The 72089-nt window shown below is 40.0% G+C and overlaps 2 protein-coding genes across 8 annotated transcripts in view; both read right to left on the bottom strand.

The window, feature by feature from the left end:
* Nucleotides 1-14235: 14235 nt before the first annotated feature.
* Nucleotides 14236-55299, bottom strand: CDC5L (cell division cycle 5 like). The gene is made up of 16 exons (XM_069564647.1): nt 54893-55299; nt 52472-52575; nt 50917-51078; nt 50203-50330; nt 48734-48833; nt 44032-44250; nt 42508-42652; nt 41240-41428; nt 37779-37927; nt 35727-35889; nt 33382-33546; nt 32130-32210; nt 31056-31298; nt 28313-28510; nt 15414-15626; nt 14236-14653 (listed from the first exon to the last, which is right to left on the bottom strand). The coding sequence occupies exons 1-16, from the start codon at nt 54935-54937 to the stop codon at nt 14549-14551; spliced, it is 2409 nt and encodes an 802-aa protein (XP_069420748.1). The 5' UTR covers nt 54938-55299; the 3' UTR covers nt 14236-14548.
* Nucleotides 55300-60087: 4788 nt separating this feature from the next.
* The window catches only part of SPATS1 (spermatogenesis associated serine rich 1), a 21286-nt gene continuing 9284 nt past the window's right edge, over nt 60088-72089 (bottom strand). For 2 of the 7 annotated variants that reach the window (XM_069564651.1, XM_069564652.1), the window contains exons 4-9: nt 70353-70477; nt 68913-69074; nt 64494-64614; nt 63607-63669; nt 60465-60580; nt 60088-60222 (exon numbers count right to left, since the gene is read on the bottom strand). In XM_069564651.1, coding sequence (XP_069420752.1) covers nt 60194-60222; nt 60465-60580; nt 63607-63669; nt 64494-64614; nt 68913-69074; nt 70353-70477 — 616 coding nt within the window. In that variant the 3' untranslated portion in view covers nt 60088-60193. Of the gene's footprint in view, nt 60223-60339; nt 60581-63606; nt 63670-64493; nt 64615-68912; nt 69075-70352; nt 70478-72089 lie in introns of those variants that run through there. The other 5 variants (XM_069564654.1, XM_069564655.1, XM_069564649.1 and 2 more) reach the window with 3 other exon arrangements.

Raw genomic sequence — 72089 nt, 5'->3', positions numbered from 1 at the left:
GGAAGTCCAACCCTTGCTTTACTTTCTATCTTTTAAAGCATCACAGAGTCAAAAGGTATAACCACCTAGGCTTAGGGAAAACCAAGCATACCCTCAGGCCCCTTCCTGTGCAGTTCAGTTGTGAATTAAAAATAAATTACTACATCTTAGCAGCTGACATGCCTTTCAACTCCACATGATTTTCAAGTATAGCACGGCACAACAGAACTCTCCTGATGGTGGAAATGTAGCTATTGAACACCTGAAATGTAGCTAGGGTAAGTGAATGTAAATTCTCATAATTTCGCTTAGATTTATGTAAATTTGATCAAAATGTTTGTTTCAACTGCTGTATGTAGCGAGTGTCCATGTCAGACAGCACGGTTCTAGGAGAGCCCGCACAGTTCTGAACCTTCATTCTTCCTTGGATTTGTCCACCTCTTTCTCAAAGTACCAACTTGGGAACTAAGGATACAGCAAGAGCCCTGTTCTCCCCATCCTCACCCCTAACTCCCTCTGCCCTTGCTACCATTCCCCCTTCCACCCAAGTCCTCTAGGGGCTTCCAGGACCAAATATTATTTCTAATAACAGAGTTCTCTCACTCCAGTTATAATCACAGATCTCTCTGGGGAGAAAGCCTTAGAACGAAACAAATGGCCTATCCAAAGGTTTCAGAAATTACTTTTAAAAAAACTCTTTGGAGTGGACGATGCAGGGAAATGAAATAAGTATCAGGTTGGTTTAAGTAAGTTATCACATATGCCCCATGAGCTTCAGGGCATGTTTTGAGAAGGTTTTTTTTTTCCCCGGCTCCCAAATAACGGACAAATTGTTGATATAATGAGTGATCGAAGGAAAGCCTGGTTGGCAGCCTTTAGAGCAGGAAGGCCTCTGCAGGGAGGAGAATATTAATCAACGTTTCCCGAGACCAGGGGGCAACCAGGAGAAAAACAAGCTTCTCCTTCATGTATAAGGCAGCCCCTGGGTACGGTTCCAGCAGCGCTTCCCAAACTTTAATATGCACGCAGGCCACCACAGGGGAGTCCTGTTAAAATGCAGGTTCACACTTAGCAGCAGGGGGAGGGGTGCCGGTGGTACTGCAGATGCGGGTGCAGAGATCACACTTTGCAGTGAGCCTCTAAGCCTCAAAGCTCCTGAGGTCCACTCCGAACATCTGGCAGTTGGCCGCCAGAACCCTGACTCCCAGCCCACTCCTGCCTGCCAAGGGCTTGTTTCTCTTGAAATGATCAGCTTGGAGCCTGTCTCCAAGGAATTCAATCCTGCTTTGTAAACTCACCTTCAGCAACCAGAGATCAAAAGACCTTTTCAAAGTTGTCAGAAGCCATCATAGAGGACCAAACATATTAGGACCAGAGCCCTGGGAGAACAGTGGGAGGCAGCAGTCTGGGAGAATGCGACTGCTCCACAAATTCAGACCAGCCCACGAGGGATGCTGCTCTGAGGCCTGAGGGTCAGCACAAATCTCCATATTGCATTCTGGTTTCATCGATAATAACATTGATGTTTTCATTTATTTCTTCTTGCTCCCTACTATCGTTCACTTAATTCAGACTTAACTAGGGATGAAGATTGGTACAATCTGCCCTTTCAAACCATTTATCTCCATCTACAAAGTGCAGGTAATGAGAACACACACACTTTGCAGTTTTGTGAGGATAAGTTAGCACACAGAGGGGTTCAGCACTGTCCACAGCACGACAGGTGCTAACCGCCAGCTATTACTACATGTATTTTATGATGTTTGTTCCATGAATAAGTAACGATCGGTCTCCAATAACAATCTCCTTCTTAACCTCCAGACCCAATGCCCGCTTGACGTCTCCACCAGAAGCAACCCTTTCATCTTTTCTTCAAAAATTGGAGAAAATTCATTCACCATGTCATCAGAGACAACTTGTCCCTCTCAGAGACAACTGGCCCACCACCATTTTTCGCCTCCCTATCCAAGCATTACACTTTTCAGTTCTGACTTCTCAAAGCCTCTTGGATCCACTCTCTTCTGTGCCTACAGCTCATACCTCGTCACCTGTTCTTGGACTCCTGCAAACAATATCTTCTCATCAATCTTTCTGCCTTTGCGTCTGTCCTTTCCAGCCCCATTACATGAACTGTCTCCAAGTCAGTCTTTCCCAAGCACCAATGGAGGTTTCAAAACAATCCCAATAAGCAGTTCCAAAGAACTTTTTTAAAGCAGTGGCAGCATTGTTGGAAAAGGGGCGTGACTTCTTAGGCAAATACTTGGGGAAAGGCCTCACACATATCCTGATGTTTATGAAACTGTTCCACAGTCAGCCACGTCACAGGTAGTTAGAGTCGTCAATCTTCACTTCCTCATCCATGCTCAGGGAGCTTCCTACAGTAGCTCAGTCTATTGAGGGAGATTTCAGTCTCAGGGTGGATGAACCTATTTCTCAAAGAGCACTGGTTTTGTTTAGGTTTTTTTCTCTACCTGCTTGCTGTGTGTCATTAAGCAAAACTGTTGCTATCATTTCCTCATTATCTGCTAGGGATATTGTTGTTTAGTCACTAAGTCTTGTCCTACTCTTTTGGGACCCCCATGGATTGTAGCCCACCAGGTTCCCTTGTCCGTGGGATTCTCCAGGCAAGAATACTGGAGTGGGTTGCCATTTTCTTCTCCAGGGGATCTTCCCCACCCAGGGATCAAACCCACGTCTCCTGTGTCTTCTGTATTGAAGGTGAATCCTTTACCACTGAGTTACTAGGAAGTCCCAGTAGGAATGTTTGGACCTAATATTATTTTGGAATCCATCTAGTTCCAAGTTCAGCAGTGCAGAAGACATAGGTTCAATCCCTGGGTCCTGAAGATCCCCTGAAGGAGGGCATGGCAACCCACTCCAGTATTTTTGCCTGGAGAATCCCATTGACAAAGGAGCCTGACTAGCCATGGTCCATAGGGTCACAAAGAGTCGGATGGGACAGAGCACATACAGGCTAGTTCAAAGCAAGGATTCTCAAAGAAGCAAGTGTGCTTGAAAATCATGATGACATCTGGGAATGAACATGTTCTGTTTCTCAGATTTGATGGTCCCTGAGTTTTGGACATGACTCAATGACTTCACTTTCATTTTCATTTTCATGCATTGGAGAAGGAAATGGCAACCCACTCCAGTGTCCTTGCCTGGAGAATCCCAGGGACGGCGGAGCCTGGTGGGCTGCCGTCTATGGGGTCGCACAGAATCGGACACGACTGAAGCGACTTAGCAGCAGCAGCAGCCGTTAAAAGCAACTCCTCCATTTAACCACTAGATGGCATTTGGGCCCTGGCATGCTGAGCCAACCAGCTCAAATTTCAGACCACACTCCATGGGCCCTGACAGAGTCAGTTGGAATTTGGAAGAGGTATGCCACCACTTCCTTAACCAACCATAACCGCATGTCACTTCAGGACTGATTCCTATTAAAGGCAAGACCAAAATATTGGGTTGACCCAAAAGTTCTTTTGGGTTTTTCCATAAGATATTATGGCAAAAAAATGAATGAATCTTTTGGTCAACCCAATACTTGATTAACCATCAAGGCAATAGCGGAAAATAAAACCAAACAGGTGACTAGGAAAATAAGTCTACACAAGAGTCTAATAAGTCATGGTTCCCCTAGACTCATTCTCTAGTTCCATCCCACCCTCTTCTGAAAATGATGGCTTCTGCCACGTTAAATGCCCCCAAAGCCCTCTAGTTTACTGCCTGTTTGTATCTGCAGGCTCATCACTGCTAAGGTCCCCATCTTCCCTCCAAGCTCAATTCTCCAAAGCGCCATCAAAGGAAGTTCATCCATGTAGGTTCTGCCTAACCCTCCAAGCAGAGAAACAGCTCACTCCTGCCAGACCAAAGCCGAATTAAACATGGCTGCCACTCTCCTCCCCCACAATCTTATCAATCGATTCTGAACTTTGGGGGCAGATACTGGACACCTCTACAGAGGTTAACAACTTCTAGTCCAGATTTCTCAAGCAAGCAAGTCCTACACCTGGACAGGTTTTCTTCACCTCTCCTTCCTCAGGTAAAAAGTCTTAATCACAGAACTACAGTTGGCAAGCCTGACCACTTTTGTTTGAAGTTCTCTTTTGGGCTAATTGAATAACCATCACCCACATTTTTTTGTTTTCAGGTTTTTAAATGCACTTGTTCAGTTTTCGCTGTGCCGGGTCTCCATGGCTGTGCACGGACTTCTCTAGTTACAGACAGCAGGGGCTCCTCTTCATTGAGCACGGGCTTCTCGTTGCAGTGGCCTGTCTTGTTGTGGAGCGCGGGCTACAGGACATGGAGGCTTAGCTGCTCCATGGCATGTGGGATCTTCCTGGACCAGAGACTGAACCTATGTCCCCTGCATTGGCAGGCAGACTCCCAACCACTGGAACACTGGGAAAGTCCACACCCACATATTCTGAACAGTTCTACTCTCAGTCAAATATTAAGTTTCTCTGCAGTGGCTACTCTGGAAGCAGAGAGTAAATTATATGTTTGTTAGTCACTCAGTCATGTCTGACTCTTTGTGACCCCATAGACTGTAGCCTGTCAGGCTCCTCTGTCCATGGAATTCTCCAGGCAAGAATACTGAAGTGGGTTGCCATGCCCTTCTCCTGGGGGCATGAGTAAAGATTTAAATTATATGTTTAGTCTTCCAATAATCCATCACACACCTCCTAGAGGCAAGCCACATGCATGGCTTTTAAAATCTGGTCCAGCTTCTGCTTTTTAACCACTTCATTACTGCACGACAATCTTCGAGTACATTCAACCAAACATTTTCGGGGAAGCGGGGTTGGGCAGAGACGGAACATCAAGTGATATCTGGTAGAAAAGGATGACAACTGCTTTTCCATGAACTTGATTTCAAAGGGTATCAGTACAAGATATACTCCCAAGATATAGAAAGAACCTCTAGAATTATTCATGAATCAAAAAGGTAGATTCACCTCCTGCCAATGCAGGGCACATGGGTTTGACCCCTGGTTCAGGAAGATTTCACACGCTGTGGGGCAACTAAACTTGTGCACCACAGCTGAGCCGATATGTCCTACAGATCATGCTCTGCGGCAAGAGAAGCCGCCACAACGAGAAGCCAAGGCACCACAACTAGCGTAGCCCGACTTGCCGCAACTAGAGAAAGCCCGGACGTAGCAACAAAGACCCAGCACAGCCAAAATAAATAAATAAATATACATAATTTTCAAAAGGTAGATTCATGTGTTCCAATAAAATTTTATTTACAAAAACAGGTATGGGCCATAGTCTGCTTTAAAAACAAGCCTCAAAGGATTAAACTGATCTGAAAGTAAATTAACTATCTGCTAGAATAAAGGCTAAAATAAAGCAAGCAAAAGCCAACAATATAACATTCAAAATGTATGCCATCCTTTGTAGGTACTAGCCCTACAAAGAACTGGAAAAATGACCTTCTAAGAGAAAAATCATTGAGTAGAAGTTGACCCAGAAATGACAAATGATGGAATTAGCAGATAAGGACATTCTGAAAGCTATTTATAGTAAATAATTACATACAGAATGGATGGACAAGGTCCTAGTGTATAGAGCAGGAAACTATATTCAGTGTCCTGAGATAAACCATAATGGAAAGGAATATAAAAAAGAATGTATAACCGAGTCACTTTGCTGTATAGCAAAAATTAACACAACATTGTAGATCAATTATCCTTCAATAAAAAGTAATAAATTAATGATGCATCTCCCAACACACAAAAAAAGCTATTATAAATTTTCAGTGGAGTATAAGCTACAAAAACACTGACTCTCTATGTTGTACAGCTGAAACTAACATAGTAAATCAACTATACTTCAGTGAGAATCATACATATTAAAAAATTTTAAACTAAAAGCTATTATAAACATGCTCTTTATGCTAAAGAATATAAAGGAAAATACAAATACTGTGAGAGAAAGGACATAAAAAAGAACAAAATGAAACCACTAAAGACAAATGAAATATCTGAAATGAAAATTAACTGGAAAGGAATATTAATAAAGAAAAAAAAGTAGATAATGCAGGAAAAAGATCAGTGAACCTGAAAAACAGCAATAGGATTTAAACAAGAGGAAGAACAGAGAAGAAAAGAAGTAAGTTTTTAAGAACCTCAGTGACCTGTGGAGTACCAAGATGTCTGAGAGACATGCCGGCCACAACCAACACGACGGAAACTGCCCTAACTGTAAGGATAGAGAGGCTAAAGGCAAAAAGACAGGAAAGACACACGATGACACAGCATCAGACAAAACAGGCTCCAGGACAACGTTGCCCCATGTAAAGGACATTTCACAATGACAATTCAAGAGACAATTCAGCGAGACATAATAATCCTAAATGTGAATGCAGAAAAAAGCAAGCGAATGCAACTAAAAGGAGGCATATATGCAAGCCCACAATTATAGTTGGCGATTTTAATATATCTCTCTCAGCAACTTATAGAAGAAGTGGAGAGAAAAAACCAATTAAGGATTTAGGAAACTTGAGCTCCACCGATGAATGTGACCTAAATGGCATTTATAGAACATTACAGCCTGCAGAATACACATTATTTTCAAGTGAACAGGGAACATTCACCCAGACCATGTGGTGGGCTATAAAACAAGCTTTAATAAATCTAAAAGGATTGAAATCATTCAGAGTATGTTCTCAAACCACAATGGAATTAAATTATAAATCAATAACAAAAGAATTAGAACAGTGCTTAGCAGCAGAAATATAATGCAAGCCACACATGTAATTTTAAATTTTCTACTAGCCACATTTTAAAAAGTAAAAACAGGTGGACTCAATTCTAATAACGTTTTATTTAACCCACTCTATCAAAAATATTCTCATTTCAACATGTAAGCAATATTTAAAAGTTGAGATAGTTCATATTTTTTCCATACTAAAATCCAGTAAGTTACTTAGAGCACAGCTCGATTTAAACCAGGCACATCTCAAATGCTCAACGGTCACATTTGGCTAGTGGCTACCATGCTAGACAGCACAACTCTACAGGGTAGGTTAACAAATATATTAGAGCTGGTATTATAATTTTTTAAAGATTTTGTTTAATGTGGACCATTTTTAAAGTCTTCAGGAAATTTGTTACAGTATTGTTTCTGTTTTATGTTTTGGTTTTTTGGCCATCAAGCATGTAGAATCTTAGCTCCCCGACCAGGGATCAAACCTGTACCCTCTACACTGGAAGGGCAAGTCTTAACCACTGGACCACCAGGGAAGACCCAAGGCTGGTAATTTTAATACCCATGTACAATAAGTTACTGTCCATGGCATTCTCCAGGCAAGAATACCTGAGTGGATTGCCATGCCCTCCTCCAGAGGATCTTCCCAACCCAGGGCTTGAAATCTCTTATGTCTTTCCTGGATTGGCAGGCGGGTTCTTTACCCCTAGCACCACCTGGGAAGCCCCATAATAAGTTATTGTACTCCTCCCCTACTCCTCCATACCCAAAGGAAAAAAATCTTGCCTTGAAACAGACTTTTGAAACATTTCAGTTCAGTTCAGTCGCTCAGTTGTGTCTGACTCTTTGCAACCCCATGAATCACAGCATGCCAGGCCTCCCTGTCCATCATCAACTCCTGGAGTTCACTCAGACTCTAGTCCATCGAGTCAGTGATGCCATCCAGCCATCTCATCCTCTGTCATCCCCTTCTCCTCCTGCCCTCAATCCGTCCCAGCATCAGGGTCTTTTCCAATGAGTCAACTCTTCGCATGAGGTGTATTGGAGTTTCAGTTTTAGCATCAGCCCTTCCAATGAACACTCAGGACTGATCTCCTTTAGGATGGACTGGCTGGATCTCCTTGCAGTACAAGGGACTCTCAAGAGTCTTCTCCAACAGCACAGTTCAAAAGCATCAATTCTTTGGCATTTAGGCCTATCTTAAAAAATATTAACACATCAATCATTGAGGTTGCCAATTTGTCTTTAAACTTTTACTCTCTCACTCACCCACTACCCCAGAGTGGGCAAAACACTTCCCAATTTCAGCCGTCAATCTCAGATCGATCCACCACTCATTCCTTGAATACCTGTTGGCTACTCTGGGGTTCTCCTGTTCTTAGGTCTGTCAGATGCCCCACTGCCTCCCTTTTATTTTCCCTGCACAGACACAAAAGCAAACATGTCATTTGCCTCCTGGTGGTTTATCTCCACCCACTCATATTCTGGAGTCCATTGGGATAGCTTGTCATCTAGTCATTTTGAAAGTGTTTTTCAGAGGCTTGGGGCTGCTACATTTTTATGTGGAGAGTAAAACAATTCAAAAATATAAAAAATAATCCACCATTCCAGAATATGATATTCTAAACATATGCATCTATTACTGATAAAACCAAAAACTTTAAGGATATTGTCTGAACTCCTCTCTTGGCTTCATTTCCGGGTGCAAATGTAGAGTTCAGTTCAGTCATGTCCAATTCTTTGTGACCCCACGGACTGCAGCACGCCAGGCCTCCCTGTCCATCACCAACTCCCGGAGTTCAAACTCACGTCCATCGAGTCAGTGATGCCATCCAACCATCTCATCCTCTGTTGTCCCTTTCTCCTCCTGCCTTCAATCCTTCCCAGGATCAAGGTCTTTATCAACGAGTCAGTTCTTCACATCAGGTGGCCAAAGTACTGGAGCTTCAGCTTCAGCATCAGTCCTTGTAATGAATTTTCAGGACTGATTTCCTTTAGGACTGACTGATTTGATCTCCTTGGACTCTCAAGTCTTCTCCAAAACCACAGTTAAAAAGCATCAATTCTTCAGCACTCAGCTTTATGGTCCAACTCTCACATCTATATATGACTATGCGAAAAACCATAGCTTTGACTAGATGAACCTTTGTTGGCAAAGTAATGTCTCTGCTTTTTAATAGGCTGTCTAGGTTTGCAAATGAGGAGTAGAGAGGACAAAAAAGAATGCAGAAGTGAAGAAGGAAGAAGGACTCAAGGTAACACTTTGAACAAATGCCCTAAACGCAAGGGGCCAGACAGAGATGAAAATCTTGGATTCAAGTCTAAAGATTACCTATCAGGGACAAGATGAAATAAAATAGCTCTGACTAGTGAAATAGTACACATACACTGGAGATTCCCCAGAGATATAAAGGTGTTGTTAATGGAATTAAAAGTGGTTCAGACAACAGCTTCACTCTTTACTCGGCTGCTAAGATAAATACAGGCTTGAGTAGAAAAGCCTGGAAAACAATGGGCTATTGAGCCAGCTCCAAATCCACGCTTTTGCACTGTGTGTGATACCAAGTTGTGGCCTATAAACATTCCTCCTTCAGCGGTGACACATTAGCACTGTCAGCAGAAGGCACTGGCGGGAGCTCTAAGTGCAAGTGGCTTCACCCCGGTTCTGCTGCTTTTCCTCCTTGTTCCTCACACATCATTGTCAGCATGTGGCTTTCTTGCCAGCAGGAGGCTTCTTGGCCAGTGGCACACACTCTCCAGAATTCAGCCAGCCACTCGAGGCGGCCTCCCTCCAATCATCACAGGCATCCCAGCAAGTGACTTCCTACCAAGTTTCCCCAACACCCTGCCTGCCATTTTAAACTGTGGCAACTTCAAGCAAATTTCTCCACCCAGTGAGCCACACCACACTGTCTTCAATGAGATATGAATCTCAGCTTTGGGGGAGGCGGGAAAGGGCTCTTTCAAAAGTTTGTTCCTTCCTCAGGGGCTCTCTCAGTCTACAAGTAGTGGCTGCTCCCTACATCTGCTATTCAGGTATTCTTTAGAGATATCAGCCCCTCTTAGTGGGGCTGTGCTGCAGACTGTGTTCAGTCGTGTCAACTCTTTGCAACCCCTTGGACTGGAGCCTGCTGGGTTTCTCCATCCATGGGACATTCTAGGCAAAATTACTGAAGTGGACAGCCATTTCCTCCTCCAAGGGATCTTCTCGACCCAGGGATTGAACCCATGTCTCCTGCATTGGCAAGTGGATTCTTCACCACTGAGCCACCTGTAGTTAGTAATTCTTCATATTGAATGTTCCCAGTTCAAATTACTGGTATTTCCTTCTTCTGAATGATCCTGCACCTTAAATGATAACACATTCATCGGTAAAATTTACAAGAGGACGTAAATTCTTTTTCTCTTTTTTCTTTTTGAGGATATATATTTTTTAAATTGCTAAGAAAATTAAAACCAGGAAATTACAGTTCATTTAGGAAATTAAAGGAATCAGTGAGAAAGCACAAAATAGGATCACAGAACACCAAAGTCAGTAATTAACATAAAGGCAAATGGATTAGATTCCCTATTAAAATGCAGAGACTCTCCAAATGAGTTCAAATATAAAATCCAGTAAGACACGTTGTTTAAGACACAACTAGAAATTATATGCAAGCTAAATATAAGAGGTTTATCAAGCAAATAGAAACAGAGAACAAATATTCTAATATCAAAGAAAGTAAAACTTGAGGCAAAAAGCTTAAGCAGGACACAAAGAATAACATTAGTAAGTCTTCCTTATAAATTGTACCTAACAGACACAGGTATTTATATACTAAGTAACAGTATCAAAATACACAAAGCAAAAGCTAGACAAGATGGAACAGAGAAATAACTATAATAGGAGACTCTAAGACAATATTATTATTCTATGGTGGTTTATTAAAAAAATAAGAAAATGAAAATTGGATTAAAGTAGTTGAACAGATACACATTCACCTCTGTCACACACAAATTGAATAAACTTTCATTCAAGACACCCACAGAACACTCTTCAAAAATGCTAGGCCCCCAAACCTCAACAAATTCTTTAAAAAAGAAACCAAATAAGCCATATTTACTGTCAAGGTAAATATTCTACAAGTAGCAAAAAAAATTTTTTTTTTTAAAGGCAAATCACACAGAAATTTTAAAATATTCTTAGCTATTAAACCAAAACACAAAGATAAACTACTTAGAAAACAAGACATGTTATTATAGCTGGGATGTGAACATACTTGAAGTTGGAGGTAAGGAAAAGCCTTGAACATATTCAACTGTATATAAACAAAAGAGTACCAGACTTAAAAAGCTACAGGGAAAAAAAATCTAGAGCAAACAAAGGAAATAATAAACACAAAATGAGAAAGTAACACATTTTAAAACAAAGTCATAATTGATAAACAAATCCAGTTTTCTTTTTTAAGAGAAAAGAGACACCTTTAGAAAGTCTAATCAAGGAAAAGAAAATGGTAGAACTAAGAAAAGATAGATTTCTTACAAGTATCAAGTTTAATAGAAGAGACTTTTTTATTCTCTATTAAAAGTATTGAATGTGTTAAATTTCAACAAAATAAAAAGTTTTCTGGGAAAGTATAAAATACTTAAATTTAGTAGATTAATAAATGCAAAAGAAATACATTTTAAAACAAAAATTTTTTTTAATTTAAAAACATACTAATAGCCACAAAAGAAACTGGAGTTATCAAGAATTTATTTCCTAAAAAAAGTCTGAACTCAAAAGTTTTATAAGCACAGTCCTTCAATTTTTCATGAAACAAATCACTCTCATGCTATAATGTAATGGCTTAACATACAGTAAAATATATACAGGTATCCTATTCACTTTATAGAGCTAGCAAAATGCCTAACTCAAAACCTAGACACTAGCCCAAAAGCCCAAACTCTCATGTAAAAAGGCAATTTTCCTAAATAAAAATTAGCCAATCAAATTCTATAGTAGTAATAGGGCAGTCCACATTTTAGAAGAAATGGATTCTGAAGGACATCCCATATTTCAAAACTAGTCTTCCCAGGGAAACTAATGTAAAGATAGAGGATGCATGATCAGAGAGTGTAAGTCTACAATCACTGTAGTGTACTTTTTTTTCTTTGAGACTGCTTTTTCTTATCTCACCATTATTTCTGATATTTCAAAGAGGGCTCTCACTCATAGGGGTGGTATCTTTTGGGTCTTCATCACTTTAATTTCTGTCCCAAAGTTACTGAAACGTGAACATGCTTTTGATCACTAGTTTTACCACCACCACCGAATGATCGCATGTTTAAGAGAATACAATAGAAGTGCATGTTAAACAGCCACCCAACACGGCCCCCAGAGGGTGCTGGTAAAGAATCCCAGGCATTACGGGACACTGACAAAGACCACGGCACGTCTGCTTACGATGAGCAGCTAAAGCTGCACTGCTAAGGGCCAAAGCCACGAGCAGCTGACAGAGCTGAACTGCCGGCTTCGAAATGATGCAATTCTTGGTCATTTTTTAGGGTACAAGTATGTGCATTACTTCAAATTTTGAGAACAAAGTAACTATTAATATTATTTGATCAGTTATTTTTAAACCACGTAACTCAAGCTCACATAAGTAAACTAATCTTTAAAAAAAAAAATCTTTACTTCACTAATTTCAGGAGTTCAAAGATGGTTAGAAAATCTATCAAAGCATCATCAACAAATCAAATAGAAAAAAAAAAACTAAACTGTATGATCATTTTGAGAGATACCCAAAATGTGTATTTGACAAAATTTCAGAGCTATTTCTAATTCTTTAAAATCTAAAAAGAGGATATTTCCTTTCTAAAGAAAATAATATCTGACTCAAAACAGCCAACCTAAAGGTAAAATACCATGGACATACCTATTAAAACCAGAAATATAATAAGAATGTCTACCACCATCATCATCATGATTATTGAAAATTTCAGCCACCAAAACATGCAATAAAAATTAGAACTATTAGAAAAAACATTATCATTATCCATAGAGGATGTCAAAATATTTCCTAAAAAAAAATGTGCAGTTACTAAAAAAAGTACTAGAATATGAGGTGACTAAAAAAGTCAAAAAAGTGACTAGATATGAGGAAAATACAAATATATTTATAAAGACTACAGAATCACTACTGCTCAGATTCTTCCAACCTATCTCCATCAGGACTGGCTCCACCCTCGTTTGAGTCCCTGGATTACTGCACCAGGCTCCTATATTTAACCAGCTTCCTTACCTCCAGCCTGGTGAGACATACCGTATATCCACAGAATAAATCTGATTGTGTCATTCCTTTGTATAGAATCTTCTCCTAGCTTCTCATCACAGAGTAAGATCCAAGTTCCTTACCACTGCCTCCTGAGTGGCCCTATCCAGCCAGGTATCCCATACAAATGCCATTGTTAACACTCAAGTCACACTGTCTTCTTTCTGCTCCTCAAATACACCAAAGGCGCTTTGTGCTGGTGCTTCACTCTGCTGGTATTGCTCTTCCCTGGAACCTCACAAAGATGGCTCCTTTTAAGATGCCAAATACAGCTAATTTGATCTTCCTAGAGTAGCCACTCAGTCACTATGTCCCGTCACCCTATTTTAACTCTCGCCATTGAATCTAAAGTTCATGATTTGATACTTGCCCGTTTGGTACTTATTGCCATTAACATCACCTCTGTGAGAGCAAGAACTTTGTCTTAATAACATGTCATCTCTAAAACTTAAATAAGTCCTGGTGTGTACGAAGTCATTCTTCTTCCCTGAATTTTCACTGTCAGTCATTCTCAATAGACTATAAACTCCACAAAACCCGAAGGCTGTCTATTTTAGTCGCTGTTGTGTCTCCAGGACTGACACTGGCTAGACAGCTAACAACATCTGATGAATGAATGAATACATGAATGAATCCTTCATCTGCTCCCTTTAATCCCTAGCAGTCTAAGATTAAGCAAACTTTTTTGGTGAGTCCAAGATATCACTGGCTTATTTTGAACTTGTAGCCAAATAATGATTTCATATGAATTATTATAGTTAGATCTTTCTATCTCTACACACTCCCCAAATTCTACACTTGTGTGATTAACTTGTTAAACACTGAGCTTTAATAAAATTTGACAGCATGGTTGGAATTAATCTTTAAAATGCCTTTGTCAAAAAACTATTTATAAGACAATAACAAGTCAAGAAAAATTAAATCTTTTGAGTCCTAATCTAGTCCTATCTGTGTAAGTAGCTGGGCAGAGAAGAGACCTGCCGATAGTTATACTGGGGGAAAAAAAAACAAAACTGAGGTATTAAAAAGTTAACCTTTCTTGTCAGTGTATAGAGAAATGATCATCCGATGCAAAAATGGTAAAAACTAACAAAGCCACAAAAGGATTGCCTCTTAAGGATTTAAATTAAGATACTGGATTGCCATTTTTATTATCCGAAAGTTACTCATTAATTATGACACACAGTATGTATCTGCTGGTTTGTGGGCACTCTAAATATCTATTTCAAACAAAAGGCTACATTCTCAATTTTTTATATTTTGTTTTTATTCAAGAGTTTACTCACAGGCAGCACTTTAAAATCAGGCTTTTAAAATTAAAGGCCAAAACTAAAAAAATCTGCAAATAAGACACTGCTAAAAGAATGATCGTCTTAATAATTTAAACCCTAAAATGTCCTGTGGAGTTAAAGTCTTTATACATAAATGCGTAAGACTGGTATCATTGAAAATAATCGAAAAACCACAGATGGTGGGCAAATTTGTCAATGAAGATAAACAGCAGTTTCAGCCTTCCAGGGTCTGAACACCAGCAATTAATTCAGCTTGTGAGAGAATATGCTTCAGAATTTGGCCTTTAAAGTCTCTTTCTCCAACAGCAAATCAGCATATCTATGCTGAAGTTCCTTTTCTCTTTCCTGCTGTCGCTGAACATCTTCTTTTAGACACTTGAAGAAATAAAAACATTAATTATTTCACAGGTAAGCACACTAAAAATTAAAAATATCTTATGGTACTTTAGAATCTTACAAACAGCTGAGTTAGGTCAACACTCTCAAGAGTTAAGTATTCCCCTAAGAGAAATAAAAATAGCAACTACTTTTGCTATAAGACCGGTGCTGTGGCCACTCTTTGATTTGGTCATACATGTACCAGCATTTGTAAAATCTCTGCTATCTCAAATAAATAAGCCATCACTGTCCTATGAACACCCACCATGCACTTAAATAAGCCCTGGCTGCCATTTATCTGGGCATGGACTTTTCACGCACATTTGGCAAATAAAGTTAAACCAAATCTGGCCAAAGGAATTTGATGCTCTGGGATGACTAGCTATATTATATTTTCAGCTTTCTAAATTACAAAACAAAAAGACATCGGTTTAATTACCTCAGAGAGCTGTATGAATGGGATGCAATTAAATTTCAGGGGGGGAAATCATAGGGTTATGTATTCTATTTCACAGTGTATCTACATGGAAAACAAAAAATTAGTAAAGGAAAAGTCTCTGTATCCACAATGGCCTGGCCTATCCATCTACACACAGGCCATTCTAGATAAGAAAGTCAAAAATTTTAGGCTTTCATTGAAAAAAAGCCAGACAATGTCAAATGCAAACAACAGCCTGCACAGGCAAGCAAAAGAGGGAAACCCTAACTATTCTTCAGAGTTCTCTTTCTAAGCAGGGCTGCAAGGCAATAATGGTACCTCTAGCCTCCGGGGAATAGCAGAATCTTCATGTTTCTTGAGTTCTTCAAAAGTGCGTAACTCCAAGTAAGCCTGCTCAATCTGGTCCCATAAGTCATTCAGCTGTTTCATGAGCCCCATCGCACGAGACTGGTAACCCCCAAGCAAGATTTTCATCTTCTTTTCCATCTTCGCGGCTCGCTTGGCTTCTGTCGTCATGTGACCCCTGTTTATCTGGGGGCCAGGGAGAGATCAATCACATCATGAGAAAAGCATTCTCAATAATAGGGCAAAAAAGGCACAATTGCTCACCTACTGCCTCAAAGCATAAGTACAGCAGATGCAATCCCCATCTTATCATCTATGACATTTTTCACACAACCAGAGCAAAGCCACCTGGCCTTCCCAGGAGCCTGGAGGGCTACAGTCCATACAGTTGCAAAGAGTCAGACAGGACTGAAGCAACTTAGCATGCTCACAGAGCAAAGAATCATAAAATCTATATGGAACCATATATGCCAGACCCAGAATGCCAAAGCAATCCTGAGGATAAAGAACAAAGCAGGAGGCATAACCCTCTCAGACTTCGGACAATATTAGAAAGCTACAATAACCAAAACAGCATTGGTATTGGCACAAAAACACACAAATGGATCAATGAAACAGAACAGAGAGCCCAGAAACAAACCCATATGCCTACAATTAATCGTCGACAAAGCTGGCAAGAATATGCAATAAGGCAAAGGCAGTTGCTTTAGCAAGCGGTCTTGGGAAAGTTGGACAGCCACAAGTAAGTCAGCCATAAGTACGTTTTCTGAGTGAAGTCAGAAAACACCCTCATGCCTTATACAAAAATAAGCTCAAAATAGCTTAAAAGACTTAAAGATAAGACATGATACCATAAAACTCCTAGAAGAGAACACAGGTAAAACATTCTCTGACATAAATCATACCAATGTTTTCTTAGGTCAGTCTCCCAAGGCAATAGAGACAAAAGCAAAAATAAGCAAATGGGACCAAATCAAACTTTTAAGCCTTTAGAGCATAAGAAACCATAAGCAAAATGAAAAGACAAACTAAGAACTGGGAGAAAATATTTGCAAATGATGTAACTGTCAAGGGCTTAATTTCCAAAATATGCAAGCAGCTCACATAACTTAATAGCAAAATAAAATTAAAAATTAAAAAATGAGCAGAAGACCCAAATAGACTCCAAAACAGACTTACAGGTGGCTAAGAGGCACATAAAAACACTCATCATCACTAATCATTAAAGAAATGCAAATCAAACCTACAATGAGGTACCAGCTGGTCAAAACGGCCATCACTAAAATGTCTACGAACAACATGCTGAAGAGCGTGCAGAGAAAGAGAACCCTCCTCCTACACTGTTCATGGGAATGTAAACTGATGCAGCACTATGGAAAACAGCATGAAGGTTCTTCAAAAAACTAAAAACAGAGCCGCCATATGATCTAGAAACCCACTCCTGGGCATACATTGTGACAAAATCCTAACTCAAAAAGCTACACACACCCTTACGTTCACAGCAGCACAATTCACAATAACCAAGACATGGGAGCAACCTAAATGTCCACTGACACATCAACAGATAAAGAAGATATCGTATATCTGTATCTATATATATACACACACACACACACGATCCAATACCACTCAGCCACTAAAAAGAGTGAAGTAATGCCATCTGCAGCAACACGCATGGACCTAGTGATTATCACAGTAAGCAATGTTAAGTCTGAAGGATAAAGACAGATACCATATGATACCACTTTTATGTGAAATCTAAAATATGACACAAATGAACTTACCTATGAAACAGAAACAGACTCACAGACATAGAGAACAGACTTGTGGTTGCCAAGGGGGAGAGGGTAGGAGAAGGATGGACTGGGAGTTTGGGGTTAGCAGATACAAAATATTATGTATAGAAGGGACAAATAACAAGATCATACTCTATAGCATAGGGAGCTATATTTAATATCCTGTAATAAACCACAATGGAAAAGGAAAAAAAAGAGTACATTATTCTTATACTTCAACTACCATAATACAAAATTAGGCTTAAGAAGGGTTTCTCTTACACTTGAACAGTTTTACAGTTTAGTCCCAAATAAGTTATTCATAATAACTTCACCCATGATCCAAACTCAAAGCAGGCTTGAATTTCACAGTATGGGGAAAACTAATTTCTACCTCCAAAAATAACTCCTGCTATCATTAATCCTGGGGCCGGCAGTTTTGGGGGCTGGCAGCGATATATCTTCACCATCCGTATCTCAAAAATGCACTTCTATATATTATACATCAAGCACATTTAAAATAACTTAATAATACTCAATTAATATACCACAGCTATGATCAAAACAATCCCCTCAAAAGTACAAAATTACTAGATTATTTTTATAAAGTTATAATCGTAAACTTGGCATAAAACCAAGAGATGTGAGAGAATATCACATTAGGCAACAACAACAAAAATGTTTTTAACTTTTGAGGAGCAAAAAGACTCCATAAAATTAAGAGAAATAACAATTTTCCTATTAAATATGTACACTGAGCACAAGTGGGTTGCCTCTCAGATGATCCTAAAATTAGGTGAAAAAAATTTTAAATGTATAGATTCAAAAAGAACTGGAGAGGGACACTTAGGAGAAGGTTTCAACAAAATTCTAGAGCTGCTACAGAGAAAGCCTCAGTTTAGAGGGTACAAGGAAAAGTTGAGAGGCAGCAGGCTGTGATGCAGAATTCCATCAGTATAACGCCTTCTCTGGGTATACATTCTACATCCCACTTCACCATGATCTGCAAATACTTGTTTCCAACAAACAACACTTGTAATTGTGAGGTCAAAGTCTCAGGAATAATTATTAAATCTGTGTCAATTTGTGTCCGTTTTTCCCTGCAACTTCTTTCCTCTCCTACCACCCTCCAAACTGATTCCATCAAGTGACTTCTAAAAGCAATCAAAGCTAAGTAGTTTCAGGATAACATATACCCAAATGATACTCTGTAATTCATAATAATATAATTGAGAGTACCTGTAACAAGGGAGACAGTGACAATTTTTTTCTGAAATATTAAATGTGAGGGTGGAGGAGGGGTAAATAAGTAGAAATGGTACCATGGGAAAATGTTGTCAAATATACAATACTGATAAGAAAACTGTTCATAGGATGTTTCCTTAAATATTTAGAAACAATATAATCACCAAAACAAATATACAGCTTTCCATTAAACACTCACGTCAAAGCATTATGTCTGATATAAAAATAAACATGTCAATCTCAATGCTTTCTTTTTTTTTTAGAATATGTAAGAACAGTATGGCAAAACCAATACAGTATTGTAAAGTAAAATAAAGTAAAAATAAAAATAAATAAATAAATGAAATTTTTAAAAAAGAAGTAAAAAAAAAAAAGAATATTTAAGAATATCAAAAAATGCCATGTTCCCCAAAATATAAAGTATACTTCTACTGGAAAAGTAATACTTCATACCTATCCATCTCCAGGTTACTTTATTGAAGCCAAAGTCAAATAAGCCCAGGGCAGAGGGGGTGGCAGGGAAGGGACATGTTGTATGGGTTCCTTAAGAACATGAGATAGATCTAAACTTAATTAACATAAAGCTCATTTAAAGCCTCCTATATTCAACATTTTTATAAAAGTTAAAATAAGCTCTTATTCCTCTGCAATGCACTTAAAGATTAAATCCATTAATAAATAATGTCCTTTATAAAAGAGCCATTTTCCTCCAATAGATAACAAATTAAAGTGAGTTCCACAGCAAAGATACATCTACTAAGAGGCAGGAAATACTCAAACAAATCAGTAGTGCCTTGGAGTGAAGTGAGTCACTCAGCTGTTTTGAGTTGATGTAGGTTATTTAACCTCTGTATTTCCATTTCTCCATCAATAAAATGGCAGTTATCACTAAAAGTTACTACATAAAGTACAGAAAAGCCCTTAGCCACCCAGTAATATCTGGCACAAAGCAAGCAGTCAACAAATGTTAGCTCTGATTATAATTATTATAGGTACTAAGAGGTTAACCATTTTGCTCTTCTCTCTAATGGACCAAGGGACTATGGATGACAATTTAAAATCTTTTAAATTTCAACTTTAATTTTAAAAATGACAGAGATCTCTTCCTGGGAATAAAGCAAGGAAAAGACAGCTATTTCTTAAATGAGCAGTCTGCCTCTTTAGGACCATCACACCAAGTAACAGGTACTGGAGTACATCTTTTTAAGCCAATGCTCTTCAACCCCAGCTAAACTTAAAAGGGGCTTCCCTGGTAGCTCAGCTGGTTAAGAATCTGCTGGCAATGCAGGAGACCCCAGTTCAATTCCTGGACCGGGAAGATCCCCTGGGGAAGGGATAGGCTACCCACTCCAGTATTCTTGGGCTTCACGGGTGGCTCAGCTGGTGAAGAAATCTGCCTACAAAGCAGGAGACCTAGGTTTGATCCCTGGGTTAGGAAGATCCCCTGAAGAAGAGAAAGACTACCCACTCCAGTATTCAGGCCTGGAGAATTCCATGGACTGTATAATCCATGTGACTGCAAAGAGTCGGATATGACTGAGTGACATATGTTTGTAACTTTAAGAAGTTAACTGTAGAGTTTTTAAAATCTATCCGTGCAGAGACTCTTATTTACATGGTCTCAGACTACTGCATTTTTAAAGCCCTTAGTTTGCAGGAGGCAATCAGGATGGAGAATTCTGTTTCAGCCACTGTCATTACCAGAGCTAGGTGTCAGCTGTTTTCTCTTAACCAGGCCTACCAAAATGTCCTTATTTCCAATAATAAGTGAACTAAATCAGTAAATTAGTTGCATTAAGCTCCTGATACTATAATTCAGTGTGTTCCAACAATAGCAACATTAGACACTCTAGTCACATGTGGATTCAAATACACATTCCAAAAACCTTAACAGTAAAGAATTTCAAATTAATATATGCAGTGCTTTTTTAAAAAATTAGTCACACAAATTATCATTTTCATTGGCTAAGATAATTCAATTAGCTATACACTGCACGCCATGGAAATTCAATTTCCAATTTGGTGTAACAACATAACACTTAGGCTCAGAAAGTGTTTAATTAGTCATCAAGGCACATTTAGTATGACTTATATCTGGGAATTACTTCACCTCACACAGTTGAGTCATTTATTATTCCCAAACACCAAAGATTTTAAAACTGCAAAGCTTCCATTTAATATGAACAATTTTATTTAATTTAGCTCAAGCTTTATTAAAATCTTCAGGCTCAAATACTGTGCTAAGATTTCAAGCAAATATGGAAATAAATTTTACAAAAAATTAGAGTACAGAAAAAAAAATTAAGTAAATTAACTATATGAAAGTGTCAGTCGCGTCAGTTTGCAGCCCTATGGACTGTACCCTTCAGGCTCCTTTGTCCATGGAATTCTCCAGGCAAAAATGCTGGAGTAGGTAGCCATTCCTTTCTCCAGGGATCTTCCCAACCCAGAGATGGAACCCGGGTCTCCTGCAATGCAGGCTGATTCTTTACTGTCTGAGCCACCACAGAACCCCCAATAACTATTATGTTAGTACAAAAATATAAAGAAGAAACATATAAAGTATATGTAAATATACCTTAAATATAAAGAAAGGAATATAGCTTTTAATATTCAATTCTAGCTTATCTTACATCTGCCATCTGATCATTAAAATGTAAAGGACCATATCCACATAGTTGGTAAAATGCTTGACCTATGACTGCTCAATACATTTTAGGAGGGAAAAAAACTAACCTATGAAGTCTGGCCTTTTTCTAGCCAGTAAATCTCAAGCTTGAACCATACATGCATACATGGAACACATCTAACTTGCATCAGCCCCAGCTCCCTCACCCCACATGCATACACAGAAACAACATTAAAGTCCAACAGAGCATAAAAACTTTTTTAAAAAATAGACAGAACCAAGAAGAACCAGGCCCTGACTTAACTAGATTAATATTTTAAGCCCTTTTTAAAAATACAACTAAACGCTAGCAACTGCCCTGAAGGACAACTTATTTTCAACAAAAAAGTATTGGTTTAGGGAGCTTATACTACTTCTTACAGGTGATTTACCAAAAGTTCTTCCAAAAACTGATTTCAAACCACTGCATTTATAGTTCATTTATCAAAAGTTGTCAAAAAATGTTTTTCAAATCCTTAACTGCACTTAGAGACATACTTTAAAGTCTTCTTAAAACAACTAACAAACTTAATAACGGAATTAGGATTAAATACTTTGTTCACTTGTCACCAGACAAGCCTCCCAAATATGGTTATAATGGAAGTTTGTGCTTAAATATGTATCAGCACAAAATTTCTTTTGATTTTAAATAAAGTTCACTATAACTATTAGGATTTTAAAGTAGGACAACACTGGATATAATAAAAGCTGACTACATCCAAAACAAAAGTGTAAAATTGAATTCAAGAAGAGATGAATGAAAATATATCTACATATAAATGTATAGGGGGACCAAGCTGACGAATTTCATGCATCATAATTCTGTTTTACGATATGATGTCTGGAACTTGTTTCAAATAGTGGGGAAGGGGAAATGATATGAAATAAGAGTGGCTATGAGCTGATGGCTGTCACAGCTGGGTGATAACACACTAGGACTCATTACATCAGTCAACTTTAGGGTATATTTAAAAATTCCCATAATAAAAGTTTTTTTAAATTTCAAATTCAGTGTCTACTCCAAAGGATAACTCTTTTGTTTTGTTAAGACTATACACCACAAACCATGAAACATCAATATAATGGAAACATTAAAATAGAAGTATGTCAACTGTCTCAACATGCCAAAATATACAAATGAAACGTTAAAATCCACAATTATGTAAAATTCATTTGTACGAAACAAAATGTGAGCCTTTGAGTATTATTCAAATCTCTCTCCTAAAGTTGACCCATGTCTCGTATTTCAGACATTCATCAAAATTTATAGAGCAAAAACTCAGCCACCCTCTTACTTAAGGTAAAGTTATTTCTTGGTACCTTATACCATCAAATCTAATTAAGCTAACACTAAGAGTGATAATGAGCCACTTTACCTGGTGGCTCAGCAGTAAAGAATCCACCTGCCATGCAGGAGACCTGGGTTCAATCCGTCAGGAAGATCCCCTGGAGGAGGAAATGGCAACCCACTCCAGTGTTCCTGCCTGAGAAGTCCATGGACAGAGGAACCTGGCAGACTACAGTCCATGAGGTCACAGAAGAGTCCAAACAAGGTAGCGACTACATAAGAGTGATACGACCCTGAGAGACCTGGGAGAGGATTCCTATCCACTAAAACTTACCAACTGTAAGGCACCCCCTATCTTATTTCATCTTACATTAGTTCAAGCTCTCACTTCCATGATATAAAAACTATCACCCAAATTTTACAAGTAAGAAACATCTGAGACCCAGAGAGGTTAAGTAACTTGCCCTAGGCTACACAGTCACCAAGAGATGAAGTTCTGCCATTGTGTCTACTTGAAAGCCCAACACTAGGGTACACTGCAGCTCAAGCAGATGTCCTCTCTGCCTCAGTCCGTGAAATGCAAACCTGCCTGAAGAAATTCCAGCTGCGGCGCTAGATGGCTTCACGCCACCAGACAGCTCCCTGAAAAATTATTCCACACACACATAAACAAGATCCCAATTAATGAACTTGCCCATCATTCCTTCCCCGATTTAGACATTAACCTGTATATAGCTACTTGTAAAAATTTTATTTGACACTGGAGAAAAGCTTTCAATTTCCCCAGCTTATATTTTTTAATTCCGAGTTCTTTTATTCTTAACAAGCTACAAAACTATAGGAAAAACATCTCTCAGAAAAATTTTATGGGGAAAAAAAGTTTATTTTAACAACTTTTTGAGAAGCTGGGCAGAATATAACTAGAATTATTAGAGATTTCACCAAAGCTAATCTTTTGCCACAGGCTTTAAAAGAGTATAAGTGATCAGGGTTTTGTTTTTTTGAATGGTACTTATAACATTATACTAGAAAATGAATGGAGTAGTACATGGTGATCCCAATTTAGTTTTAAAGACCTTTATCCACACACTGATATGTGTGGCTGTACATATATTAAATCTTTTTCTATCATATTTAATCTTGTATATACACACCCCAAGATGTTTAATGTGATTACACTTGAATGGTAGGCTTTTCTCTTTAATTTAAAATTTTCTACAAAGTACTGGTATTATTTTTAGAAAAGACGCCTACAAATGTTTTTTTTTTAATGCATAGAAGAGAAACTGTCTAAAAAAGACTGGCCAGAGACCAATGGAAAACTGATGGTCCCCAGGAGATGAATCAGTGGAACCATAAGTGTTTCCTCGGGTCATTACAAAAGGGAGCTGTATGGGACTTATAAAAGTGTAATTGTTACTCTCAAACTCACTAAGTTTGTTAAGGTTACGAAGCTTAAGTAATTCCAAAATAAACACATTATCCTTGGGTCTCCAATGCTGTCCTCAGTTAAAGTCTGTTACAGTGAGGTTCAGAAACATTAAGAGCATCCCTCACTGAAATTCTTGCTCGGGGACCCAGATAATAACCGTATACCACTGGAAAAACAGGTTTCAGAATACCTAAAATAAATATAAAGTTAATGGCAGCTCCACTTCCTAGTCAACATGATCCTATAGTAGTAAAGATGTGATTTCAACCATCGAAATGTTTGCAAACAAGAGCCCATGAGTGATACTCCTTTAATCTCTATACTGCTCATTAGCATTGTTTTAGCAGTGAGCCATCTCAATATCGATGAGATCCAGGTCCAATTAAGTGATTATTAGTCAGCATCTATCAGTTAGCAACCATCAGACTGCCTCCCTAAAAAGCAAGCTAAAGCAATAAGGCAAAACCTTACTAAACACACTTCCAAGAACAGAAAAGTACCAATAAAGTAATGCCAAGAGCATTTTACATTTGCATAAGTTAGGAAATGAAACCCAACAACTACAAGAAACAAATTCAACTCAATGCTGAGGAATAATGAAAGCAACACCGTTGTTATCACAGGAGATCTCTGGTCTAGCTTCCAGGTTGCCGCTAGAAACAACCAAGAAATCTGTTAATGCCTTTAAGGCTGATGGCAGAGAGGAGAACTTGAGAACTGAGACTGTTCCAAGTACTGAGGACTTCTCGCCTGTCACCGCACACCACCCCACATACCCGCTCCCACCACACAAAAGCCTAAGTGTAAACCTGCTGAGATACAACAACATACCATCCCTCCACCCTCAACTGCACACCAGCTTAATCCTTACCCTAGGTTCTAAGGGAAGTTTTATCTTATGTAAAAATAAATGACGATCACTGAGAAAACAGGATCCATTGTGCAGCTAATTTTGCTGAAATACAACCATCCGGGAAAGTCAGGGGTCCCCAAACGAGTTCTACAAACACACTGAGACGGATTTTAAATGTCTTATCTGTGTTCTTTAAGTTACTTTATTTCCAAGAAGTCAATGTCACATAGTATTTCTTGACTAAATTGGCTGTGCCAGTAAAATACAGGGAGAAGTATAACTTCTGGACCTAGTTTCCACCTCTAAGGAAAGCCTTTCCATTTTTACAGCTAACATGACAAAATCTACTTTTCAGCCAAACTTCCTCAACACAGCAGTTTAGATACAATTTCAAATACTATTAAATTTAATGGCAGGCCTAAATTCAGACTTCTCATTTCACTTTTGCACCTACTGGAAATTATTTCACTCAAAATAATTACGTCTTCAGACGATTTCTTATTTCCACTTAAAGTGGAAACAAATTAGAACACTTCAAATTCTATTTGCACTTCCCAAATACAGTAATGACTCATTTATCTGGCATCATCGGAAAATAAGGTTCTCCACGTTAAGTGTTTTCCAGATAAATGAAGTCTAGAGGAGCAGAAAGCTCATCCGCCTGGTTCCCTGCTGTATCCCCAGGGCCTAGAGCAGGGGCTGGCACACAGCAGATGCTCAGTAACACACACGGAATGCGTGATTAAATAAAGGCCTAAAGTTCTTTTACTTTCAACCGTTTGATGAAAATTCTTCTACACTGGCCACCCTTCTTTCTCTGTTTTATAGAAACATGACACTGAACAGAAATTAGAGTTCTCTTTTAACTGGAGTATCCCCATGAACAGCAAACATGCTACTCCTACCGAATACACTTATAATGCCCCAGAAGCTATTCAAATAACATGGCCTTTTGCCACCATATTTAAATGGCCTTACCATGCTGTGTTTTCATAACTTTCCTTTTCTGATATTAGCTGTCATTTCTGCTTGCAGGTGCTGCCATATTTTACACACAGATGTCTGGTAAAGTTCCAAAATTAATTCTATCTCCTAAGCAGAATAAACTATGTGGACTTGGTTAGTCTTTCCCACTTGCTTCTGACCTGTGACTATCTTCTGATTCTATTTATTTAACGGACTCCTTGTACCAGCCAAAACATTCTACATAAAATCTGAGATGGTTCTAACTAGTTTTAAATGAGAATCTTAAGGATTTTAATTTAAGTTCTAAGTTTCAAATACTAATCATGAGTAATGGCTTGAAGACTAGCTCCAATATAAACCTCAGGGCATATTTTTTTAATCCATATAGGAGACACCAAGCATGACAAAGCTGGATTTCATCTTGCTTGATACGGAGTGAGAGGGTCCTAATTTAGATTCACTGTTCCAGAGTTCATGGCAGCAGAACTCAAGCCCACTGGCAGTCATGTACTGTGCTCAGCACAGCCAGGCACATCTCCCTGAACCGAAGAGTGGAAGGATAATTTAAGCACAGCCTTAAGTTTATATAATACAACTAGAGTTCCTTCCCCACAACAAACTTTGAATAATGTTTATAATTTAGCAATCAACTAAAATGATGAAAGAATTACCACAATTGAAATAAAATATTTATGTATTTCAAATCAGGAGAACTGTGTCTTCAAAAACTAAAATAAGCTAAGACAAATCTAGTTCTGAATTAGGGATGGATACAAATAAAATGGGGGATTTGTTTATTTGTGTTTTTGAGTCTCTTTTCTTCTTTTTAAAGACTTAATGAACTTTCATTTGAAATAAGCAGAGTTTACTAAATTAAAGGATTTGATTACGTGTTCTTTAAAAGTAACTAGCTGAGTAAACATTAAAGCAAGTTATCCAGGAGTCAAGAAAAGAAAAATTACTTCAGACTGTTTTATGAATATTCTTCCAAAATCACCAATCCTTCAGCAAAAATAGTTCAACGGAAGATTTCGGTTCCTGGTACTGAACTGAACAAAGAGAACCACATGTTTCTAATGGTTGCTCATAAACGACCCAAATAAATCTCCAAAAGAACAGCAGTGGTTCTCTCTGTATTTTTCCCTTCAAAACTCACAAGACCAATTCAACATAGAAATAAAAATTACTGTACTTTATGGCACCACTCACTTTGTGACACATTTATTTGCTGTCATGAAAGTTAGTGCCTCAACAAAGTAAATGAGATTTGGGGGAAAAACTTTTTTTTATATTTTAAACAGCACAAAATGTCCTTACCATTTGAGCAATAGAGTTTGCCCACCTCAAATGAGATTTTCAAACCAAGTGAGAGACCTAAGCATTTATATATAAAGGTTACAAGGAAGCTTTCCAAATAGCTTTCCAATCAATTATGATGCTGACCTTAGAACAGAATTACACTGCTAACTACCACTTATCAGAAACAAAGCCTACACAACAGAAAATATAACTTAAATTTAACCACTGATGTTCTTTTTACTTTCCCTGACTTTGTGAATTAAAACACGGAGCAACAGCACACCCTGCTGGAAGTCAGTAACACAGCTAGAGTAACCAGTAGCAACGGACTGTTAAAATTTCACCCAAGATGAAAATCACTTCAGGAAGAAACTCTGATTTCCCACCAAATGATAAAAGAAGTTCACAAGCATTACCATTAGGTGCCTAGACATATGACCTTAAAGGTAAAATTAAAAATTAACTGGTTTACTGCTTTTTCCAGCTCATTTCCCTAGCTTCACACAGCCCCAACCACTCCAAATGACTTCACTATTTTTTATTTTAACCCTAAATAAAATATATTCAAATCTACCTTCTGCAAAGAGAAATTGGTAATCACATAAGAGGAACTTGAAGCCACTTTCTGCACGTGACTGCCTGAAGCACCTCCTTCTACTTCCCATCCCAAGATATCTTGGCCTCAGAAACATCCCTGAAGACCACTATTAAGAATTCACAAGGCAGCCTAGCAGCCCATGAACCACAATTTACATACCACTGGCAAAATTCCTACACAGATTCTGGAATTCAAAACATGCAGACTATATTAAGAAACCACATGCTATGAAATTCCCATCGAGTACCTTTCAACATTTTCACAGACGTGAAAAATCATGGAAGCCACTGTCTAGGTAATCCAGCTCAGCGCTCTCCCTGTCACAAACTCACAAGAATCAGAGAGTGAGCAGAAAGGTACTTATGTTTTTTAAGTGTGCCCTCTTGGTTACAGAAAGAAAGCTCCCTGGTACACTGATCTCCCTCCTTAGAGAAAATTGCTATTTCAGCACTCATCTACACTGGTCTGAGTGACCAGTATTCACTTTTTGGCTCCTTGCTCCCACATGTAAAAGGTTCTGACTGACCTGTGGTCAACTTAGAGCTCTCTTTATCACAAAGCCCAGCCATTCTGAAAAACCAATGCAGATCAAACACTTCAGTGCAGTGCAGTTTTTTCTCAAGAAATTCAAAAACAATTCCATCTATTTTTCTCAAGTTGTATGAGTTTCATTCATCAGAGATATGAGTTTGATTCATCATTTCAATCAAAGTACACATTTAAGGTTAAATATTAAAAAGATACCAACCTCAAGCCTCTTTTCCAGCGACTCAATTCTGTCTTTTTTGCTAGCAAGGTTGGCCCGGGTGTAGCGGCTCTGCCCAGGAAGATACAAAACTTGACTGTAGCACTCTTCCCACACCTGGTTATAAGCTTCACTTGAGAGTTCTCCATGGCTCATACCTTGTTTGACCACTTCCATCTCCTGTACCAGAACATCCTGAGCCTGTTCACAATAATAATTTCAGTAAGCTTGAGTACTAGAGACACCTGCCATCAATAGAAAGTTTTAAAAGACTCCTTTCCCTCCCTGAGCAAAAGCAATGAGCTTTGGTTGACTGTTTTTTGGAAGGGGGTTATAAATATCTAAGTGAAACAAATTAAGAAGTCTAGAAATCAATGCAAACTGATCTGAAGAGTCAGGCATCCATGTATTGCCCCCAATAATATAAACATTCTTTGCCTTCACTCATTAAAACAGCAGCTCCCATTTCTCAGGTGCCGGGAACAGGACTGAAAAGTTTTACCTGTTTTATCTCCAAACAGCATACCACTCTTACAAAGCAGTCAACAGTAACCTCACTAAAGTTCATGAAGCTCATGAAGTTCATTAACCTCAATACAGTTCATAAAGCAAAGGCTCAGAGAGGTTAAACAATTTGTTCAAAAACACAACACTAGGAAGCAGAAGAGACAGGCTCACACCCACACCAAACGGGACCACTGCATGGAGGATGCTCCTTCCACTCACCACCAACCCCAACGCTTCCAACTTCCCAGTGCGGTAAAGGCGAATTAGGCGGGGTTTGTTTTTTTTTTTGACACATGCCTTTTTTTTTCATCTGAAAGAATGTCCCTGACATTACCAGAGAATAGGACTGGAAGCACAGATCAAATAATGACAGATCACAGACCAGCTGCTGGTCACTAGAAAAGATACAGTTTAAGATGATAGAATGAGGATGGAATTGGACAAGTGGAGTCCAATCACAGCTTTAGCATTTAAATAGCTATCTGAACTTGCTGAACTTCTGTGAGCCCGTTTCTCATCTGGAGAGGGGAGATAATACCTAACATGTTTGTTATGAGGATTAAGTGATACAGCAAGACACAAAAAGCCAGCCCAGCACCAGACACACAGACTCCATCAGCATACCACACGAACTCTTTCCAGCCCTTTGCTTCATGGCTCATGAAAAACCAACAATTACTTTTTGTACTTTATAGAAAGTTCTCAATCATTCCAGGAACATCAGAAAATAAACACAGACCAAAACATAAGAAAAATCAAGATAAATAACAAGCATATGAAAAAATTTAAACAAAAAAAAAGAGGGGGGAATCATGTCTGCAGAGTATAAAGAATGGATCCTTTTAAATGATACCTCTTAGGGGAAATAATGGAAACAAACCAATTTTAACACACTTAATGACAACTGGGCACTTTATTATCAGTGAAATGGTATTTCACTCTGAAACTGCACATGGTAAAAATTGACAAATTTAACTCTTATAATAATTAGGAGAAAGGGTAGCTAAGTTCCACTGAAACTGTGCCTAAAGAATCTGCTAAGTAAATAGTTGCTTCAAATTTTTCAGAACACAAGGGACTATAAACAGGTAATAAAATACAGGAGGATGAACTACTTTGTAATGGTTTCATATAAAATTCTAAAGCACTACTTATAATTATTATTTTCAAAGCATGCATTAGAATCTGTCCCTTATAGAACTTCTATTAGTAACAATGTGATCTTTGTTTCAGGTTTCCATATACACAATAAATTTAGGAAGACTGATTTCCTCAAATCCATCTTTTCATATTTTCACTCTAACAAGAGGAAACTGTTCAGCAATGAGGTCATTATCTAATTCTCAACAGAGGGTAGCTTCCATGGCACTTACTAGAAGACAGCAACTCAAAGTTACTCAGAAGCAAACTGAAACAGAAATCTAAACCCTTCTTCCTCTTTTTTTCTAAAAATTCTATAATAAACATGTATCACTTATACAGTATGAAAAAGGGAAAGTAAGAAAGAGAGAAGGTGAACACAAGAGAGAAAAGAGACAGAAGAATCTGGTTTCCTCCTAAGTCAGCCCATTCTAATGGGCAGGTACTTCACTGCCCCTCAGAATGACAGACTAAAGGAAGAAGACTTCAGCAAAAGACCACTGCTCTTCCAGCCATGACACCAACTCTCTTTTCCTGTGTCACTGTACAGATTTCTAGTCACCATCACAGCTGTTTGCTCTGTCACAGCAGAAAGAATAAAATGCATACGGAGGAAGAGGTAGGACAGATGTTATATTATATGAGAAAACATTTATTTCCTTATCCACGAGGGTAGGGGGAATGGTATTTCCTTTCTGTGAATAGATGAAAGGTTTAATCTGTAAATGTTTTAATACATTCTTGTTTTTTCATAGTATTCTAAGTAAGTGAGGTTTAAGTACTAAAGGCAACCCCACCCTATTCAGAGACAACAGAATTAAACCCAGAAAATGGCAACTGTAACAAGATCAATGAGGCACACACCCATGAGACAAAAACCCTGCCATCAAAGCCAGTGTCTATCTGATAAAGGTCTATCACTGAACATTGTAGAGGGGGGGGGAGGATGAATGCACAACATTTAACATGAAAATTTCTCTCTTAACCATATATTTCTGTTGTTTATGAACATCCATATGGGAAACCATGTTCATGTTTGTCCATGATACACAGTATCTAACAAATACTTAAATCTTGAGACAAAAATACTCAATGATACCTTTTTCAGCTCTTCCTTGGAGAATTTTTCGTAAGGGTTATGTTCCAGATAGGCAATGTGCTCTGCATTATTGGTACCAAATCCTACAGTTTTTCCTTTTTTATTTCCAGATGGCTCATAAGGGTGATGTAGAAGGTCATAATGAAGCATTGTGATCATTTCCTTTTTGATCAGTTCTTCACTTTTCTGTAAATCTGTTAGAGGTGGTTCTACATTTAAGGGTCTTAGAATTGTTTCATTTACCTAAAATTTTAAAACAAGTACAATTATTAAACATAGTACTACAACACACTAATGTTACTACTTCTTCTAGCAATGAATTAAACACAGGCACACCTTGTTTTACTGTGCTTCACTTAACTGCAATTTGCAGACAAGGTGTTTTTTGTTTTTTTGTTTTTTTCCAAAAACTGAAGGTTCATGGCAACCCTGAATTGAGCAAATCTATTGGCACCATTTTTTTCAACAACATTTGCTCATTTTGTCTATGTTACACTGGCAATTCTTGCAATATTTCAAACATTTTTTTCACTACTACTCTATCTGCTATGGTGAGCTGTGATCATTAATGCTACTACTGCAAAAAGATTATGACTCAGGGTCAGAAGCTTAGATGATAACTAGCACTTTTTTAGCTATAAAGTAGCTTTTAATCAGGTATGTACATTAAGTACATTAAGGTATGTACTTTTTTTTAGACATACCACTACTGCACAGTTTAGTATAAACGTAACTTCTATATGCACAAGCAAACAGAACAATTCGCGCTTCACTGAGTGACGTGCATTTCACTGAGTGACGTGCATTTCACTGCAGTGGCCTGGAACCAACCTGCAACATCTCCGAGGTATACCTAAAGTAGTTTAACGTTTTCAAAAGAAATTATTTTCTTTCTTCTTTCAAAATTCTTATTTGTACCAGTGAAGCATTTCAAAGATTGGATCTGGGAACTGCTTTACTATATTCCAAAAAGTAGATGAAATGTTGTTTTATAGACTTTATGAATAATATAAAAAACATCAATCACATAAAAAGAAACTTAAAACTTCCTCAGGCAGAAATTCTAATACTTACTTCTGATGGTCTTGGCAGATCCTTCTGGACAGCTTTGTGCATTCGTTTCATTTCCTTTACACGCTCTGCATCTCGTATGGCCTAGGAAAATTATTTTTATAACCATTTTTACAGCTATACAGTATCTGACACATTTCAGTAAAGGTGAAAACACTTTCGTCTATAAGAACATGTATGTTCAAGAGCTAAAGCTGTAGTAATCTGTGTAAGTTTGTAGAAAGGCAACAGAACGCCACTGAAATTAGCCAGTCTATTCATTCTCATGTTACAACACAAACTAAGAACTTCCAACAGCTACTAGGAGCATTCTCCAGACTTGCATGGCTCCCTTAATCAGATAATCATTCTTTTCTTGTCTAAAAGACCAAATCCTAAACTTAGAGGGGATGCTTCCAATTATCCCTCCTGCAATACAACCTTTCCCTTCCACCTAAGAAGCTACTGATTTTTTATTTAAAAGGCCAGCCAGCAAGGGTGCTGTTTTATGACTCTTAAATTATGAATAACGTGGGTTAACACAAGAAGACTTTAAACCATTTTTTAGAAAAAATGTAGCTCAAAATAGCGAAGAGAACTAAATTCATAAAGTATTATTATATATCCCCCACCAAAAAGCACATTCACGTGCTTTCTCTCTAAAGCGTGCCTTCCATCACTCCAATCCCTAGAAATGATTCGATTTCTAAAAATATCCCAAAATGGGCTGCAACAGAAAGTCCTGAACTGGATCACATGATCTCAGTTTTAGTTCAAGTTTTACCACTTTCAAGACACAAGACCTGGGACAGTTAACCTAATCAGCCATAAATATACATATGCTCCCTCCCTCTTGAACCTCCCCCCACCCCCTGCCCATCCCACCCCTCTAGGTTGTCACAGAGCACCATGTTGAGCTCCCTGTGTTACCCGATACTTCCCATTAGTTTACACTGACAAAGAAACAAATCAATCAACCAACAAAATCAATCAATAAGATGTACTTGTTTTAAGACTGATCAATAACATCTTTTCTTGGCAAGAATGAAAGCAATGTCTAAAAGACCACTTACACATATTTTAAAGGAGCATAATGAGCGACTGAACTGAACTGAACAAATCTGACAGAGGATATTTAAATTGCGACCTATATGATTATACATTTTAAGAACACCTATCAAGACTGATCTAAGTACTTTCCTTTAGTGCAATTTTTTTCAGTACTGAAAAACACACTAAGTAGAGATCTTGAGACATGTTAACAGCCGTCACCCACCTGCTTCCGTGCATCCACATCAGCAGCGTCTTCAATGTAAGTATCATCTATTTCACGCTCTTCCAGTTCCTTCTCGGCATTTTCCGGTAGAACAATTTCAAAGTCATTCTTAGGAGCAGGAAGACCCAACAATCCTAAACGGAGGTGTTCACGAGATTCTCTTTCCTGTAGAAAAAATTTAGTCTTTCTCAATTTATACACATTAAAATACTCAACTAATATTGTTTAATAAGAGTTTCTAAAACACAATTAGCCTAAATTCTAGAAAAATGATCCCTAACTTAATGGTTGAGACAAAATTTTGTTTAATTTCTATCTCTACTTCTTCCCTACATTAAGACCAATCATAAAAACTTAGATTTGTGGTCAATGAATTTACTCTGGGATAGTCTAATAGCAGGTTTGAGAATTATACCTCTGAAGGGCAAAAAACATAAGAAGTCCTTTAGGATTTCCTTTTAAGGATTTCTGAAATTTAATAGGAAATGAAAGAAAAGTTCAAAAGTAAACTTGTCCTTGGAGAAATAAAACCTAATCTGAAAAGACAGCTGAATTCATGTGTATGATTCTTTTTCATGCAAAACAGGTCATATGCAAGCCAAAGAAAACAGCTCATACTTCCTCAAAGTGCCTAGTACCCAAAGTCTTCCCCAGTCCATCCTCTGCTCACCTGTCTGTCTCATTCCCCACTGGTCCGTCACATATATGCAAGACAGGAAGACCAGGTGAGCTGCTATGTCCAGAACATGCTCCATGCTTACTCATGTTGTGACCTCCACGTGGGACAGCCCCCAACCCTACTTCTGAGCATACCTCCTTCAAGGAAGGCTTTCCTAGTACCCACCCAGCAAATGTGATTTCTTTCTTTCTTCCGCCACCCTAAACATGTTGGTTTTACTCAAAGGGCTTTATTTTGTTCTTATATTACAATTATTTTTGGATTTGGTTTAGTACTGCCAATCTCTCCAGAGTATAAACTATTCTTTAAGACAAGGGACATCTTTACTCAACTTTCAATCCCATCAAGTGTCCAGATCTGTGCTTTTACACACATTAGATTCTTCACTTGTTTAATTCCTATGTAGCCATTCAGAGTCAGGATTACATGGTATCAATCTGGACATTTAAAAAAATTCTCAACTAACCAAATCTATACATGAAGTTAGAATTAATTTGTAAACTAGAAGCAAACCACCATTCAGTTTAGTTGCTCAGTCGTGTCTAACTCTTTGTGACCCCCATGGATTGCAGCACGCCAGGCTTCCCTGTCCATCACCAACTCCCAGAGTTCACTCAAACTCACGTCCAGTGAGTCGGTGATGCCATCCAGCCATCTCATCCTCTGTCATCCCCTTCTCACCTCCTGCCCCCAATCCCTCCCAGCATCAGAGTCTTTTCCAGTGAGTCAACTCTTCACATGAGGTGGCCAAAGTACTGGAGTTTCAGCTTTAGCATCATTCCGTCCAAAGAATACCCAGGACTGATCTCCTTTCGAATGGACTGGTTGATCTCCTTGCAGTCCAAGGGACTCTCAAGAGTCTTCTCCAACACCACAGTTCAAAAGCATCAATTCTTTGGTGCTCAGCTTTCTTCACAGTCCAGCTCTCACATCCATACATGACTACTGGAAAAACCATAGCCTTGACTAGACGGACCTTAGTCAGCAAAGTAATGTCTCTGCTTTTGAATATGCTATCTAGGCTGGTCATAACTTTCCTTCCAAGGAGTAAGCGTCTTTTAATTCATTTTTAAAACTCTCACAATGATCTTCCATGGCATAAATAAGAAGGCTTAACAGTAATGTAATAAAAGCAATAACATGATCAAAAATAAAACTGTAACTTTTATAATTAGCTTTCTATATAATCTTGCAAAACATACAGGAGAAAAACTTCACTAAGGTCCGCAATGAACATCAAATTAACTTGGCTCTGATACTTTGTCCTTCTAAAAGTACAGAGGCAAACAGGAATCAAAGCTCAAAATCTAATTTATAAGGCATTTGAAATTCATACCTTATTTTACAAAAATAGAAAAAAAACCAGTGTACCATTCAAGAAGCTAAACTATTAATTAGTAAATAATAAAAATTAAAAGTCACAAAAGATACAAGGAGAATTACTATCAGCATAATCAATACTGAAAAATAAATTAAGAATAAGAAAAAGTTAGCCTACCAAAAGGTTTCCCTTCTCAAGTCCTACACATCATGTTCCTTTTCTAGTGTCTGCAGGTGTACAGAATCTGAAGACATATGAAATATGCACTGACAAGGGGAAAATTTTATTTTGGTACCCTTGAGATTTTAACTTTTTTAAAAAAGTACTAAAAGAATTGACACATACCATCTGCTTCACATAAGAGGGATCACTGTAGTCTGCCATTCCATCCTCAGGATTAATGTTTAACTTGTCTCGAAGAGGAGTTCTGCCCGGGGTGGAATTAATAACTGGTTTCGGAGTCGTCCCACTCCGGGGAGTCAGCCCTTCAGATCCATGAGAAGGAGTCCTAGAAAGACAGAAATTCTAGTTAATGAAAGTGCCAACTTTATTTGAATTGTGCTTCCAAATATTTTTCACATAAATTATTTTACAAGAAAAGAAATAAAGATTCCTAAAATTCTGTCTCCCTATCTAGTTTTAAGTTAGACCTCTCGGTTAAAATAAAGGTTCAGCTTAAATACACAGTGTTATTTATTTTAATGACTTCAAATAAAGTCATGATAGCTAGTATATTTTTACCTTATTAACTAGGTCCATAAAACATTTTTCAACCTTTTCTTAACACATCAGGGTGGCAAGAACACACAGTAGTCAGGGAGGTTGGCCACCACACTTAAGACCCTAAACGACTCTTATTGAGTTCAGTATCTTCAATTGATCATTTGTTTCCTCCCTGCCTATAGCTGTTGGCCATCACATTCTCATCACAGGTATGCATACCTCAAGTTTGTTTGGAAACCAAACACCAGACTTTTAGGATCACATCTAAATATGAATTGTTCTGAGTTAGGTCTAAGAAACTCTCAGAAATAAAAGCCATAAACTTCATACCATACAGTTTAAATGTCCAAAGCTTTGGACTTCTCTGGTATTCCAGTGGTTCAGAATCTGCTTGCCAAAGCAGGGGACACAGGTGCGATCCCTGGTCCATCCTCGGTCCAGGAGAATCCCACATGCCTTGGGGCCACTGAGCCCGTGCACAACAAGAGAAGCTACCACAGTGAGAAGCCCGTGCACCACAATTAGAGAGTAGCCCCAATTGCTACAACTAGAGAAAGCCCTCGTATATCAGTGAAGACCCAATGCAGCCAAAAATAAATAATTTTCTTTTTATATGTTCAAAGACTTTTGTTTTTTTGATTACTTCCTGAATCCTGGCTGTGTTCCAGACAGGTGATGCTGCCAGAGAGCTGTTCCCAGAGGTGAGGTGAGGTGCTACCATATAAGACGTGATTCCTGCCCCCAAGGAGCTCACAATCTAGTTAAGAAACAAGACATACACGGGAGAAAGAGGGATTAGGCTCTCTCGCAAGCCGTGCACAAGGGTTACGTCACGTAAGGTTCTCGCTGCCAAAGTTCTTGACCCTGCTGTCACGCACACCTCTAACAGTCAGAAATGTTCCACATACTTAACCAGTAAGAGGACCAATTTCAAAGTTAATAGTAAACCCCAACTATTTCTAACCTTAAAAGCTCAAATTCTACTTTAATACAAGTTGTTTCTATAATATTTGTATCTTAAAAATTCTTTAAAAACAGTAGCTTAAAACAAAAGAAGTTAAAAAAAAAAAGAAGTATAAACAAATACTGAACTCTAGTCAATGATTTATATGACAAAGAAGTGTTTAGGGTGAAATGTACTGATACCTTGCAACTTGCTTTGAAATGTATTTAAATATAACATAGGCTGATGGCTGGATGGATACATGATAAAGCAAACACAATAAAACATAAACCATGGAATCAAGTAGTGAGTATATGGATGTTTGTTTTACCATTCTTTCAACCTCTCTAAATGTTATACATTTATTGTTATTGTTTTATAATAAAATGTTGGGGAACAAGCAACAGTAATACATGCATAAAAGGGATTACAATTTTTATAAAAGTCACCGAATCATCATTAATAATGCATAGATCTACTTCTTAAATCAGATTAAAAGTATTCACAAATAAGCTGACAGCACCAGAAACTCTGAAAAAAGAAGGAGGGTTCATGTAGTATTTGACAAGTTCCTAAATACTATGTTATTTGCTTCTATGAATGAGGGGAACTCTAAAAGCAAGTCAAACACTAATTTCCATTTTCCGTGAACATTTCTAAAGCAAACACATTGTCCAAGTCCTCGGATTCAGGTTTTTCTAAAGCAAAAATTAGTTGTTTATTTACAATACCTGAATGGGGTAGAAAGAACTGTGTTTGGAGTCTGTACAACCTGCCGCTGTGGTGTCACACCTGAGAAGTCGCTCTCATGCAAAGGGGTGTTGAGTCCACCTTTTAATGGGGTGTCCACGTTGGTCAGAGCCATGAGGTTTTGGGCTTCCTGATTAACAAGACAGTAAACAAGCATGTTTCAACAATTTAGACAGGACAGCAAACCCCTCTCTTATAGTCCTACTACACAAAAAGAAGGCAGAATTCTTACATATTTTCTCAATGAAAACCGAGAGAAAATGAATATTGAACCATGGAGGAATTCAATGCTTCCATTCTTTCTGACATTAACATGTCAGAAGTTTTGGAATAGTTTTACATGTCAAGAAATGTATGTGTGATTGCGGCCTCACGTATGAAATTACCATTACCCAAGAACTTCTCCTATCACCCATGCCAAGCCTCTTTACATGAAGAACTAAGAATTCCACTTTCCCAACATGAGCTTGGGCTAAACATTAGAACACCCAGTCTGGCTTTATCATGAATGCTTTATCCAATTTTCATTAGACTCTCTGAGTCTCAGTTTCTTCCATTGTGAGGTTAAAATATTACCAACTGGTCTATCTACTACATTAGAAAACTTAAGACAGGTTACTTTCTGAAGTCTTGCTTGACCTCTTCAGGTTGGACTGACATGTTCTCTTTACAGTCCCCCTACTATAACCCTGCACTCATTACTAACACAGCACCCACAACTCCTAATCCCCAATTCAGGGTCTGTGGCAAGCTACATTTTTTCAGGGTCTGTGGCAAGCTACATTTTCCACAGAGTCACAACCATAATTCTCATCTCACATGCTCTTCTTACAATCCAACTTTGACACTCCAACCACTGAACTGTATGTTATAAAAGGATCAATTGCATCTTAAAAAAAAATACACACACACACACACACACGTGCTTCCTTGGTGCCTCAGACAGTAGAGAAACTGCCTGCAATGCAGGACACATGGGTTCTATCCCTGGGTTGAGAAGATTCCCTGGAGAAGGAAATGGCAACCCACTCCAGTACTCCTGCCTGGTAAATTCCATGGACAGAGGAGCCTGGTGGGCTACAGTCCATGGGGTTGCAAAGAGTCAGACACAACTGAAGAGACTGAGCATGCACACAAGTCTAATTAAAAAAGAGAGAGTTCAGAAATTTAAAATACGACAGTAGAAATTTAAAAACTGTATGAAAGTAAAATTCAGAAAATCTCCTAGCAATGAATCAAGAAAGTCAAGACAGAAAATCAGAGAGGAATAGTGAAATAAAGCAATGAAGGGGAGGAAATTTTTCTAATTTTCAGAATAACTTCCCAGAGTTGAAGGTCATGAGTCTACAGAATGAAAAGACTCATCAAGTACCTAGTACAGTGGTTAAAAATAAACCCACATCAAGAAATATGCATGTGAAAAAGAGGTCATATAAGCTTCCAAAGGAAGGAAAAAACCAGGTTTCCTATTAACCTTAACAGCACAAGTCAGAAGACCCTGGAACACTGACTTCAAAGCTATGAACAAAAATCCTTTGAATCTGGAATTCTATACCCAGTTGTACGATCAATCAAATTAAGAGAGTAAAACAGTAATTTACAGATATTCAAGACTTAAAAACTGTATCTCCCACGAAACCTTCCTCAGAAAGCTACCGACAGATATGCCTCACTAAAAGGGAGCCAACCAAGAAAGCGAGAGACATGGGAGCCAGGAAAGAGGAGACCCAAGGGAAAACTTTCCAGGGTGACAGTGAAGGGGGAGCAAGAGAATGAGCCATAAACAAGATCTAAGGAGCAATCAGTCCAGGCTAGAACATTCAGAAATTCTGGGAAAGACTTCAAGCGCTGAAAAAGATAAGAATACCTAAAATTTTACCAGATTACAGGAGACTGACAGTTAATAAAGTCCAGATCCAGAAATGAATTTGTGCCAAGTCATCAAAAATGTTAGCAACTAAGTAAAACAAGTATTAATCCAAAGAAAAACAAAATACTATGCAGTAGAATAATTATAAGGTACTTTCCAGGTCAGCAGTGAATGCAGTTTACATAGTCACAAGTGAGTGTCAAAGTTGCTCAGTCATATCTGACTCTGCAACCCCATGGACTGTAGCCTGCCAGACTTCTCTGTCCATGGGATTCTCCAGGCAAAAATCCTGGAGTGGGTTGTTATGCCCTCCTCCAGGGGATCTTCCTGGCCCAGGTATGGAATCTGAGTCTCCTGCATTGCAGGAAGATTCTTTACCATATGAGCCACCAGGGAAGCCCCACATAGCCATAAGGTAAACCATAAATATAGAGCTAACCAAAATTATGATTAACTACAATGGAAGATGGGAAAATGGAAAGAGTGGATGCACAGTAGAGGCAGAGGGTATGAGAGAGCCAAATGCTCGATTTCTACGTGGAAAAAAAATGCTTTAAACTGAAAATAAAACCAACATGAAACAAGTGTCTTAGCATTACAGTGGTGAAAACAAAGAGCTGTCACTGATAACTCTAGAAAGCAGACAATGAGGGGCACTATTTTTTTTACATAGTCTTATATAGGACTGTTTGACTCCTAAATCAAAACCGTAAGATTATACTTGACTCTTAGAAAACTGAGATGTAAGGAGTGCTGAAAGATTCAATAGTATTCTGTTGCTGTTGCTGCTGCTAAGTCACTGCAGTCGTGTCCAACTCTGTGCGACACCAGAGACGGCAGCCCACCAGGCTCCCCCATCCCCAGGATTCTCCAGGCAAGAACACCGGAGCGGGTTGCCATTTCCTTCTCCAATGCATGAAAGTGAAAAGTGAAAGTTAGGTCTGTCTATTACCTAGCATGGTAACACCCTAGGAACACACAGAGCTGTACACCCTATATGTTAAGGAGCGAGAGGGAAATAGCACTGAAGGCCGTCTATGCCATGCTAAGTACAGAATCACAAGGAAGTTTTGAAAATCACTGTAAAAAAAAAATTACTGAATACAGGGAACTCTCCTGGCGGCACAGTGGGTAAGAATCCACCTTGCAATGCAGAGTACACAGGTTTAATCCCTGGTTGGGGGAACTAGGATCCCATGTGCCAGAGAGCAAGCAAGCCCGCTCACCCCAACTGCAGAACCCATGAGACACAACTAGAGAATCGGTGTGCTGCAATGAAAGCTCCTGTGGGCTGCAACTAGGACCCAAGCACAGCCAAATTAATAAAATTACTAACTACACACGTATTTTTTTTTCCAGGACTGCTAGGCAATGTGTAATTTTTAAATGCTGTGCTTTACTGACAAGATTTAGCTTCCCTACCATGGAAATCTCTAGCAGCTATGCATTCAGGACTGTTTCAAACTGCTTATGCTAAGAGACACAAAACCAAACCATTTAGTCTTCTCCTTTATACTACTTTTAAGGACAGGAAGCAAAGTGAAAGGCTCATTCTACCATATGGCAGCCTACCTGCAGAATTCTGTCCTGGGAAGCTGGCGTTCGTGGTGTTCTCAGAGCAATGCTGTTGTTGGTGACATTGTACTCAGACAAGAGAGTACTGGAAGCAGAGTTTGTTATGCCAGATTCCTCAGCAGTCTGACGTGCAATTTCACTTGCTTGGCCTACTTTTACAACTTCTTGGAGTTCTGCGTCTGAAATCTGAAGATAACAGTTATCATAGTAGCAATATTTAACCAGAGAATAACACAGCTTAAAACATCCATATTCTAGAAAGATGAACTGCTGAGTACACAGAGGTTCACTGTATACTCTTTACTTTGTGGGTTTGAAAATTTCCATAATATTACTAGTTTTTTAAAGTGTTCCTATATAAAGTAGGGGGGAAATTCCATACATGATACAATATCAAACTGTATTCTTCTATTTCCATACTGAAATTCTCTCAAAACAATATATTAATAAATCAAGATTATAAATTATTTGTACAAAACCATTTATCAATTGGGGGGGGGCGCATACTAAAAATGAATTAAAATATCACAGAGTCCATTGAGCCACAAAAATCCCTAAGAAAATCAAAAGGTGTTATTTTTGTAATTTTACCAAAACAAATGTCCTAAGAACTGGAAAAAAAAGAAAAGGTTACAGGCAAAATTCCAATTTAAGAAATATCACCACTACAAATGATAGCATCTGACAAAACTATTTTATGTTTATACCCACGAATTTTATATTAATGCAGCCAGGGCATTCATTTGGCTAAAGAAGCTGTTCAAACCTCCTAAATCCATCCCTCTGCTCCATTAAACTGTCCAATTCTACAGAGCTGTACTCATCAAAATGCAAGAGAAGCTTATTCAAAATCCTCATGTTTCTAACCAACCACAATTCAGCCATAGGAAGAGAGCCTACAATGAGCTGAATGAATTGTTTCTTCTCCACAACTCCCACATTGATTCTCACAGTTACTGTCTCAAAAACAGAAGAATGACACAACCAAACATTCCCTAAAAGGCAGTCACCTGAAGTCCACAAGGCCAAATACCACCATTACCAGCTACAAAAAAATGAGGCCTGGAGCCCCAGTCTACTGACAAATTGCTAAGAGCTGACAATTAATTACTAAACCATCATATGAGAAGTTCAAGGCCTAATATTTCTTAGGAGTACCAAGCACCTAAAAGAAAACCTGGCACATACACCCGCAAACATTTGCTGAAAAAAGGTATAAATGCATGTGAGTTCACACAGTGAAAAAACTACTTTCATCAGATTACCTGAGGGGCAGGAAGTACTAGCTTGCTCCTCTTTTTAGTAAATTCAGAAACACCACTAGTTTGAAGAATAGCTGATGGTAAATCAGATTCTTTTTTCCTTTTCAAATGCTGTTTGTCTTTTTTTCTATCTCGTCCTTCTTTTTCACTGTCATGGATCAAGGTGGAGAACAAATTTTTCAAAGTTACTCATAGGCAATAATGTTAAAAGCCATACAAATAGTCATATACTCTGAACAAAATAATCCGTTCTTAAGAAAAGTACTAATAAAAAGACAAAACTATATACAGTAAGCTGTTTCCTATTCCTATACATTACTTACTACTATGTTCAGTAGGAATATAGAATAGCAATAGAATTACTAAGAAAATAAGATACACTAAGTAATTTAAGTACTAAATAGTAAAACTATGTAACTATAAAGACTACGATGATAAGCAAAATGTTACATATAACATGAAAACCATAAAACTACTCCTATATCATGACTCCTATATCATGACTACCTTCATACAAAAATATGTGTTTGTACTAGGAAAATGATAAAGTATACAAAAAGGGAAACAAACGAAGGGAACAGAATTAAAACACTGGTTTTAAATTTTCCTTTAAAACTAATCTTCAATTGTTTGACATCATTTTTTTTTTAAAGGACAGTTAAGTTCTCACAAATGACATCAGAGAGGTGTTAGGGTCTAGTGCCAGGCTCAAGGTCATTTTCTAAAGGACCAGGAATGCTTCCTTCCCCTCTGCATGTCACCCTTCTCCTCTATCTAGTCTACTCCACCCAAATGACTTTTTTTTCTTCAATCTTTTTATCTGTAGAGGCTACCTAAAACAAGGGTCTAATCTGAAAAACAAATGCAATGGAGTACATTCAAGAAAATGCTGATCCACACTGGCTGACATCTGTTGTTTACTAACAATTCATGTCAACAGAAATATAGAAGGCCACTGGGGGAGTGGAAAACTAAAAATCTCTGATAAGCATAAAAGGTTTTTTCCACAACATTCAGATATAAGATTTAAAGAAACTCTAAAAATCCCTATAAATAAGCAAAATCCTTTGCATCCTAAGACATCTGATAAAAATACACACTGATCCTCATTAGATGAAAAGATTTAAGAATGAACTGGTAATCATCATTTCTTCCTTTTAATTTCATTTTAAGAAAAACAAGATAAAATTTTCACTAAGGAAAAAAAAAGGCAGACCAGATTTCTGACATATTCCTTCAGGCCATTAGTGAAATAACTAACCTGTTTCCAAATTCACTAACAGCCAAATGCTGACATTTCAAGAAATGCAAACAGTATTCTGTACTAAAAACATTACAGCCAGGGTCACTGGTTTTCTCAGAAAGGTGAATCCATTAAATAAGTAAAAGCATTATGTAAGCCACATTGTGCTGACTAAGAAAAATCTGGCTCTGACAAGGATAATATCTGGCCGTCCATAAAATTCCTACTATATTTTTCCATTTATAAAACCAGAAAGGAGAAAAAAATCCAGAAAGGTAACTTACGATCTCAGCTCCCCATCAAGATCCTGCTGTCTTAACTTTCTGAAATCAGCATCAAGAGTCTGGTAGTTTTCCTCAGAAGTATCATAGAAACCAAGAGCAGGCTTTTTTTCAAATGGAATTTCAGCATTATAATCAACTCCTCTTTTCTTTTTTCTTTTCTTCTGAATTTCTATGCCGGCTGCTCGAAGTTCTCTTCTCTTTTGGAGGGCAGCAAGACGCCTGAAGCAAAAGAACAAAACATCACCTTGAAAATCATACACCACAGGGAAGGGATGTCTCATCCAACAGAGCTAAGAAAGCTGTCCAGTCATTTGGGAAAGAAATATTTACTTAAATCCTCACCTCACACCATGCACCAAAATCAACTCCAGTTCTGATGTAAAGGTACACATATATACTAGAGCAAAGAGAAAAACCAGAAGGAACTACAAATAAATATGTATCTAATCTCTGGATGGGAATATACTCACTTAATATCAATGAAATGGGAAAAAAAAAAAAAAAATCAACAGCTTTCAATTTTAAATTTTATATCTCTGTAGCACCATTTTTTAAATCATAAAACAGTATCAAAAAGTAAATAATATAAAAAAAATTGCAATTAGTATTAGGAATGGTTAGATATAAAGAATCCAGGCAAGTTTTTTTTAATGCATCTCAAGGGAAAAAAGCAGAAGGAAAGACAGTTCACTACAGAAAAAATGCAAACAGCTAAAATAACAAATGCTCCAACTACCGCACAACTGCACTCATCTCACACACTAGTAAAGCAATGCTCAGAATTCTCCAAGCCAGGCTTCAGCAATACGTGAACCGTGAACTTCCAGATGCTCAAGCTGGTTTTAGAAAAGGCAGAGGAACCAGAGATCAAATTGCCAACATCCACTGGATCATCAAAATAGCAAGAGTTCCAGAAGAACATCTATTTCTGCTTTATTGACTATGCCAAAGCCTCTGACTGTGTGGATCACAATAAACTGTGGAAAATTCTGAAAGAGATGGGAATACCAGACCACCTGACCTGCCTCTTGAGAAACCTGTATGCAGGTCAGGAAGCAACAGTTAGAACTGGACATGGAACAACAGACTGGTTCCAAACAGGAAAAGGAGTACATCAAGGCTGTATATTGTCACCCTGCTTATTTAACTTCTATGCAGAGTACATCATGAGAAACGCTGGGCTGGAGGAAGCACAAGCTGAAATCAAGATTGCCAGGAGAAATATCAATAACCTCAGATACACAGATGACACCACCCTTATGGCAGAAAGTGAAGAAGAACTAAAGAGCCTCTTGATGAAAGTGAAAGAGGAGAGTGAAAAAGTTGGCTTAAAGCTCAACATTTAGAAAACGAAGATCACGGCATCCGGTCCCATCACTTCATGGCAAATAGATGGGGAAACAGTGGCTGACTTTATTTTTCTGGCCTCCAAAATCACTGCAGATGATGATCGCAGCCATGAAATTAAAAGACGCTTACTCCTTGGAAGGAAAGTTATGACCAACCTAGACAGCATATTAAAAAGCAGAGACATTACTTTGCTGACAAAGCTCTGTCTAGTCAAGGCTATGGTTTTTCCAGTGGTCATGTATGGACGTGAGAGTTGGACTATAAAGAAAGCTGAGCACCAAGGAATTGATGCTTTTGAACTGTGGTGTTGGAGAAGACTCTTGAGAGTCTCTTGGACTGCAAGGAGATCAAACCAGTCCATCCTAAAGGAGATCAGTCCTGGGTGTTCATTAGAAGGACTGATGTTGAAGCTGAAACTCCAATACTTTGGCCACCTGAGGCAAAGAGCTGACTCATTTTAAAAGACTCTGATGCTGGGAAAGATTGGGGGCAGGAGGAGAAGGGAACAACAGAGGATGAGATGGCTGGATGGCATCACCAACTCAATGGACATGGGTTTGGGTGGACTCTCGGGGTCTGTGATGGACAGGGAGGCCTGCCGTGCTGTGGTTCATGGGATCGCAAAGAGTCAGACACGACTGAGCGACTGAACTGAACTGAAAATGACAAAGTGTACTTTAAAAATTAAAGAATCATAAATTAAATCAAGTACTATTTCTGCATACCTAATAAATTGTTGTTGTTCAATCACTAAGTGTTCCCTGCCTCCAGGGAACCACTGCAGAGGCTAAGTCCAGACACAGTCATTGAGAAGGAAAGGCTTCCTTCTGCCCAGCGGCTCTACCTTGGGCACAGCGCTGCTGAGAATACTGGAGCCCCAAGAGTCCTTGCCTGGGCCTGTGGCATGAGGGTTCCAAGACAAGGGAGGCAAGCCACGGAGATCTGGGGTGGCTGCCCACCCCACCCCTGACACTGAGCACTCAGCTTCTAAAGTGGAGTGTCATGCAGGAACAAGTACATCAGAGCCTATGGGACAGAAGAGAGAATTCCAAGCTCTCCCCAAAGAAACTGGCTTTCACTTGCAACAGGAAATGCAGAGGCTCAGGCCTCAGGGCACTCTCAAAAAAAGCAGAAGTTGTGATGAAAAGGCAACTGATATCTGATAGATTCTTTGGAGATAGAGCTAAACTGCAGGCCTTCTACAGTCTTCCAGAATCGGTCCCTTTCGAAAAGTGGGAGAAGCCTTCCTGGGATGAGAACAAATATCAAACACTGACCTCAGAAACCATCCCTTCAAAGGAGCCAAAGTTTACTTGGATCAGTCTGTAGAGCAACTTATGCCTCAAGACATTGCTGGAAACAATACAGCAATAAGCTGGCAGTCAATAGAGTCTAACAGCTGGGTGCACCCAGGGAAAACTATGTCAAAGCAAGTCTGGTCAAAATCGCCTCATCCCCAGGCAACTATGGCCACACCCAAGACTGCCCCCACAAAGAACACTATCAAAGACTTCACATTTCTCGGGGAGGAAAGGGGAGAACAGACTTCCCTACAATAACCCTGTCTGCTAGTCACTAACCGGAGAAGGCAACGGCACCCCACTCCAGAACTCTTGCCTGGAAAATCCCATGGATGGAGAAGCCTGATAGGCTGTGGTCCATGGGGTCACTAGGAGTCGGACACGACTGGGTGACTTCACTTTCTTTTTTCACTTTCATGCACTGAAGAAGGCAATGGCAACCCACTCCAGCACTCTTGCCTGGAGAATCCCAGGGACAGGAGAGCCTGGTGGGCTGCCGTCTATGGGGTCACACAGAGTTGAACACGACTGAAGCGACTTAGCAGCAGCAGCAGCTAGTCACTAACAAGTAAACAAGCAGTCACGAGAGTGGATGGGGGTGGGGGGCGCCTTTTGCTGGTTGTCCAGTGGACAATTCACAAGGTGATCCAACTCACATGGTGGTCAAACTCACAAGGTTAAAAGGCTCAAAAAACTTAGTTCCCAAACCACCATGGACAAAAACGGAAAATCAATTTTTTGTAACCTTACTCACATTACTCAACCCTAAATGTAAGCAAAATAGAAAGGTGACTGAGATGGGCAGAAAACTTAGCACCTCCTCTTAGTTTCTGTTTACTGTCCCAGGCCAATCATCCTCCCATCACAAATCACTACTCTGGGCTAGTGCTTGGTCAGCTATGCCAAAAAGCATCCTCTGGCAGGAAAGAATCCTTCATCCCAGGACCTGATACTTCACTGTCATTGCTGAGGAAACCATCAGTACAATACTAGTCATCAGGTCAGGAAATACTTCCCAGCTTAAGGACCAAAACGGCAGTTATGGAGGCTGGGGAGATTACTTCAATGCCTGAATTCCAAAATTTAATAAGCTTTCTTAAAGTTCAGGTTTTTCCCTTTACCCACTTTATCTTGGCTTCTAGGCCATTAGGAATGAAGTCAATAATGGATCTAACCAAAAAGAAGAGGAAAGTGGAGAAAACCTTGAGCAGAGGGCAGTATTTAATTTCACTCATTTTTTAAATAAAAATTTCTATGACAGCCTAAAACGTGGTTCAAGGCTCATTTACTCCCTCCATGTTCAGACGGGCTTCCCACTTCCCAACACTAATCAACGAGAGTTAACTAATGGCAGTCATGCCAAAGTCACAGAGCCCAGTGTGACCTCCCGCCATCTGACACTAAGATGGCTACAACAAATGAATCTCTCCTATGCTAACAGAATACACCACAGCAAGACTTACATGTATGTCTATACCTCGGCATTACTTCTGCAACGTCTTACGAAATTTTTTTCAAACATGTATTTTGGGGCTTCCCTGGCGGCTCAGTAGTAAAGAACCTGCCTGCCAATGCAGGAGACACAGGTATGATCCCTGGTCTGGCAGGACCCCACATGCCACGGAGCAAGGAAGCCCATGCGCCACAAGCACTGAGCCTGTGCTCTAGAGCCTGGGAGCACAGCTACCGAAGCCCACAGGCCCTGGAGCCTGTGCTCCCAACAAGAGGAGCCACTGCAGTGAGAAGCCTGTGCGCTGCAGCTGGAGTGGCCCCCGCTCACCACTAGAGAAAAGCCCTCGCGGCAACGAAGGCCTGAGCAGTCAAAATTAAAAAGGACTGATTTTTTTAAAGTATATTTTTTCTATAACTACTCTGAAACGGTTAGAAATATATATAAAAGACTCTTCCAAAGTAATAAGGAAGTTAAGCACTATTACCAAAACTGGAATGAGACAACTCCAATTGTCATTCACCAAACAGGGTTGATGAAGTCTTACTGGACCTAAGGATGCACAGACTAACTGGTCAACTATGGATGGAAACAGCCATACCTTGCTTCTTCCAGCTGTTTCTCTCTTGCTTTCCTCTTGGCTTTCTTTCCCTGAGTATTAGCCAGGCGGGCTCTAGCTTCAGAAAGCATCTCCAATTCATCTGCAAAAATTAAGAGAAAATTAACTTCTTCTCCAACAGAAGCAAGGTAAGAGATGTAGCCTAGTGCTTAGATGAGAAAACCCGTCAATATAATCACTAAATGGTGCAGCATAAAGGAAACAGCTTGGGTTTTGAAGTCAGAGGTATCTAAGTTAAAAATCATGCCCATGACTCACTGGTTATGTGACTCTGAGATAACAACATCTCACCATTTACAAAATGGGAATAACAATTCCTACTTCACAGAGATGTTGAGAAGAACTAACCAAAATGAATAGGTAAAGCATCCAGCAAATATTCATTGAACAATGGCTATAATTATCATGTCCTTTATTATCATCAACTATCTGGCACAGCACAAATTGTGAAATATTATAAAAGCTGTAATTTAATTTTAAGGGGACTGATAATCTTCATTATCATTTTTCCTTGATTTTTCTCCCTCAGAACTATTTCTCTTCTGCAGTACATTTTCCATAGTTCTCCAGAGTAGAATAGAGTTCATTACTGATACCTTGGAGCAATTCCCATATAAGGGTATCCAATGAAATCACAAGGGAACTTTAAAAAAAAGAAAATCTCAGATTCCAGGATTACCCTACCCTCCATTCCCCTTCCCCAGTTTACTGAGTCAGAGCTCCTGGGGAGGCCCTGGTACCTGTATTTTTTAATGTTCACCATCTGACAGTGATGCAGCCAGCCCAGCCCCAGTCTGCCTCTGGGAACCACCACCTTCAAGTTTTTAAATTAAAAACTCGACAAATATTCACTGAATGCTCACAACAACCCTGGGAAGTAAGATAGACACTATTACTCTACATCTGACAGGAAACAGAACCAAAGTTCAGAGAGATTATATGACTCACCCAAAGTCAAAGAGCTTAATACTTGGCAGATATGGCACTAAGCTAAAGTCTAGTTCCTCTGATTCCTGATTCAATGTCTCAAAAAGGCATCATCATGGTACTACAGTGCTGCCTTTTCACAAAACTCAAACTACTTGTCCAAAGTCAAAAAAGTAGCTAATAGGAGCACTGGATCCCCAAATCCAGACTTCTCATCCCTCAGAAGAGGAATGACAACAAAGTCCTAAAGAGCTTACCTCTAGCCACCAGGAAATGTCCAGGAATACCACACTGCTTAACTAAGTGAACTGACACATTAAAAGATAAAGGGACAGCATCCAAAAAGAACAATTACCCTACAACAGAAGGGTGGACGCATTTGGAAGGAGACTGAGAGTAACAACTGCAGACAGAACCTCAGTTCTAAAAAGTCGGAGAAGTTTGGAAAAGAACTCAAAGGTAAAAGAAAGCCTGAGGAGTCTATAGTTACCAAAGAAATAAATTCCTCACAAAAGTACACTTGCCCTCATCCATGTCAATCGGATCAGGCCGTGCTGGCTTTGTTTCTGGGTTTGGATCTATTTCTCCAGGCTTAAGCTTCCGTGGATCATCTGTTGTTTCCTCTTCATTATCTCTCTGGGCAGCTTTATCCCTAGAAATGAACCCAGAGTAATTAATCACACCACCACACCATTCAGTCTTAGAAATACCAGGTTTCCTAGTACTAGCACTCTTTCTTTCAAAAACCCAATGGACGGGGATAACAACATAAAGCATTTCTTACTGTTGCTTCACCTAAACGAGATGGTTTTAAATTTCTAATTTCAGTGGTTCCATTCATCATGAACTAGCTGTTTCAAAGATGCTTCCTAAATCACAAATGCAGCAGAGCTACACAGAAAAGCTTTTAGTGGAACAACTAACATGTTCCAATTGTTAACTCTCAGCAGTGTAATTATGGGTGATTTTTATTTGCTTTTTTATTTTTTTCCCCTATTTTCTATGAACATGTATGATTTGTGTAATATGTTTAAATTATTCTTTTAAAAAGTATATAACTGGAGACATAATCTTGATCAACTACATGAGATCTGGAATATACTATCCAATAGCTTTAGCTCCTCTGGCTTTATTCAGATCTTCAATTAATGTTTAAAGATGGAAAATGCTAAAAGTTTATTCAGCCTCATTCAAAAGGTGTACACACATTTTAGTACCATTTTTGGAGGTTCACTTACAGAAGAAATTCATAGTGTTCCAAACACTGGGCAGCTGTTCTGCCAATGATTGGAGCGATGGTCCTCCACTGAGTTGGCATCAACTTGGCCAAGTGCAAGAGTTTTTCCTCTTCTTCTCTGGACCATTCTGTTTTCTTAATGCTTGGATCCAGCCACTCATACCTATTTAAAAGACATCATCTCATACCTTAATCAGTCATCCAGCATGAATATTTACATTTTAGACATACTAACTTCTAGCATTCGAAAAATGCAAGCTAACTCTCATCCTTCAATCACAAAAGCTATTCTTTTTTACAACAGAATATCCCCTATTTGGTTAAACTTATTCCATTCCAAATACCCTATTTCACTAAATTCTACTATATTAACTATTAATTCTATTAATTAACTATGCAAGGTTAGTAATGCTTGAAAAAGGTAACCTGACTGAAACATGACAATATGCCTTCCTTCTCAACTATCAACTGCTGTCATTCACCTTATACTTTATTAGAGGTATTGAAATTATTTGCAAATAAGATAAAACTACCTCATATTTTCATAGCGCTTCCAGTTTTTATAGTACTTTCTCACGTTTTGATTTTCTCCATAACACCTTCGCTTATTTCTGAAGCATTTGACTATACACTTTTCAACACTGTATGTTTTTGTATGGTGAGTTTAAGTAAAACCGCTATTGTCATAGCTGTCTTTCCTAATGCCCCACCTGACCCAACTTTTCCATCCAGTCTACTTAGCTGGAGAAGCCTACAAACAATATATAAGCCTTACCAAACATGGGGGTAGGAGCTTAGCTCCACTTAAGAGAAGCAGAAATCAGAACCACTTACGCAGGTTGAGGACCATCTTCCTCATTGTGGGCCAATCTCTACGTTCTGATCCTTTCCCCTACGCAGGTGCCCAGGAAATTAGGTCACCTTATACAATCCAAAATATGATCCCAGTACCACATGGGTCAGTGCTAGGGCCAGATCACTCATGCCAAAAACACATGTAAAGAACTTAATGTATCTACTGCCCTTTAACCACAGATGTAATGTTGGGGTATATTATATTCTGGGAAACCAAATATGTAATGTTTCAACCATTAATGAGGAAACTCTACTGAAAGCTAGCCTAGAAAAATAACCAACATGTCTTGTTTATTTCTTTGGGAAAGTAAGTTCTAAGACAATAAACTTACAAACTTTTGGAATATAATCCTTTTATAAGCTGGGGTCCATCTGAACCCAAAATTAGTTCTATTTCATGCTTCACAAAGCATTCTCAAACAACATTAACTAATTTGAGCCTCACATCTCCATGAGTTAGGGCCAAGAGTCATACCACTGGAAGACAACAATGGCAGGAGAGAGGGGACAGAAAATGGCTTGCCTAAGACCACTTACGAAGCAAAAGACAGCTAATTCTCACACTGAAATTCCCAACTCCCACTCCCTACTTTCTGTTACATCACAGTGCCTGCTTTTCTTTGGTAAGGTTCAAAGAAATGACATTTTCCTCATCATAATGAAGGTCATTTTGTGTTTTCCACTCATTAGCTGATACATACCATCTGGCTTTGCACTGCTTTGCTGACTTTCTATGCAGCAGTGAGGCAATCCTAGACCACTGGTTTTTCCCATATTTCATCACCGCTGCTTTCAGAATTTCATCCTAAATTTTTTCAAAGGAAAAACAATGTATTCATTCACAAAACTCCAAGTGAGAAAAGACAAGATTTAAATTAACTCTAACTGGGTTGTACTAGGGAGAAAGAGATATAAACACGCACGTATATCCTAAATTTAAAACAAAAGTATAAAACTTCATTACAATAATAAAAATTTAAAAAAAAACAGCAACCCAGAATCAACAAAATGAAAGAAATTAAGAACTCCCTTAGAAGGATATCCTACCCTCCCTTACACACAACCCCTCCCCCAATCCCATCCAAAAATTGAGTGGGTACAGCCCAATGTGAGAAACCCCACTTGACAGAGATTTTAAAAAGAATTCTCCAATGTGTGGTTGTTAGTCTCTTAAAAAGATTATGGCTCATTGATTTACTGATTCACAAAAAATACTGCCCAAACACCAGCCTTGTATCAGGTCTTGTATATCAATACTTGAGAAAACAAGATAAAACAGGACACATCCAGCCCTCAAAAAGTCAAGACTCAAGTGAATCCAATTTCCAATTGAGGCTTCCCAGTTTATGAACAGCATTTTCTCTCCAGTCCCACAGCCCCCACTCTCACCTAAGAATCCATATCTCAGGTCTAACCTAAGAATTGAGTACGTCTCCCCTAAGTCACCAATCAACTCTGCCTCTAATTTCCCCCCAGTCTCTAGATACTATTTCACCAGGGCACCCATTCCAATAAAGAATTCACCAATCCCAAGGGAGCCTGTCAGGGTAAACCAAAGACACCAGGGATATCAGAGCCATAGATGAATGCACTCAGGGCATTTTACTTTTAGGGTTTTTTCCCCACAATGAACTTGAGCTATATGCCTCATATGTTAGCCACTCCTCGCCACTCCACACCCCTAACATCTGAGACTCAAGGACTGCAGGGCTTTGGCCACAGCATCAGAATCCTGCTGTTACTTGATTTGGTACATCTGTCTCTCCCTCAGAAGTCATCTCTTCTCCAACTGAAACAGCCTGGTCCCCTCTGTGCAAGCTGAGAGGCAAGGTTCTCACTGACTTAATTTGTAACTTTGTTGCAGTACTGCTATACTTAATCACATCTTCAACTAAGTATATACTACAGTTATACACCCTACTAGATCCATTCAGCAAAATTTCCCAAGCAAACTTTGTTTGGCACTGTCCGGAGTTCTAAAGATAGCAAGATCTGATCCTGCGCACTTGCAGTGCTGTCTACTGGGGAAAAGAAACAGCAGCTAGTACTTTCTGAAAGATTACTATGTGCCAGACTCTGTTCTAAATATTCCAAATGCAGTGACTCATTTAATTCCGAGAGATAAGTATATTATTATCATCCCCATTAGAAACCTGAGTCTCTGAGAGGTTAATAATCCCAGCATCAAACAGGATGTGATGCTTGCAAAAAAAAAAAAAAAGCAAACCATAACAAATGGATGAAAGAGGTGTCCAGGGACCATTGCAGGTGCAACTACTTTTTACCGGATGACCAGGCAAATGGGTCTTCTGGGCCAATTTCAGAAGAGTTTCTGAACTGTTTTTGAAGGAAGGTCAGAAAGATGCCAAGCAGTAGGAGGATATTTCAAGAAGGTGCAAGATGTAAAAAGACAGAGTGTTCTGGGGAAACTGACAAGTTCAGGGCACTATAAACAGAAACTGCACTAAAACCTTGTTTCTATTTTACTCTTCTACTGTTCTTTGGTTCACCAATGGCACGATCCACTACATTTCTGGAAGCAAAGAGACTATGGTAGGCCTATCTGGCTTCTACCCAACATGAAGCGGAAGAGACAGGCCTTGGGTGACGGGAGGGCGGACAAGTTACGCCGTGGTAACATGACCGCGGGGACGCGGACACAACCGGGTACTTAGGACCTGGCACTCAAACTGCTTCCCCTCAGCAAGGAACTCAAGGAAAGAACAAAGTTGTGGCCACAGCACCTCTTCATTTTTCAACAGCAAAGAGTCGCGGAGCCTGGGATGAGGAACGGTGGGGTGCGGGGGGCGGGGCTTAGAAGACCGACTATCGCAATTGTCCTGTGTCCCCCTCCTACTGTGAGTTCCACCACGGCGGAGGACGCGTCAGCTCAACAAATGTTCACTGAGGGCCTAACGAGTGCCCCGCAGGTAATCAAGCGGTTAAATCACGGTCCCTGTCCTTGAGATGCTCAGATAACTGAGGTCCAGGCACAGGGTAAAGGCCCCGCACCACCCCCCACGCAGACCCCGAAAGCATCCTCTCCGCCTCCCGGACCTCTGCGCGCGTGCGCACCCGCAGCCGGAGGGGCGGAGGGCAGACGGCGGGAAAAGGGGACTTACCTCGGTATTCCTCCACACGCCCCCCTTAATCATAATTCGAGGCATCTTGGCGGCGGGGTGTCTCGGCAAGCGGCCGAGCGGAGCTTCCGAGAAGTAGTAACGGCGCGGCGGCCACGGGACCCAAAGCCGCCACTTCCTCCAAGCGCGACCTTCTGCTTTGAAGAGCTCTGCGCAAGCGCGGGGGCGGGGTGGGGAAAGAGCAGGAGTAGCAAGTCTCGCGAGAACTGGAGTGACTGGAAGGAAATAAGTGCCTCGATGGTAAAACTCTACTCTAGGGAGACTGACGGAAAATCATCAAACCACTCTAGCCAAGGTACTCGAAGCCGCGCGCATGCCCAAAATAGGTTGTAAGAAACCGCGGCTTTCGCGAGATGTCGGCGGAGGCTCTTGGCTGGGAATGTAGTCCTGGGATTGGTCGTGACGTCACGTTGTGGCAAAGAATAGGAACGTCACTCCTGTAGGGTTTAACCTAGGCTGGTCTAAAAATAGCGTTGATAATTTATTAACTTAGCACTTTATTAAGCATTTAACGAACAAGAATTTATTCAAAAAATATTCAGGGAGAGGCAATAGCTTATTTAAGCCTAAATTTCCTAACCTGCAAAATAGAGACAATAATAGTGCCAACTTCATAGGGTTGTCCTAAGGATTGAATAGGGGTTTCCCTGGAGGCTCAGGTGGTAAAAGAATCTGCCTGCAATTCGGGAAACCCGGCTTCGATCTCTGAATGGAAAAGATCCTCTGGAGAAGGAAATGGCCACCCACTCCAGTATTCTTGCCTGGAGAATTCCGTAGACAGAGGAGCCTGGCGGGGTATAGTCCATGGGGTCTCAGAGTGGCAGACGACTGAGCAATTGCTGCTGCTACTGCTAAGTCGCTTCAGTCGTGTCCGACTCTGTGCGACCCCATAGACGGCAGCCCGCCAGGCTCCCCCGTCACTGGGATTCTCCAGGCAAGAATACTGGAGTGAGTTGCCATTTCCTTCTCCAGTGCATGAAGGTGAAAAGTGAAAATGAAGTCGCTCAGTCGTGTACGACTCTTAGCGACCCCATGGACTGCAGCCCACCAGGCTCCTCCATCCATGGGATTTTCCAGGCAAGAGTACTGGAGTGGGGTACCATTGCCTTCTCCGGACTGAGCAACTAACAAGGGTTAAATCCATCGTAAATCCATCGTAGTATCTGATACCTAAGAAGTGCTCACAAAAATGGCAACTGTTACTAACGAGAAGCGCAAGCTCAAGTGATCAGAGATTGTCCCAGAAACAGTCATGTCAGAGTTTTCCATTTATTGCACTTCAGTCTACATGGCTTAATATTAATAGCAGAGAGCTACTGTTGATAGGTGCTAGTATTAAGCAAACTTGATCGGGGTTGAAATCTTGGCTCCCTCATCAGCTTGAGTAATAATCATACTGAATCTCAGTATCCTGATTTGAAAAGTGAAGTTAACAATTTATACCTCATAAATCTGAAGGGCAAATTAGTTGAGGCCAAAAACCCACTGAGATAGGGATTGCCAAACTGGGATTCCAACTCACTTGGTTTCCTTCTCCATTCAAAAACATCTCTTTGGAGCTAGTCCTGGAAGGGACGAAAATATTCAGGGGACTGGGATACACCATAAGTATTTAACGAGTTTCTCTTTATATTTCTTCATTTTTCCCTTTGCCTCTTCTGAAAAAGCTATAGAACTTTCTGATTATATTTATATTTTTTGCCGTGAAATGGGAAATTGTATTAATAAAATCACTACTTTGTTAAGAGGACACAGTGTCAGATTATGAAGAACACACAGACTTTGCTGTTTGTGGTGTAAGATGTCAGTCCACTCCTGTCTCTGCTGTCAGCTGGCTGTGTGACTGGTGACAAACCATTTTCTGTCTCTGGACCTCTGTTTGCAGGGCTCTTCTGTAGGATTCGTGACCATTACTTCCTGCCCACCCCAGCCCCAATATCCACTCAGTTGCAGTGGTTACAGTTTGTCTCTCTCTCACACAGACACATTGGCCGATTGGTTTGATCAAAGCTGAGCCAGTTAAATCTCCTCCCCAAGGAATTTCGACACTGGAACCTAAAAGAGCCAGGTCGCTGCTGGCCGATGAACCTCTAACATGACACCCTGGAATTGTCTGCCACCATGTTTTGTACAATGTAGACTGAGAAGGGGGGAAAGTGGATCCCAGGTGCACTGAGAGAAGCAGAGAGGAGAGTCTAGAAAGACAGAGGTCGGTCTTGGCTGGGCCACTGTTCCTGGATGCAACCTGTTCCTTAGTCCGCGGTACATCCCTATTCTTGAGTTCTAACCCTAACCCTAACCCTTTTGGCTTTAGCCAGTTATAGTTGGGTTTCTGTTATTTATAAGCCAGATTCCTAGCATATCCAGAGTTGAACCTATCCTCTCTCAAAAGCCGTTTCAGATCTAACATCCCAAGAGCCTTCTCCTTTCTACTCAGGACCACCTTTACCCTCTATGTCAGCTTTTTACCAACTAGAAAAAGGTGCCCCTTCCTGCAGACACTTTAATTGACACCTGGTGGGAAACTGTCAACAAACTACTGAAAAAAAAAAAAACTACTGATGTTTGGAGAACAGGACACTTACTATAAGAAAACTAGATCGCCCATGTCTGTGACACAAATTGCACCCCCTTAGGGACATGTGTTGTACAACCTGCCCACCAGGACAGTGAAGCCCTATTAAAAGTTCCCCAGCACACCCTTGAATGCATGTATGTCCCAGTAAAATTCTAATATCCTTTTTTTACCATCAAGAAACTGTGCAAGAAAGGGCTAAAATTAGGGTCAAAAGCCTGTGACAACACCAAGGCATGGCAAGAGGCTAGGGGTAGCCATCCTCATCATCTTCATCACCTCCCCAAATAAGGATATGGAATTTAAGTAGAAATACTCTGATGCTTTGCAAATATAATTTCAAGACAGGTCCTCCAGCCCTGCCCTCCATCTACCAGATTGCCACCTATAAGCTCCTCCCTGGGTGTCCACTTACTACAAAATGGAATTCTATGCACCCTAAATGCTAGTAATCCATACCATAATGTTAACCATGGTTAATCATCTAAATTGGCTTGAGTTTCACCTACCAATACTCCCTTGTGGTGTATCAGTTGTAGCTTGTAATTTTTTTCTCAGACACTCATGATTGTTATTTATGGGGTGCCCTGGGGTGCGGAAGTATTCCCAAAGAGAATACTCTCATTCTCAGTCCCCAGAGGTTCAAGAGTCTTTTCGAGCTCATTTCCCAGTTTGGGATCAATATTCCAATCAGATAATTTACATCTAACCCTGCATCCACAAGGCATAGGCTTCAGATTTACCTTTCTCACAGGAGACTTTTTTTTTTCCACATTCATATACCAGATCCCAAACTCATATGCCCAATTACATCCTGAACAGTTCCACTTGAGCGTGTCACAGGTTTCTCAAATTCAACTTCCAAAAACTGAGCTCCTGTGAAAGCCCTGGTGGTCCAGTGGTTAGGACTCCGCGCTTTCACTGCCGAGGGCCTGGGTTCAATCCAGGAACTGAGATCCCACAAGCTGCATGGTGGAGCCAAAAAAAAATTGAGCTCCCTCTAGAAAACCTATACTTTCCCAGTATTCCTTATTTCAGGGGATAGCACAGGGCTGGCATGTATGGTTGTGTTAGTGGTTCATTGCATAAGGGACAAATAGAGGCTAAAATCTAATTTGCACACTGCTCACCGAGTAATGCATCCATGGGACCATGTCCGTCAAGAGAACATCTCTCTCTAGGTGAGTGAAGACACTCTATGGTCAGAACACCACATGTTGCCCTGGCAACAGCACCACCATCTACCTGTTGCCACTTTCCCTTCCGTCATACTTTCCTCCCACTCATATCCAAGTCATCCCAGAGTCTTGCCATTTTCATCTCCTAGGCAGCCCTCCAGTTCCTCTCCTATGTGCCACCTCTGCTCTTTGTTTCCAGATAGAGCAAATAAAAATACAGAGTTCCCAGTTCAATTTGAATTTCAAATAGACAGCAAGCGGTTTTTAGCATAATTATGCCCCATGCCTTCCGTCTGTCCTCTCTTTCCAAGAGAACCTTAGCTTTTTCCTCCGGCCCACGCTCCGCTCAGCCAATAGAACATATTTCTAGCCAGATGGTCATACCCAGGCTCACACCGTCACCACTAGAAGCTGCCCCCACACCCTCTCTGTATTTGCTGGACTCAGAAACATTTCTTCAGAAACAAGCCATTGGGATTTGGGGCTTCTCATTTGATATGAGGCTGGGTCTCTCCATGTGCACCACAAAATGTTTAGTTGTCATGGATTTCTTACAAAGTCCAGATTTGGGAGCCTCAAGTCAGTAGTGGCCACCCCACCCCACCCCCCGGGAGGCTCAGGCCATAACCCCTGTGGAATTCCCTGGTGTTGGGAGAACACGAGACATCTCAAGTGGGCTCCCAGTCTTTCCCAAGTTCGAGTCCGCTCGAACTTGTCCAGTAGACGCACTAAATCAGCATCTGAACTTCTAACTACAAGGGATGCGGGGCCAGGGGGTTCCTTTAGTGCATTTCAGGCCCAGATGGGGAGAAAGGTCCCAGGACAAAAAGATGGGAGAGGGGCCAAGGCAGGGGACCAGAGAGAGAAGGGATGAGTCCAAAGACTCCATGGAGGCGGCAGCCCTGCTCTTCTCAGGGGCTTGGCCCGGGACTTGGGTGCCCTGCACTCGGAGGCTACTCCCAGACGTCACCCCTGCACCGTGAGCTGGTTCTTGTGAACCACCAGATTACCCTCGACCTTAGGAGAAGCATGAAGAAGTCAATTACCATTGACCATACTGAAGTATAATAGGTATGTAGGAGTAAAGAGTTATGACGCCTGTTACTCACCCTCAGATAACTGAGCAAAATAACAATAGGAATAATATGAGAAAAAGAATGTGTATACCTTTGGACAAACCTTAACTACTGTAGATTCTAAGTGAAGAATATGTAGATGTTTGTTGCACGATTCTGAAAACTTTTCTATCAGTAAAGTTTTCAAAATACAAGTGAAGGGAATTTCCTGGTGGTGCAGTGGTTAGAACTCTGAGCTTTCACTGCTGAGGGCTGGAGTTCAGTCCTTGGTCGAAGAACTAAGATCCCACGAATGGCATGGCATGGCCAAAAAATAATAACAACGTTTAAAAAGGCAAAACACAGTGATTTTGCGTCCAAGTCAAACATCTGATTTAGAACAGTTGCACTAACAGGAGCACTCAACAGGAAAAGGCTCTCTAGGGGCCAGTCAGGGCCTGCTTCCTGGACCTGTTCAGGACTGTCTTGGAAAGTCCAAAGAACCTGTGGATAGAGGCACAGAGTTAAAGGCTGTGCTCCATCACAAGACTAACAGTTCTCGAACATACACTTGACAGCGACCCACAGCCGTGACATCCGCCCAGGGGCCACCTCGGGGCAAAGGATACCATCCACTCTGGGAGAGGCTCTGCCTCTCTCCTCTCCATTGTGAAGCCTCTCAAAAGCCTGCTCTTCCGGGCTTGCCTCCAGTTGTTATGCTATTCTTTGAAAGTCCTTGGACCCACCAGCAGGTAGAAAACTGTGTAGCAAGGAGACTGCTGGCTGCCAATCGTCAAGCTCTTCGACTTCTCTTATCTCGCTCTTCAGCATGTTGGCCTTTTCCTTCACCCAGAAAGGCAAGCTGTGGGAAGAGAACAACACCATTTCAGTCCGCCTGATGCAAAATTTGCAAACACCTTCAGGAGACAAGGTACTCCATTCTCCAAAAGTAAGAAGGCCTCCAATTCTGGAGACCAGGTGTCGACATAAAGCACCGTATTGGGACTTCCCTGGTGGTCCAGCAGTTAAGAATCTGTCTTCCAATACATGGGATGCGGGCTAATCCAGGTCAGAGAACTAAGATCCCATATGCCTTGCAACTAAGCTAGTGAGCCGCAACTACTGAGCCTGCATGCTCTGGAAGCCGCGTGCCATAACTAGAGAGAAGCTTGAGCTCCGCAATAAAAGATCTTGCATGCCACAACTAAGACCCGATGCAGCCAAATAAATAAATATTTTTTAAAAACCCATCATATTAGTTGTCGTCATTGTCCCTGCCCCAAACCCATGTCTCTTTTGTGTCCCTCTCTGCCCAGGAATCTGAGCCCTGTACCCTGCATCACCTTGACTCCTCCCTGCCCCCACCTTTAAGTTGGGCTTGGCTAGTGGGAAGCACCCACAGGAGATCAGAAGGTGCAAAGACAGAGACTGAGATGTGTCTTATTGAGCTCCTTGACTTCCCCCCTGTCTCCTGAGGTACCCCAGTTCTGGAGTGGCTGTATTCTCCACAGCCACAGCTCCTTTACAACAGCCCTTCTCCATTCTCTCACTGCCCTGTGAACCATGAGCTCTTCTGCTGTTCAGACCTAGACATTATTAAGAGCTTCCCACTGGTGGGAGTCCCTGGGTGCTTCACCCTCCCATGTGAGTTCCCTCAACCTGCTCACTCATTGGTAAACAGTCCTTTCATTAAACTGTCTTCAGAATCCCAGCAAAGTATGCCTTCTGCTTTCTGCTGGGACCTCAGCTAATACAGACACCTGGCATCCTCCCAGGTCTGTTGAGATTTGAAAGGGCATATGTTGGGCTGTGCTGTGTGTGATCCAAGAGGTCTTGGGAAGTCTGGCTCCTGGGATGAGTCAGAGCAGGAAGATGAAGAATACTTTCATCTTTTGGCCACTAGAATTTTCATATTTAGGGGGAGAAATGCATTATGATTGAGAAAATACCCTGATAAACTGAAGGTAAGGAAGTGCCTGTAAGAAGACAGAGGATTACCACGTGTAGGAATAGATGGGGTATCATTTAAAGCTGACAACACAATAATATTGGGTTGGCCAAAAAGTTTGTTCAGGTTTTTCATAACATCTTGTGTAAAAATCCATCTTGTGTAGAAGCCCAGCTAAAAAAATAAGGGCAAAAAGCAATATAGGAAGATATCAGCATAAAGAACCAATAGAATAAAAAACACCAGCATTCCTAAACATCCAAAGAAATAATTTTTCAACTTTTGTTGAAATAAAATGGTGAAAGACTCAGGGTAAATATAATATACATAACACATGTAACAAACTATTCTGACAGAATTTAAATCAAATCTGTCAAATCAATAAATGCAAGTGACCCTAAATCACCTCTTAGAGAAACTACTTTTCAAATTGACTCACAGAGAAAAATCCAGTTCTGTTTCTGAGAGAAAGATGTAAAACACAGTAATTTGAAAGTCTAAGCATGGGCAAAAGCATATTAGTCAAATGCAAACAAAACAAAGTAAGAGTTGTAATCTTAATATCTGGCTAGGTGTAACACAGGACAAAATGCATTAAATGAGAAAAAAGAAAGATATTTTTGCAACGCTAAAAGCTACTAGTAATAAAGACAGAAACACACTAATATTTGGACACTTTAACACACCAACTCTTAGTACAAGTGGGCCAAATGAGCAGTCAAGTGGACAAAACTGGGTGAGAAAAAATAGGGACTAAACAACAAACAATAAGATAAATCTTTTGGGCATGTATCTAATATGCATCCTGATAAAATAGAATGCACTTTCTTATATATATATTTGGCTGAATTGAGTCTTAGTTGCAGCTCTTGGGCTTAGCTGCTCCACATTACATGGGATCTTAGCTCCCCAACCAGACATCAAACATACATTTCCTACACTGCAAGGTGGATTCTTAACCAGTGGACCACCAGGAAAGTCCCTAGAATGTGCTTTCAAATGCATATGGAAAGAGTCCCAAAACTGAATGTATATTAGCTCACAAGAAAACTTTGATAAGTTCCATAAAATAAAAATAATAAAAATACTTTCTGATCACAAGGTAATACAAGTAAGAATGAATTACAAAATAAAAGCCAAAAAGCTCCCCTATCTAGAAAATCTCCCTATTAAGGAATTCTTTAGTCAAAAGGGAACTATCAGTGGGAATGACAGAATTCTTTTAAAAAAATAAAGATAACTTACATATCAAAATATTTTGGTTCAGAATGGAGCAGAGCTAAACTATTAGATCAGAAGAATGAGAACTTTCCTGGTAGTCCAGCAGCTGGGACTTCACATTCCCAATGCAGGGGCACCCAGGTTCAATCCCTGGTCAGGGAACTAGATTTCACAAGCTGGAACTAAGAGTTAGCATGTAGCAACTAAAGATCCCGCATGCTGTAATTAAAAGATTCAGCACAGCCAAATAAATAAAAATGAATATTCTTTAAAAAGAAAATAAAAGATCAGAGGACTGATACTTTCCTAAAATACAGAAATACTAGTTTACTCTCTGCCTCTTCAAACTCTAACCATCCTCCCTGGCTGCACTTATTTAAGTATATGTCTTTCTTTCCCAACAAACTCTTGTGTTTTGGAAAGCAAGGACCCTGACTGTTTCTCCACATAAAACCCCTCATGGTGCATGCCTACAATAACATGTGGCATCTGGCGGTCTGTCAATCATATCTGTTGAAGATGTAAGCAGCCCTGCGGCTAGACTCCATAGACACTTGACCTTCGAAACCAGAAACCCTCCATGCAAACCACCTTACCCAGCTGCCAGGATTCAAAACGTCCCTATGCCTCAGGTGTCTATGAGCTCCTCCATAGGAGAAAAGAAATAATTGATTGTTTCATAAAGGTAAGATAATATGAAATATGTTGAGATAACTCACTTGGGGATTTGTGGAAGAGGCTCAAGTGGAATAAATGTATCAAATTTCTTTTCATAAGGCACTCTGAAAATCAGAAAAGACAACCATCAGATTGGTATGGCTTCTATGGCAAAGATATCAATACTTCATTGTGTTCAATACAATGTCTTATTTTCTTGTTTTAATCGCCATGTATGGGCTTCAAAACCATTAAGGGCCATAGTTCTTAGTATTTTTTTTATCGCTTTTTGTAAACGTCATTAAAACAAACATGATTAATTTTTATTGAGGTATATAGTTGATTTACAATATGTTTAAAGTGGATACATAAGTGATATACGATATATATATTTAAGATATACACACACACACACACACACATACACACACACATCTTGTTTATCTATTCATCTGCTGAGGTTGTTTCCATATCTTGGCTATTGTAAATAATGCTGTTATAAACATTAGGGCGCATGTATGTTTTCAAATTAGTAGTTTTGCTTTCTTTGGAAAGTGATTAATTTTCTAAAATATTTTTAATGTACCACACCAACTATTTTTCTTTTGATTTAGTGACCCTCCCTTTCTCGTCAATGCTTAGTTTCGAGTGTAAGTCAACCCTCCTAACCAACAATGTGATTCAGAATGAAAATTTAAGCCTTCATATTTGTAGTAGTAATAATAGGAACAAAATTAGCAACCACCTTTTTGTAGTCAAGATCCTGTGTATGATCTCAGTTACACACATGCAATATACATACACTAAGGAAATAGACGTGGACTTTTTTAGAAATCTTCACCATGTCCTGTTGAGATTTGCCCCTTGAAAAATATAATTTATATGTAACAGAGAGAAATATGATTCCTTTAAAGTTCACTAAATAATGCTACTATTAACATATACTTACAATGAAAAATTCACTGGCGGGAGAGTTGATCCTGCTTTATGAAAGCCTTTACTCTGTTCTGGATACATATATGGATTATCTCCTGGAGTTAACTTTGGGATGCCATTCCTGGGGTCAAGAACTGCGAATGGTGTTTAAAAATGAAATCATAAAAAGAGCTGAAGATGGTCCCCAGATTTGTTCTAAGTATTGACATGACAGTGGAAATAGGATAATTTAGTGTTTTATCATTAGGTACATATAGGTTTCTTAAATGTTCTGTTTATGATTGTTTCACCTTGAGGAGATGAAAAGTGTGAGCTTGAAATAAAAGTAAAAAATAAATTTAAGAAACAAATTAAAAAACTTTTTTCAAGTGTGAGCCTATGTTTGAGATATTTTTTAAACGTGTTATGATTACTTTACCCTGAGAAAGAGCAATAACTTAGGTTTGGATGGGATGGTTTGGTTTAAAATGAATGGTGAATCAAAAGTTATCTGCAATGAGGAGCATAAACTCTGACTTCAATCTTTTCTTTCCTAGGCATTAGTGCACTTTGAATCCCTGAATTCCTCAGGGATTAGAGGCCATTTGAATTGGGGCTCTGCCCCTCTGATTGGATCTCAGCTAATAAGGATCCTGGCTCCTCCTTCTGTCTCTAAGACTGGGACAGGGGGTTTCCCTGGTGGCGCAGTGGATAAAATCTGCCTACCAATGCGGGGACATGGGTTCGATCTGTGGTCCAGGAAGATTCCACATGCTGTGGAGCAACTAAGCCCGTGTGCCACAACTATTGAGTCTGTGCTCTAGAGCCGGGGGCTGCAACTACTGAGCCCACGGACTACAACTGTTTAAGCCCTAGAGCCCACACTCCATAAGGGAAGCCACCAGAATGAGAAGCCTGTGCACTGCAACTAGACAGTAGCCCCTTCTCACTGAAACTAGGGATAAGCTCATGCAGCAATAAAGACCCAGCACAGCCAAAAATAAATTAATTAAAAAAGAAAAAAAGAAAGAGGCCGCGCAGCAGTGGGAGGTGGCCTTCATGGTAAAGAGGAGTCAGGAAAAAGTCTACTGATGCTGAGTAAACACTGCTTATTCAGCCCAGGCTCTGACACCCGACCCAGCCCCTTCCAATGCCCCAGGAACAAGAAACAAACCACTTGAGTTCCCATGGAGTCAGGCTGGCACAGGATGGCCATTTAACATGCACCTCCAATGCCAGATGCCTCTCCCAAGAAAGTAATCCTGGCCTGCAAGACTGCCTCGGGACTAGAAGCAGGGCCATGCAGCTGGGGACACAACCTCCTTCTTTGCTCACACCCAACAGACAGGACTCTTTTTAAATTTTTCTTTTTAAGTTTTTTTTAATCTTTGTATTTATTTGGCTGGGCCAGGTCTTGGCCATGGCACTTGGGAATCTTCACTTGTTTTTGCAGCATGTGTGATCTAGCTTCCTGACCAGGGATTGAACCCGGGCTCCCGCTTTGGGAACAGGAGGAAACTCCCTCGTTTTCTTTGCTTTTTGGCTGTGCTGGGTCTTGGTTGCTGCGCAGGCTTTTCTCTAGTTGTCGTGCTTGGGCTTCTGTTGTTTCAGCTCCTGGGCTCTACAGCTCAACAGCTGTGGCACACGGGCTTAGTTGCTTAGTTGCTCCACAGCATGTGGGATCTTCCCAGGCCAGGGATGGAATCCATGTCTTCTGCATTAGTAGGCGGATTCTTTACCACTAAGCCACCAAGGAAGTCCTCCTCATTTACTTTTAATATATACTTGAAGTTGTCCCCATTCTGGCCAGTGAGACAAGGAAGTCTCCCAAGGACCATATGGGAAAACTTTCCTTCCTTCTAAAAGCAGAAGGCAACAGGAGATTTTCCTTTTTTATGTCTTGAATACAAATATGATGCTTAGAACTACAACAGTTATCTTATAACCATAAGGGGACCAGCATCTAGACACAAAAATCCAACATTACGAAGAATGGTAACACATCAAAAAACCCAAAATGAGCCTGTGTCTTTGATGAGATCACTGGGCAACCAGACCATATAGGTCACTAGATACCGAAGCTTCACATTTATTAATTACCTAATAAATATCTTACAATTTAAGTCTCTGATAATTTGATTTTTCTCTTACTTGTAGCCAAAAGCATGCCTAAGTAATAGACAGCTAAACTTAGTCCCTTCTTGGTTTTTCTCAGCTGTTCCAGATTTAAACCAATTAAATAAATACTTGGCTCTCCTCCCTAGGGCTGCCTCTCAGGAGTGAGAAGTCAGAGTGTGCACAGCAGGCTTACATGACATCAGGATCTATGAGAAGGCTTTGGGTCCTGGGTCACCATCTACAAACCACATGGGTACCTGCTGCTCTCTGAGAGCTGGTATCTATTTCTGTTGTCTACTAAAATGGGCCATCTAGTCTGATTCTCCGGAGAAGGCAATGACACCCCACTCCAGTACTCTTGCCTGGAAAATCCCATGGACGGAGGAGCCTGGTAGGCTGCAGTCCATGGGACACGACTGAGCAACTTCACTTTCACTTTTCACTTTCATGCATTGGAGAAGGAAATGGCAACCCACTCCAGTGTTCTTGTCTGGAGAATCCCAGGGACGGGGGAGCCTGGTGGGCTGCCGTCTATGGGGTCGCACAGAGTTGGACACGACTGAAGCGACGCAGCAGCAGCAGCAGCAGCAGCAGCAGCAGCAGTCTGATCCTCTGAAGCCATCCCTGTCTGCCATGCATCAGGTGAAACACACATTTATTCCCATATGACCCCCGGCTTGGTGATCAACAGTATACTCTATGGTGACCTGTCAGCATTCCAGCCATACAACCAGCTCCCCTGGCTTGCTCGCTTGCTCGCTATCACTCTCTTTCTCTCTGTCCTAAGCTCCACAGTCTTTACAAGGCACAGAAACACTGCTATTCGTCCACATCTCCTGGGTGGATGAGACCCTCGGGAGGCTTTCTCCCCAAATATTGCCCAGAGTTATCATCGCTCTCTGTGCACTGTCAGGTGAGATGCCACTTCATCTGGAAGCTCAAGGTCTTCCCCCAGCCACCCTGTGAGGCAGAAGCCCCAGCTAGACTCATGTCCCCTCAGCCACTAGATTTTGATCTCAGGAGTTGGGTAGGACACAGGACTCCTCAGAGTCCCCGTATCAATGACTACTTTCTCACCTCCTCTAGTCTGGCTTGTGGTGTATTCTCTATCCATGCAAGGGCTGCCCTGGTGGCTCAGTGGTAAAGAATCCACCTGTCAATGCAGGAGACATGGGTTCGATCTCTGGGTCAGGAAGATCCCCTGGAGGAGGAAATGGCAACCCACTCCAGTATTTGTGCCTAAAAAATCCCATGAACAGAGGAGCCTGGAGAGCTACAGCCCATAGGGTCGGACAAGAGTTTGACATGACTTAGCAACTAAATAACAACTACCCAAGGAAAAGCCTTGGTTTTCAAAACTACTTGTCTCTGCTGTGAGTTTAAAAGTCTATTTTAAAACTCAAAAATAAATAAATAAATAAATAAAACTAGAAGTTTCTATTTATTTCTCTTTGTATACTGGAGTGGGTAGCCTTTCCCTTCTCCAGGGGCTCTTCCCAACCCAGGGATCAAACCCAGGTCTCCCAGACTGCAGGCAGGTTCTTTACCAGCTGAGCCACCAGGGAAGGCCAAGAATACTGGAGTGGGTAGCCTAGCCCTTCTCCAGTGGATCTTCCCAGGAATTGAACTGGGGTCTCCTGTATTGCACACAGATTCTTTACCAGCTGAGCTACCAGGGAAGCCCTGTATTCCTATTACAGCAATCTTACTCTTCCCTGAAGCACTTGCTGACTCCTATACAGGTATTTCTATAGAAGCGTGTGCCATAAACGGTCCCTTGCTATTCAGAAACTCTTTAGGGTCTTTCAATAAACTTATGATGGCTAAGTTGGAACAGAGAACTCACCAAGTCACAAGCTGAGGAGATATATATACACACTTCATCACATCTACCTTTCTTTAAATCAGCTACAAAACAACAACACACACTGAAGCTAAGGGTTACAGGATGTTTTCCTTGTAAAGAATCAAAAGTACGATTTAAATGCGTATGACAAGCAGCATCTAATTGAAACATGAATTATTTTCCTCGGACTTCAATGGAGATTTCTATTAATAAGTATCCGAGAGAACTTATCTGATGACTCAAATATCACATTAGCATTTTATGAAACTCAGAGAGAAACAAAAATGTGGATCAGCATATGGTGTGAGTTCTTTGCCAAAAAGCGCAGCCTGCCAACCATCCCCTTGTCTTTCCTATTTTCCTGGCTGCACCTGAATGACACAGTGACCCCCTAGGTCTGCCCCAGCCACACAAGGCTAGGCCGCTGGAATGACAACTCACGAGTATTCTGGGGCATTGCACAATGAAGATTCAGGAGGAAAACGTTACCACATTTCTTTCTCCCAAGGCTCTTGTCCACTATCCTCTCTGATAGAGACCTCCTATTGCCGAGGAAGACCCCGTTAAAGAAACACTGCTTTCCAACATGGTAGGTGTGGATGTTGCTGCTAAACCTTGGATAAAATGTCCACTCAGGACGCTGCCCATCTTCTGCAAGACATCAGAAATGCTTCGATCAGCACTGCTCCGGCCTCACAGTGTAGCTGGATAACAAAATGGTGTGAAGCCCCACCCCCACCCCCAGCACTATCTGGCTATACGACCTGTATCCATGCGTGTAGTTCCGTAATTCTACATCAAGGGCAGTGTTAACCGCTATGGGACTAGGCACAAAAGAAGGGAAGTAGAAAGAAAGCTATCTAAGAGGGTTCTTCTCTTTTTCCTTTTTTACTCTCCCTTTCAAAAATAAGGCCAGTTTTATGGTTGGAAGTGATGTATGGGTGAGGAAGCTCAGAGACAGTTTTACAAGCATCTGGGAGCCAATCTTCACTCTAATAAATGTGTAGGAATAGAAAGCCCGTCAGGGGAAGGGCTGGAACACCCATGGCATCTTAACCAGATGGCATATGGTGTTGGCAGCCAACACTGGCACATGCCAGGCTACAGAAACACAGAGAGATGCAGCGTGATTAGGACCGAGGAGAAGGGCTGCTCTGAGACCTTAGTCTGTTTCTTTGTCCGACCCTTTTCCTATAAAACTGCTCAAGTGATTTTGAACGGTGAAAGATCTGACAGCTCCAGGGTTGCTTAAGAAACTCTTTTCTCCTTGGTGGCCGTGAAGGACCAGAGGCTATGCAGGAAGGCGTGTTTGAGTTCTAACCCCATCCCTTCACTTCCTAACTATGTGTGCTTCTGTGGGTGACTGAATCTCTCCAGCCTCAGTTTCCTTCTGTGTAAAACGGGGAGGTCTGTATTAGCCACATAGGTCTATATGTATTGACACAGAAAGAATCCATGATCTATTTGTACTTTGAGTGAAAACAATACTTTGAAAATAATTTTGTACTGTTTTCTATCAGTGAAAATATGGTGGTATATTACAATCCATAAATATATATATATTTATACATATACATTTCAAATACATATACATTTACATTTCAAAATTCTCGAAGAACAGATATCAAATTCACAGCTATGGAGCAGAATAAGGGGATGATTGGAAAATATTGGGGAAGGGGTTTTCATATTCTACATGCTTCTTTATTATTTTAATATTTTATTATAGTACTTTTATGTTTATAAGGCATTTTAATTTTGCAAAACATATAACAGTAGCTGCCCCACAGAGCTGTGAGAATTAGAGATGAAGTATGTTGAATGCCAGGCACCTAGTGGGTCTTCAGCAAATGGCACCCAACAGTATGGCAGCCTTCTGCAAAGACCCTGGGCATGGAGGCACATGGAGAGGACCTATAACCTACTCACTTGTCTGCAGCTTGAGCAGGCTGAATTCCTGGGGATATTTATCCTCTTGGACTCCAGGCAGTGAAGTTTCAGAGGAGTGATCAGAATGTGAGGAGGAGGATTTCAGATCCAACTCCGCAGCAGGGCTGGAAAGGAAGCAGAAGAATGAAAATGTTGATGTGCTTAAATTGGAAGTTACAACCTGATCTTACATCTCTTACACTAGAATTGCCCTCACATATGAAAACTAGGACTACTCTTCAATAAAAGCCCATGAGCATATAATTTATTGATTCATAATTTGAGGGAACTGAAATATATTCAAAAGATGCATGCCTAAAGGCAGTTTGGTGTCCAAAAGTTAAATATAGAATTATCATATAACCCAGCAATTCCACTCCTGGCATACACCTAAACGTTAGGCTGAATAAAAGAAGCCAGACACCAAAGACCATATATTGGTGATTCCATTTATATGAAATATCCAGAACAGGTAAATCCATAGAGATAAAATTAATGGTTATCCAGGGCTGGAGGGATAAGGGACATGAGGGCAACAGGTTTCTTTAAGGAGGCAATAAAAATGTCCTAAAATTGATTGTGATAATGGTTGCATTATTAAACTGAATTACATGGTATACGAATTATGCTTCAGCTAAAACTGCTACCAAAAAAATGCATGTCCAATACAATCATTAAATGGAAATAAAAAATCAATCAGCGTAAAGAAAAGAGAAAGAAATAATCAAAAATAAGACTTGACTGAAATGGCTATAATAACAGAGCACTATGTTTAGTACAGAACTTCCTGGCAGTTAAAAATTCCTGTAATGAGCTGTTGTGGGCATCAACAGAAAAAGCCATCACTTCTGGTCTTAGTGGCCTAGCATTTGATAGATGGCCTTGGACAATACTTTCAGGTAGAGTTATCTGTTATCAAGTCATAGGATCTTTTTTCAAAATATTATGCCACCTTGATATTGGAATCATTTCAAACCAACTTCATGTTGATCATTTTGTTTGCTCCTAACAAAAAATCCTGTTATTATAGGTGGGGCCAGTAGAATCATTTCCATTTGCAAAGGAAATGACCCCTCAAAGAAACTAACAACCCACACCCTAGAGAGGGGCCGAGCTGGATCTGCAGGCTAACTCTAGACTATGATGCCTAAAAATCATAAAGAACCCTGGGTCCATAACTCACAGTCTTGCATAGCCCAACTTCAGTTTTAAGTAAACATACCCATACTAATGTCTTTGAACTTCCATAGTGTGCAGATAAAGCAAAAAAGCCAACAACTCAGAGTCCACCCTCCTAGTTCCAAATGTATAACTTTGACACTGGGTGATATATGTCTCCCCTAAATACTTTTATATATTTGTGTTTGCTGAATTAACTGCATAGAAAACATTGCCAAGATAAAGGAAATGTTCCAAAAGAACTTGAGGACTATCCAGCTACTTTCACTCAACAAACACATATCTGAGTACATTTTGTGGACAGCATTGGTCTAGACACTGGGGATCCAAACAGTCCCTCCTCTCAGGAGCTTAGGGTCAAGGGGAAGACGACACGGACAGATAAACAGGTGACTGTGAAAGAGTGGGTAAAGTTAGAAAAAGCAAGTTTTGCAAAAAAGTAGTATAATATGATCTTAATTGTGAAAAATAATTGCATATTTCCATGCATAAGAAATAGATTTTTCTTTCATGCATATAAAAAAATTAACACCAATTCTCTAAGAGATGAGATTACCA

This window comes from Ovis canadensis, chromosome 20 (genome assembly GCF_042477335.2).
Source record: "Ovis canadensis isolate MfBH-ARS-UI-01 breed Bighorn chromosome 20, ARS-UI_OviCan_v2, whole genome shotgun sequence".
In the NCBI taxonomy this organism is placed as follows: Eukaryota; Metazoa; Chordata; class Mammalia; order Artiodactyla; family Bovidae; genus Ovis; species Ovis canadensis.
Note: the sequence above shows the minus strand (reverse complement) of the source record. Positions and strands in the feature narration are given on the sequence as shown.

Excerpts from the sequence above, each read along its gene's own strand:
- CDC5L (XM_069564647.1), bottom strand. The coding sequence starts at position 54,937 with ATGCCTCGAATTATGATTAAGGGGGGCGTGTGGAGGAATACCGAG. Across the intron at positions 32,211-33,381 it reads ATGTGGATGCACGGAAGCAG|GCCATACGAGATGCAGAGCG; the intron begins GTGGGTGACGGC and ends TAATTTTCCTAG. Across the intron at positions 14,654-15,413 it reads CTATTCCCCGGAGGCTAGAG|TGTCTAAAAGAAGATGTTCA; the intron begins GTACCATTATTG and ends TATTTCTTCAAG.